Source organism: Salminus brasiliensis, chromosome 8, assembly GCF_030463535.1.
Source record: "Salminus brasiliensis chromosome 8, fSalBra1.hap2, whole genome shotgun sequence".
Classification (NCBI taxonomy): Eukaryota; Metazoa; Chordata; class Actinopteri; order Characiformes; family Bryconidae; genus Salminus; species Salminus brasiliensis.
In genome coordinates, this window is record NC_132885.1 from 36,934,610 (window position 1) to 37,006,092 (window position 71,483).

The 71,483-nt window shown below is 39.6% G+C and overlaps 4 protein-coding genes across 6 annotated transcripts in view; 1 reads left to right on the forward strand and 3 right to left on the reverse strand.

The window, feature by feature from the left end:
- Positions 1-1,539: 1,539 nt before the first annotated feature.
- Positions 1,540-19,525, reverse strand: parp14rs1 (poly(ADP-ribose) polymerase family member 14-related sequence 1). Of its 2 annotated transcripts, XM_072686502.1 has the most exons (18): positions 19,084-19,525; positions 17,807-17,910; positions 17,348-17,381; positions 16,653-16,757; positions 16,011-16,277; positions 15,439-15,666; positions 12,455-14,715; positions 12,143-12,376; positions 11,282-11,503; positions 10,471-10,537; positions 10,221-10,367; positions 9,672-9,734; positions 9,142-9,318; positions 7,265-7,474; positions 6,132-6,779; positions 4,367-4,515; positions 2,661-2,835; positions 1,540-2,552 (listed from the first exon to the last, which is right to left on the reverse strand). In XM_072686502.1, exons 1-18 carry the CDS (start codon positions 19,256-19,258, stop codon positions 2,269-2,271), a joined length of 5,550 nt encoding a protein of 1,849 aa, XP_072542603.1. In that variant the 5' UTR covers positions 19,259-19,525; the 3' UTR covers positions 1,540-2,268. The 2 variants fall into 2 exon arrangements, with proteins under 2 accessions (XP_072542603.1, XP_072542604.1); XM_072686503.1 differs by lacking the exon at positions 16,653-16,757.
- On the forward strand, positions 18,824-29,079 carry parp9 (poly(ADP-ribose) polymerase family member 9). The gene is made up of 10 exons (XM_072686504.1): positions 18,824-19,644; positions 20,334-20,373; positions 22,199-23,113; positions 23,553-23,777; positions 24,185-24,403; positions 24,694-24,760; positions 25,389-25,937; positions 26,024-26,154; positions 26,352-26,508; positions 27,647-29,079. The coding sequence occupies exons 3-10, from the start codon at positions 22,238-22,240 to the stop codon at positions 27,946-27,948; spliced, it is 2,526 nt and encodes an 841-aa protein (XP_072542605.1). The 5' UTR covers positions 18,824-19,644; positions 20,334-20,373; positions 22,199-22,237; the 3' UTR covers positions 27,949-29,079.
- Positions 28,851-33,705, reverse strand: faima (Fas apoptotic inhibitory molecule a). 2 transcript variants are annotated; one of them, XM_072686505.1, is made up of 5 exons: positions 33,591-33,705; positions 32,500-32,637; positions 32,078-32,306; positions 31,186-31,235; positions 28,851-31,038 (listed from the first exon to the last, which is right to left on the reverse strand). In XM_072686505.1, the coding sequence occupies exons 2-5, from the start codon at positions 32,611-32,613 to the stop codon at positions 30,886-30,888; spliced, it is 546 nt and encodes a 181-aa protein (XP_072542606.1). In that variant the 5' UTR covers positions 32,614-32,637; positions 33,591-33,705; the 3' UTR covers positions 28,851-30,885. The 2 variants fall into 2 exon arrangements, with proteins under 2 accessions (XP_072542606.1, XP_072542607.1); XM_072686506.1 differs by having other exon boundaries at positions 33,283-33,705.
- Positions 33,706-38,139: 4,434 nt separating this feature from the next.
- Positions 38,140-71,483, reverse strand: part of LOC140561350 (aryl hydrocarbon receptor-like) — a 35,871-nt gene continuing 2,527 nt past the window's right edge. The window contains exons 2-11 of the mRNA XM_072686507.1: positions 69,887-70,074; positions 53,327-53,442; positions 51,520-51,609; positions 48,534-48,663; positions 46,130-46,260; positions 45,780-45,982; positions 45,342-45,451; positions 44,104-44,245; positions 42,505-43,963; positions 38,140-39,304 (exon numbers count right to left, since the gene is read on the reverse strand). Of these exons, the coding sequence (XP_072542608.1) occupies positions 39,167-39,304; positions 42,505-43,963; positions 44,104-44,245; positions 45,342-45,451; positions 45,780-45,982; positions 46,130-46,260; positions 48,534-48,663; positions 51,520-51,609; positions 53,327-53,442; positions 69,887-70,074 (2,707 nt within the window). The 3' untranslated portion in view covers positions 38,140-39,166. The remainder of the gene's footprint in view (positions 39,305-42,504; positions 43,964-44,103; positions 44,246-45,341; positions 45,452-45,779; positions 45,983-46,129; positions 46,261-48,533; positions 48,664-51,519; positions 51,610-53,326; positions 53,443-69,886; positions 70,075-71,483) is intronic.

Sequence of the window (71,483 nt, forward strand, 5' to 3'; positions counted from 1 at the left end):
AACCAAACGCCCGATTAGATTGATGGAAAACATCTACAAATTTTGGAACAAGATTCTTTGGAGAAAGTAGAGTCCCCTACGATTTCCTTATTTTCCAAAGATGCACTGATCCCCTTGGACAAGAATAAGTCACTAGTGAGATCCTCCTGCTTCTTCTTAGTCAGAAACTCCAGGGCAGATGGGTCGAGTTCCACTGCTTCACTATTTTTTGACTCCATGTTGTTCTTATCAGTTATGCTGCCCTTCCCGCCTTTGGATCCTTTGAGTAATTGCTCGCCAGGATCGCTGTTGCTTGATCTTTATGAAGGACCAGGGTCACAGGCTCAGCAGACAGTGCCTTGTGAATTTCTGCCACTGTTTCACTCCATGCATCTCTCAGAATATTGATCTCTAGGGATTTATATTTGGACATTGCAGTAGCAAACTCAGCCGAGGCCTTCTCCCTCCACGTCTGGATGAGTTTTCTTGTCTATAAACCTTGGCGAAGTAGGGAAGCTAGGGGGCTGAGTCTCGAAGATCCAGCTGACAGAAATGTTTGCACATCTTCTGCCTGATCAAGTCCAATTTTCCTTGGTTATCTTGGAAATATTTCCCAATAGATTCATCAATATTCTCTGTGAAGGTTTCTGGGAGTCTCAGTATGGGTCTGTCTTTTCCATAGAGGGCTGTTCCCAATGAGTCATAGAATGGGAATACTTTGATAGGCTGCTGATGTTGTGTTCTGAGAACTGTGTTTACAGCTGGGAAAAAGCAAAGAAAGGTTAATTGTAGCGTTTATTTGGGTTGTCTGAAATAATAGCTGAACTACTTCAACGTTTAGCTTTTGAGATGAGAAAACTTGACATTTAGAGACTATAGTCCAGTCTTGAAAACAATTTGTATATTACAACTATCAAATTCTTTTACATCTTGCAAGATCTGAATTCTCATGTGACTTCTGATAGTCTTTAAACAATAAATAAACATTTACAGATAAAAAAAATATATTAAATAAAAATGTGTATGCCAAGAGTAAGAATTCACCTTTTTTGTTAGTAAAAGTAACCACAGCACAGTCGCTCTCTGGCTGTAGGGTTGGTCCAAGAGTTGGGCCTCCTCCAGCCACTAGAGGGGTGCTGTGCTGCTCCTAGGGCCAACCAAGACCAACACTTTGCACCCAACACTTGGCAGGGGCTTTTATGTGGGCTGGGCTGGGCACATTTCGTGGGCAAACATTGGGCAAGAGATGCCTCTCAAAGATCCTTTAAATTTCCAAGATCTCAATCATGTAGCATTTGTGGGATGGGCTGGAGAAACAAGTCGGAGCCAGGGCAAACCCACCTCAGTGAACAGTTTTAAACCAGATAGCACAGAACACCCTCAGAGGTGTTATGGAGTCCATGCCACGACAGGTCAGAGCTGCCTGGGCGGCATAAGGGGAGATACACATTAAGCAGGCTTCTTTTACAATGCTGGTGTTGTAGAAAAGTAAGATCACATCCCCAATGTACAGTAAGCGTGAAGTGATTTCTATTGTAAAGGTATATGACAGAAGTACCATTTTCAGTGTAGCATATTTAATACAAATATACAGAAACATCTGCTGTAAAACAGCTTTTATTGAAGTGTCCTGAGGTCCCAAAGGCACAATATGTAAGATACAGTTTCAGGTCAACAGTGCTTGGAAATTAAGGCAACTATAGAGCATCTTTAACAGTTAGTAAACAAAGTTACTGTGATAGAAGGTTGTGTTTCTTTTTTCTCTTGACTCCAGCAAGTTGAGGGCCGTGAACCTCTTCAACGCAACTGGCTCAGAAAAGTAATTCAGGAATTGTCATTTACGCAAAGAACTTAAAAAGCTGCTGGGGTGCTAAAAGCTTAAAGAATTTTAAGCCTACTTTGTGAATTAGGCCAGGTCAATGGTGTGCTCAGTGGCTTGGTTTGCTATAGTGATAAAAGTAAATGTTGGAAATGTATATCTCTAATGCTAAAAATTGTAGCTCTATGATAAAACTCACGCATAGTCAGACAATATGTAAAGTTTAGCATGAGATTTTTATCAGTGCACTGCCATTACAGTGGCTTTTGGCAACAATAAAAAAAAGAAAACGTGCAATAAGTATATCTGACATGCCCTGAGCTGGCTGTGGTTGTATTTTAGCCATTCCTGATGTTTAAGGCCTTCAGGTATTTCAGTTGATAAATATATCAGGCAGATACATCCTAGCTGATATGATTTAAGACCTGTTCTGATCGTGCAACGTGATTAAAATAGTCATTGTCTGCAGTTCAGGCGAAAGTGATCAAGTACTCTGGGTAAGCGTGGTCATCGCGGAACACCACGAAAATGGTTGGTGCAGTAGGTCTGTCCACCACAGAGTCATAGAGATCTATGCCATTGGCAGATTTAGGAGGAGGGACAAACATGGAAGAATGTCCAGTTGTGTAGTCTCCAGTGAGGACCCGGCAAAAATACATGTGCTTGTGTCCTTGATGGTCTGGTACTGAATAGGTGTTGCTTGAAGAGTAGCTGGCATTAAGTGCAAAATAGGTGCCTTTTCCGTACGCTGTAGCTGCAGTGAATCAGAATCATAGAGATTAGTGAGAACACAAGTAATGGACAAGTCTATACATTAATGACTTGTAATGAATTGTCTTGTAATCAGGCTTTTAGGATTTACCGTTTACTCCTGCATAGCTTCTGTTGAAACCACTATGGTTGATGTGCTTCATTGAGTCCTCTCTGGTTCCATGAAACAGCATCTTTTCATTGTTCTGATGGCCATTCTTTATTTCCATAATATGCTTGTTATTCTGGTACTTCTTCCACATTCCAGGATTCTGAATTCGTGCAATCTACAGGCAGGACAAAAAAGGTAGCTTGTGAATAATGTCAACACCACAATTATTGGCACCTTTCAAGAAACTGGGCAAAAAAATCACATAAAAAACAGACGATACTAAGAATGATTCATGCAGTTCCTCTCAAATGTTTGGAGGAATCACTTTTAATTTACGTGATACAAATAATTCGTACAGAGGTTTTACATAAAGCTGGGCAATATGCCAATGTATTTGTATTATGAGAAATATTGTTATTGTAATTTAACTGGATGCTGTACCATCACTGTACTAAGTATGTACAAGTATTTGAATAGCAGTTTTTTAAATTTGTCTATGTGTGTCACCCACACCTAATTCTATGACTAGTGTACTCTTTTAAAATGTATTGGCACCACTTCAAAATATTTTCAGTTTTCAAAGACCACATGAGACAAGACAATTTCACAGGCTTGTAGGAAGTAGACTAAGACCAGGGCTGCAAGATATTGGAAAAAACTGACACTGCAGTATTTGGGATATTAAAAATACAGGAATTTCAATGGAATTTAACATGTCAAGATATTAATAATGAGAACAGGTGAAAAATGAGAACAGGATTTTCCCTTTTCTATAAGCAGCAAAAAAGGTTGATATAATTTGATATTGCACCTGACAAAGCGCGTACGAACATTGCTATGGCTATGCTGAAACGATACACTTAGCAGGCCTAATGAAGACTGTGCAAAACAATGCCCTAGGGCCCTTTTATAACCAATTCTGCCCAATTTCCATTTTAATCCCCAACTACACAACCCACTTGTACTGTTCCTGCCCTCTCTGGGTGAGCCATCTTCCCACTCAGAGAGAGAACAGGCTCAGACAGAAAGTGCACGGGCTCGGGTAGGGTCGGGCTGGAGTTTTTGTGCCCCATCTAAGCTCTACTGTGAGGAAGATGGTAAGAGAGGCAAAAAACAGAATTTCACACTTTCAGTCAGACATGACCTCCATGACCATGACCCCTTTTGTGAGAACTAAATACAACTAAGAAGCACTGGATTATTGGCAGATTATTGATGCTTTGAGTTTTGCTAGAGGTCCAGAAGCTTTCAAGAAAATTAATGGAACAATGAATTTCACTACATACCGGGAGAGTTTCTCCCAAAATCTGCCACTGCCAGAAGGCTGAAGTAGACCTTTCAGCAAGATAATTAACAATCTGCAATGCCCCCCTCTCAGTCTCAGATTTGAACCCAATAGAAATCCTTTAGTGTGCGCTGAAGACAAATATCAAACTGTAAAAGTTTTGCATGGGAATGTGGCTCAATCCAACCCTGTTAGGTACGTAAGAAGTTAGAAGACGAGACGTTTGATATTTGATATATCTCGTGCTGTTATTGCTTGCGCTAATTAAGCCTTAAATCCCATAATGTGGTTACTTAATATAACGATTTTAGCTAATTTTCTTAAAGGGTGCCAATAATTCTGCAGTTGATTGTTCACCATATGAATCAGTGATCAGAATCCAACCCCATTTCTTTGTCAAATGGTAAGAGATGATGCATACCTGGAGAACATTATTATTTGGACAGGTTTTTCTGAAGTGGCTCAACACATCTTTGTACTCTTTGTCGCCAGGCTGCAGTGGGCACACCCTGCACAGTTCAGTAGGTGTCATTGTCTCCCATTCCTGTGGAAGACTATCAATGACTGGAACTGAAAAAAAACAAGTTTATATTAATTGTGAGATTTGTTTTTCTTATTTACATTTTCAAGTGTAGACACTGTTTAAATAAAAATGTCACACATTTGGTTGGTGTGCCATTAGGGATGTTTTTTTTTACTGACTTTGAAATGGTAGTTGTTGCTGTTTGTCGATTACCTTTGTGAAAGTAACAAGTCTCTGAGCTGAGCTAAACTGAAGCAAGCTGAAATCTTACCCATTCTACCTTGTCGCTTGTCAATCTTTTTTGAAAAGTACCCTAAGGGGGACCTTATTTCAGTGAACAAAAGAAAAAATTGACCAGATTTTTTTATTTGACCTGATAAGTGCAGTAATTTTACCAGTTAGCAACCAAAACAAGGCTTCTAATTCTAACTCTCCTTTCCACCTTAAATAGTGCAGCAGAATTGTAACTGCTGTATCAATGGAAATTTTAAGTAAGAGAACAACTTCAGCCTTGCAACTGGTAACATCGCACTGATTAAATACATTTCTTTTTTCTCACCTTTGTTCACTGTAATAAGGCCACAAATTAACGTTTAGGGTCATTTTCGGGTTCCTCACTGAGGCAGCTGAAATCCTGTGCGTTAATAGAGCCTAGAGGACGCCAGAGGGTAACTCAACAACAAAACCAGGGATCAGAAGTGCACAAGGCTTTAAAAGTCGATACCCACTCTACGTAGTAAACATGTCTGGATTGGCCCCCGATTGGATCCCGAGTCGCTGGATTGGACCACCTTATGTGCCATACCTGTTCTTGATTGTTAGGAGAATCAACAATGTGATTTCTCTAGTTCGCTTGATTTGTCATCAAGGATCTGAATGTTCAGGTCTGCTTGTGTTTGTCTGCTCTCTGTACTCTGGCCTTAAGACATGCTAATGAATGTTAGCATAAAGCAAACCGCGACTGCGTCCAGAAACTTTTGCTACTCCTCCTTTCCTATTGCTCCCTTCCTACCCCAGAAGAAGGTGGAGGAATTAAGGATAGAACAGGAGCAGGAGGAATGGAGAGAAGGAGCAGTAATTAGGAAAATGGGATATGATGTTGACTACTCGTGAACTGAGCCAATCACAACTCACAACCCCTAGTACAGTCTAGTCAATCACAGCTGTTGCATAGAGCACCACATATACGACAATTCTGTCCATTTAACTGCGTTAATTGTGAATTACACTCCTGCTCTTTGCAGAGATACAGGGACCTAGATATAATAATATAAAATAAAAAAATATATAAAATATAAGAACAGCTTGTTAGAAATGGGGCCATTAATAAAGTTTTACTGAACATACAGTACTTGCGGTTGTGCTTCAAGGGAAATTTTTAGCAGCTTCTCCGGAAGGCACCTCTGGAATTTGGACAAGCGGCAAGATGGAGCCACAAAATCAATTTCAGGGTCACAGAGGAGAGGAGGAGGATCGGTAGGAAAAAGCAGTAACTTTTGAGGTTTCTGGACGCAGCCATGTCTAAATCACCACATAGTTGCCTTAAACTGTGTTTGTTGTGTTTAATTTTAAATATCTTGGCCAATCAAATACATTTAGACTATGGGGCAAATATATTTAATGATTATTCTAGACAATGGAGATGTACCACAAAAATCCTTACCTTGTAATTTGTCAATACGTCTGATGCTCATCTGATTGCCACCAACAGCACTCACAGCAGGACCCTCTGGCATTGTGACTTTGTATGCTTGGCCTTGGAAAGTGATGTCCACATGAGGAGACTTCTGTGTAAGTGCTTTTTCCAAATGGAAGTTTGTCAGTTGATCAAAGCTCTGGTACTGTCCACCCTGTTGGTACTGCCAGTCTACAATCCCACTTGCAAGCTCTATTTCTTTCCTCAGGCTAAATTCATCTCTGGTTTTTCTGAGCATGGTCTGGATCTCGCTCACAGCCACCAGAACATCCCTGCTGAGGCCTTCCACCAGAATTGTGGCCTCCTCAGACCCTCCCCCCTGAGCCTTGTGTTCCAGTCTCACATTGACATCCATGGATTGTTGCAGCTCTTGGATTCGTTGTTGGTCTTTATCGGACAGGTTAAGGACCATTGGATCAGAGATTAATTCAAATGCCTGCTCGTCTAAGATGAGCTTCTCTATCCACTGCTTGGCTTGGTCCACAGATGCTTGGGAAGGCCCACAGATGGAAAAGCAAGCTGCATTTACCGCTTTGCCTTCGATTACAAAGTCCTTTCCCTTCTTTTGCTGGTCATCTTTATTCTTTGATCCACTGAATAATGACTTGGCAAATGCTGTTAAATTGAGAGACATTAAATACATTTACTACAAGAATTAAGTGCCCTGTCAGTCAGTGCTGCATGCATCAGATGGCAAATATTTCTGTTGCAAAGTTGCAAATGTCTGTGTTCATGCTGACTTGATCCTGTGTCCTTTAATAAATAGGGGTATTACAGTTTGACATTTTACTGCATTATAACCTAGTCAAGAAATATCATGATATACAGTATTTAACAACTATTTACAAAGAATAACAAAAATAAAGCTAAGCTAAAAAAGAAATGTCTGGCAGTTACTGAATGTACTGTTCAACAACTAGTACTATATGCTAGGGGTGGGCAATATGACAATATTTGATCTCATCATGATAGAGTTTGCATATTTCACTACAAAGAGTGTAAGAGAGTCCTGTTTAACTGGATGCAGTAAGCAGATTTTGAATAGGGCTACTATTTAATCACTGTGTCAAAAACTTTGGGGGAAATAAAAAAAGACATACATGCAGCTTTTGAGAGGACACCCTCTTTCTTTTGCTTGTCACTCCCTCCTTCTCTTTTCTGCATGCTTTGTTGGAAGTCTGTCAACATGGGGGCCTGGAAGATCACCATACGGACCATTTTTATGGAAGAGTTTGGAGTCTTTGTCCCAAAGTCCAGCACAGCGTCCAGCATGCTGTCTGCAACCTGTCCTGGATTCGCGCCACCCTGACCTGCAAAAGAGAGAGTTTTATTGACATCCCTTCATAAAGCAGCTTCTCACGGCAAGTACAGTGAACACAACGTTAATTACATTTGCATTTAAATATCACAGTGCATGCTTCTCTAAGCAAACCAGATTCTTTGACTCGTAACTATACTGGACTTTTTAGCGCTTTACAGAAACATTTTAAATGGTTCTATAACCATCTTCTATAACAGGTTCTCCACCAACCACTAAAGTATCCAAATGATTCTTTGAGTTGTCATGGTTCTATATAGCCTTTGACAAAGAACCCTTGAAGAACCCTTAGAGTGTATAGACACATTCGGACCACTCAATGGCAAGTATGTTTTACTTTGGAGAAAACTGTAGTCTGCAGGGTGAAGAACAACAACATTTAAGATAATACAGAGGTGTACCAGGGGTGACCAGGGGTGTACCATTTGGCTAAAACATCAATAATGTAAACTGTCTCAAAAAATGCAGGCACACTTTGGTATAATCTGAGCTACTGAGCAATTAAAAAGTGTTGCTTGCTGTGTAAAAAGCCTATTTTAATAGCCTTCCCAAGTCTCATAACACTGATGGGTAACTAGCTACTTCTATAATCTGAAGATCTATCAGGGTTATCTTGCCCTGCTGCACACTTTGCTCTTATTTACATATTAAATCAAATATAAATCTTTATCACTTAGAGGGCTGAGAAAGGTTAAGAGTTATGTGAACCACCTTCAGATAAATGTATGTAATACTGGTTAGCTGCAGTTTACAATGTTTACCTGCTAACACAGGCAGTGACTGATATACTTCTTCTTACAAACAAATATCGGACAGTGATTACACTTGACTATTCTCATAGCGGTGAATCGTTTTGGCCTGAATTGTACTTTATTCATAGGTTTATAATTTCACTATCAAGGACCTAAATCCTGTATTGAGCAGCACCACATATCGGAGTTAAATACTAACACCATCACACCCCTTAGACAAGGGAGTTAGTTGCCCGCACTAGCCAAACACAGCAGCTATGCCAAGAAGAGTTTGTAGAGTATGGGTGGAGCACGATTAGTCAAAAAAACATGTGCCTTTTGTTCATGGCCAGGAATGGAAGGCAAATCTAAAGAGGAAAAAAATGTGTTGTTGTGTTCGTTCTATCCACTGACACAGATGTGTAAATGCCCACACACAGCTTGTCTAATCCCTGTAGTGAAGTATTGCCAACAGAATAGGACTCTCCGGAGCAGATGAACATGAACCTATTGGCACCATGCCTAAAGCCAGGTGTAGGCTAGAGGGTATAAAGACACCCAGCAGTGGGAAAGCATCTGGAAAGATGGTGCTCCATCTTAATACTTTTGAGATGAGTTGGGTAGTTGGGGATCTGGACCTCACTAGTGCTCTTGCCGCTGAATGGAAACAAATCCCCACAGAAATGCTTGAAAATCGAATTGACTTCCCTGGAAAGCAGTGACAATTATTCCAACAAAAGCTCAACTACTAGAAAAAAGGATCAACTATTTTAGTACCCTTGATTTCGGTAAAAACAATGAAGGAGCAGGTGTCCCAATACTTTTGTCCATATAGTGTATGTACAGGGTTATTTTAGTCCTTCCTGCAGAAACTGTATTTGAGCTATACAATAAGTTCAACTGCAGCCTGCATATCACCTCCACCCACCTGTACCAAGTGCAGGGAAAGAAATTGATGTGAGCTTTTGCTGCGCTGTCATTTTAAGCACTTGCTTGACGCGTTGGTAGATGGTTGCAGGATCACTTTTTGCTGAAACGTGGATGATCTTCTTGCACTGCAACGTGCCTGGCTGAGTCATTATCAGTCCTTGGTTTTGCTGTGCTCCTGGAAAAGGTAATAAATGAAGTTCAACACACTAAACATTGACACAACCTTCAAAACTAGAACAGAATTGTAATGTCTCCCTCTGCTGGCCTTAGTTGGGAACCCATGCACAAAGGCTGGGCTCCGCCTCTCACCTGAGACTCGGCTCCAGGCACACAGGTGCAGTTAATTTCTGTACTGATTAGGACTCCACTTAAGCGACCCTGTTTTGTGTGCTGGTGTGGAGTCTTACTCATGATGTGACATTATCTGCTTGTGCTTGAGTTTTGCCTTAGCCACATGCAGCCTGCCTCAACCAGTCCATCACAAAAATATTAACTAGATTGATATTAAGAAATGTGAACAGTCCTTACCAAGTACAGCGCACTCAACTTCCACATTTGGACCAGCTGCATCCAAAACAGCTTTTGAGACACCTTGGAATTAAAGACACAGTACATACACAGAGCATATGAGACATAGTGCATAGTGTGTATATTCACCATTATTTTAAAAATGTTAACTAACACTAACATATAACATCCACTTCAGAGTCATCTCAGTCTTCTCTAACATTTTTGGAATGTACTGAAACAACATGTCTGATCTGAGGCAGCTCCACCTAGCAACATAGAAGAATCTGCTCTTAATGTCTTGGTGCCAGGTATCACAGGGCACTTTCAGAGGTCTTCTAGAGCCTGTGCCTCAGTGGGTCAGAGCTGTTTAAGTGGCACATGTCATATTAGGTGGTCTAAATATTTATATGTATATATGTAAAGAATATATACATGCTGAATACCTAAAGCTCTGCAGCAAATGGCAATCTGATCTGAATAATCTAAAAACCTAGGCCTTTTTGTAATTCTGTGTTGAGGCTAAGCATTTGTTCTTAACACTGGGTTCCAGTTAAGTTTAGGGTTTACCAGCTTTCAGTGTGAAGTTCTCATTGCTGGAGTTGACAATAACATCAGTATTCTGTTTAGTGATGTCGCCACTGAGGACCTGAAGCACAATGCCTCCCACTGTGGTCTCATGAATCCCTGATTTTGAGGTGATCTTTGAAAAGGGACCTAGAAGTTCAGTATGAAGAAAACAATATTGATTTTATTGATTATTTGTTAAATTAACAAACTATTAAACTAAGAACAAAAAAAGTAAGTTTACACATTGCACCTTTGCTTTGTTGCTGTGTGGAGGAAGTCTGAATGTTAAACTTATTGTTGAACTCATTTGTGAAGGCCTGTGGAAACAATTGAGGGGGTATTACGATGCACTGTCCATCCAATTGACATTAATGTTACAAGTACAAACATCACATTTAGAATAACACTCCAATCATTATGCAGTGCAGTCACTATATAATACAGTACGGTGTGTGTATATATATATATATATATATATATATATATATATATATATATATATATATATATATATACACACATACATATACATACATTCACACACACACAAACAGGAAGAGAGTCAAACTCAGCAGCAGAACCAATCAGAACCTCTAAGAAGCTAAGAATCTTCACTTTGAGGAATGGGTGGGACAACAAAGTCAAACCAAGTGGCAAAATGGCAAGTTTCAATTGTGGACAGAACAAAATACTCAAAACTGGAGATCAAAATACTGTTTCAAAACCATATTTTAACTTGCAGGTAAAATCTGACAATAACCTCATGTATTGCTTATAGTGTTCGGCTCAATAACGCATAAAAAACGTGCTGAGCTTGTGCACTTTTCCACTAGCAGCACACTTTAGGCAAGAAGTGCTAATGAAATTGAATTCTTCATTAACAAGCCAAGAGCTTCTTTTCAAAAGAAGTGCACACACTGGCAGGTTTTCCATTAAAAAGCTGTCCGACCCTCTTGACAATGGACTGTATGCAATGCAGCGTGTTACCTCAAATGAGTTTGACACCCACCCCTGGTCTACACATTACAAAGAGAATATGAGTGCAGGTTATCCTTCCTTACCTGGATGGTTGGAATGTCTTGGGGACTGAGAGCAAACATCACTTCCTGCACATGACTGGAAGCCCTTTTCTTGCTGAATTTCAGAACCGAGTCCAACATAAGGGAAGCCACCAATGCCTTTGGAAAACCTAAATTTCCTGTGCCGATGGCTGGGAATACAATGGACTTCTGCTGCTGTTGCTCTGCCTGTCCTAAACATTTATCCATGATGCCTTCCAGCACCTTTTCAAAGAGAAGATAGTTATACCTTTAATATACAGTCACAGACAACTGGTATTATGTATAATGTCAGTTTTGCAGACATACATTTAAAAGGGAATTTCACAGATTTTTGCACTTTGCACCCAACATCCTGCCATGTCTTTTTGCACTGGACATTAAACTGTATTTTAAAACTGTACGCTTTTGATTCCCTACCTCAACCCTTTTCATTTCTGTATATTATTTTAATTTCTATATAGTTTGTTTCTTATCTCTAGTACTTTTCTACTTTTGTATTTGTAAAGCAAAATATTAAACATATTACATTTGGACGTCAGTTGTTGGTTCACTAGCAGTTTAGAATAGCAACTAAAATGTATTTGCACTGTAGACATTACCACCACTGTACAGCAATCATGAACTCACTTTTTCTATACAGTATATTTCACTGCAAACCATTTGCTTACATCCATCTCAACTACTGAATTATGCAGGAAATCTGTCGTATTCCTTTTTAAGCCTGGTATGAACTGCAGATGCAGTGGTAAATCCCCAGTAAAATTTTTTTTAGTCTATGCGTCAAAGAATCTCATGTATAGGTCCATAGGGTGTTTGGTCTGGGGTTGACATATTTGTATAAATAAAATGCTGAATTAGTACCTTTTGTTCTTGACCTTGTCCCTGCTTCCAGTGAGGGGCCACAGCATGGAAAACCAGTTTGTTTTTAAGGTTACCGCCAGTAGTGACAAAAACGTCCCCAACATTCACGTTGCCTGTGACCTGTTGATTAAGCAGCGTCTGAAGCTGTGGCCCTGCTGTGCTAAGGATGGCACTCGAGATGGCTCCATGATTAAGGGACAGGTCAGAAGATATAGAGTTCACAACCACATCCATCTAAAGACAGTGAGAAAAGTTATTAATTTGTACAATAATAAACAATACTCTTGTTGCAGAAAAGAGAATCATACTCACCGAGGTGTCCTGGATGTTGCGCTTTGAAAGGGTAACTGTCAGTCCCTCCTTCGTCTTAACACTTTGGGATGAACCTTGGTTTGAGACACTTGGAATGTGTTTTTGTGTTTTTGTGTTTTGCTGATTTTGACTTGAATGGCCCTTGGAGGTAATCCCCTGACTGGTGGAACTTCCCCCGTACACTTTCTGCACTGCGGTTTTTAAAGCCTCAACTGTTCTATCGTTATTATCAACAAGGTGGATCTTCTTCACACATAGGTCTTCGCTCACAAACTCAAAGAATTCTTTTAGGGCTTCAACAATGGAGTTTGCACAAAGGTCCAGTGGGAAGTCAAGGTTTCCAGAACTTATGGCTGGTATTGCCACGGACTGGCAGTTCTCTCGGTCAGCAAGATTTAGACTCCTTTTCACAGCTTTTTTCAACAGTCCAACGGATTTCTGAGAATCAGACCTATCAAAATGTGGTCCAACTGCATGGATGACATACTTGCAGCACAGCTGTCCTCCTGCCTTTGTGAGGACAGCGTCACCTGCGTTCAGCTGTTTTCGTGCTTTAATGATCTGGTGACAGGCATCCTGAAGTTGTGGCCCAGCAGCATCAGAAATAGCCTTTGAAAGACCTCCACTAAAGTCCAGTTTCTCATTGGCAGCATTAACTACAGCATCTACTGCATAAGAGCACATATCTCCTTTGCTAACCACAATCTCCACTCCTTCAGGTGTAAGGACTCCCTTCTTTCCAATACTGACTCCACCAGCCTGGAGGACCTCGTTCTCATCTACCAACTCGACCAAGCATCCTGTATTAATCTTGGCTGCAGCAACGTACATCGACTCCTTGCTCTTGAAGAACTTCTTGGCACCAGGCTTGGCTACTTTCAAGTTGTCCTGGTACACAGACGAAAGTAGGTCCTCAAAGACCGGCTTACACTGAGAGACATGAACCCTTGGTCCACTCAGTAAGACTCCGTCATCTTTGAAGTCAATATTAACTTTGTTTTTCACCGATTCAAACCATTCTTGCTTTTTGTTCTCCTGGATAAATCTGACAACAATCTTGTCAGCCTTGAGTGTTAAGGTAATGTTAGAATTGGCCTTCAGAAAATCCGTCAGCTGTTCTAGGACTAATTTAACTTTCTCAGCAAAGCCAGAAACTATGACTTGGTTGCCTGATGTGTTTATCAAAACAACCTTGACTGAAGAATTGAACAGGTTATTTAAGCTAGTAATAAGATCTTGCCATTCTGGCCTCCTGATCACACTGATGTCCTCTATGTCAAGACATTTAAAATCTAACACTGCTTTCAAATGCTCCTCACTATCTTTCAAGACCCTCTCAGTTTTGGTGATAAGCCATGCTTGATTATCCTTAATCTCCAAAGATGCACTAATTCCCTTGGATAAGAATAAGTCACTGGTCAGCCTCTCCTGCTCCCTTTTAGTCAGAAACTCCAGAACAGATGGGTGGAGTTCCACCACTCTGCGGTTTAGGCCAATGACTCCCTGTAGAATCTTATTTTTTGACTCCAATACTTCTTGCTTTAGACCATATAGAACTAACTTTTGGCTGTGAGAGTGGTAACTCAGCTCCATCTTGGGAAAGCTGTTCTGTATTTCCAGCTCAAGGCCACCAAGCATGACAATCTCATAAATGGAGGAAGCCATGTTGATCTCATCAGTTATGCTGCCCTTCTCCCTTTGGACCCTTTCAGTAATTCTATCAATAGTACTATGCATAACATCCTCGGCTCTGCATACATCTTCTGCAAGGCCTGCCAGGATCGCTGTTGCTTGATCTTTATGAAGGACCAGGGTCACAGGCTCAGCAGACAGTGCCTTGTGAATTTCTGCCACTGTTTCACTCCATGCATCTCTCAGAATATTGATCTCTAGGGATTTATATTTGGACATTGCAGTAGCAAACTCAGCAGAGGCCTTCTCCCTCCACGTCTGGATGAGTTTTCTTGTCTGTAAACCTTGGCGAAGTAGGGAAGCTAGGGGGCTGATTTTCACAGATGAGTCTCGAAGATCCAGCTGACAGAAATGTTTGCACATCTCCTGCCTGATCAAGTCCAGTTTTCCTTGGTTATCTTGGAAATATTTCCCAATAGATTCATCAATATTCTCTGTGAAGGTTTCTGGGAGTCTCAGTATGGGTCTGTCTTTTCCATAGAGGGCTGTTCCCAATGAGTCATAATATGGGAATACTTTGATAGGCTGCTTTTTAATCTGATGTTGTGTTCTGAGAACTGTGTTTACAGCTGGGGGAAAAAAATGCAAAGGAGTGAGTGTAGTGTTTATGATCAGTCATAACACTACACTACAAAATGATCATACTGAATATTGAAAACAACAGTGACATAGCTCAATTTTTATAGATCCGTGCACACAGATTAATATACAGCATACAGTTACAACCCATATGTGTGGTATTATATCATAACATTGTTTTATCTTTATATATTTATAGTATTTTTGCTAATATTAAATAATTTACAGCATTAGTAAAGTACAAACTGACTGGTATTAGGTAATACCAATGACGGTAAAAATCATGAACACTGTGGTTCCATTCTCCTCCATTCAATAGAAATAAACTCGAAATTGTCCACAATGCTGTCAAATTTGCACCCAAAGCAATGCCAATGCTCCTTAATGTGTCCATTAATGCCCTTAATGTGTCCAATGTGGCATTGTGTGAATGCCAAAGCATCTTAATGTGTCCCCAACAGCGCATTAGTACGGCCATAAAATCCATAATAACTGCGAGACCACACCTTCCACCGCCCGCACAAGTTAGCTGAGCACCCTGCAATAACAAACTAACCAATGGATAAAGGCAATACTAGTTGCTGGTATCATCACATCATACTGCTACCACTTAGGAGAGGCCTGTTTTGGCTTTACTTTGGAGAGACATTACACGGTTCATGCTTTTCTACGTCACAGGGTAATACCTGATTTTGCCACCTTCACAACCTTACCTGTTTGATCCTGAAAGGGGATTATAGCAGACTGTCCATCTTCAAGCATCACCACTTCACCATCTGTTTCCCCATACTTTTCAAAATACAGTGTAATGTAGTCAGAGTTCAGATTTGAAGGTAGGTCCTCAACTTTCACCTTTGTGGTCACCTCAAGAAATCTGACATCCAGATTTTTCTTCCTAAAAACTGAATTATCTGGGCAAGACATAATGAAGTTTCCTGCACCTAAAGAGACAAAAATGCTACATTAATATTCAAATGAAGATAAAATTGTCTTATTGATATAGACACATAAAAAATACAAATATGACATTATTGAGGCCTTAATTTATTTATTTACTAGGGGTTTGAATGGACTGCACTACAAAATGTCAATTTTGTGCTTAAATGAATTAGCCTACATTTATAAAGGCCTGATAAGTGAGTAAATCAAAACTTCATTTTGTTTAGATGTGATCAGCTGTGAATATTGGTACAGTTTGCAATTAAACAGTAATGTAAGCTTAGGTATGCATAAATCAACCTCTTAAATATAAGAATATGCTTGCATGATGAGAGTAGTAATTCACCTTTTTTGCTGACAAAAGTAACCACAGCGCAGTTGCTCTCAGGGATGACTTCTATGCTGAAGTCTTTGGGTTCAGGCACATCCTTGATGACATTCTCCACCAGCATGATCAAGAACTCTTGATTCATTTCCTGAATGTTTTCAAGCACAGCTGATTTTCTTCCTCCACCCTCTTCAGTTTCCCCTTGCTCTTCTGGCTCCTCACTCTCAGGTTCAGCAGTAGATGGCTCTTCATCTTTAGAAGGGGATTCTGCTTGGCTTCTGTTGTCTGCAGAGACATTTTGGACTTCGTTGATGTTAGTGACAAACGCTTCAAGGCAGGACAACAAAGTGATTCTTTTGCAGAACAAATACAGATGCACATTTCTACACTACAGTCTGTAGGCCAGGTCAAGTCTTGGACACCCCTCAGTTATACCAGAGTTTCTATATGCTTTATCATATACCCCTGAGGTCTAGGGGTTAAGAGGTTAATCACCACAGTACGGTAAACAAACTTGTGGCTTATATACATATAGATCTAGATATACAGTGTCAGTATGTACTGCACCGTGTACAAGAACCACATCTGAAACTATGCCATATTTATGTTTGTTTACTGTAAAGGATATGTTTACAAAAGAAATTAATAAATGGAACTAACCAAAAAACCTGGGCTTTTTGAAGTCTAGCACTGAACTCTGCTCAGAACAACCTTCTGTCCTCCTCTTAAGAGCCACAGCATCAGTGTCCGCTGAATGTGGAATGTCTGCAGTACGTACATATGTGTTTAAAAACATAAAAACACCACGTGTTACTACAGGTTTCACATAAATGGGTGTGTCTATGGAGGTATGTTTCTTCCTGAAGGAAGAGAGCAGTAGAAGAACTGGAAATATTCATTATCATTATATCTGACTTACTGTAAGGACAAATTAACCCTAACAACCCTAAAGGTCTGTTTGTGAGACCATACTTCTATTACCTGCCCTCACACGTTATATATTAGTTCCATATCAGTTACTGGAGACGTTATAGCTTCAGCAGCACTAAATAATTAGTACTTACTGCATAAGGGTTTAAGGGGTTAATGGATGATAGGGTTTTATTTTCAACTGAGCAATGGAGGTCCTAACATAATTAATAGTAAATGCACTTTTTTAATATGAGACATTAAATGAATTTTGATCATATAATAAACTGCTGTGGCTACTGAGAAAGCCACGTGTTTAAATCCACCACTAGAGGGAAGCAGGCTGTCATTTTGCATGTCTGTTGGTGCTTTAGAAATATCAGGGGTCAGTGATCAGCTCAGGCAAATTCAGACTATACAAGTCAATACAGTGATTACAGGCTCACCTGGATGGTGTGCTTTGATTGAAGACTGTGCTTCCTGTAAAATAAATGAGAGAAGCTTGAGCAGTCACACTTCCACAAGACACCTGAATTCATACGGAGCCCCAAAAGAATCAAGGTAAAAAAATTCATAATAAAAGGAGAGAAGAATAGTGTCCTTAATTTATTTATCATTCCTTCAACTTGATAATGATAGTTGATCATTAATAGCTCCCTTAATTCAACAAATGTTCCCTCAATATAAAAATTAATCCCCTCAATGTAATAAATTGTTCCCTCAGTTTAACTAAAGTGTTTTCCCTCTAAACTGAGGGAATGATTCATTAAGTTGAGGCAACGGATTGAGCCTATAAATATTATTTTTGTAACTTGTATACATTAGAATTAAAGTACAATTTAATTAAACATTAAATTAAAATTATTATTATTTATTTTTTTTGATGAAATACATTTAATAATCACCTTAACAGCTGAGTCCTCTTCTGGTGACAGATGAACATTTAGGCTCACGTCCTTTTGGCCTATTTTGATTCGGTGTGATTTTCTCTTGAGTACCTGTTGTCTCACTAGAGAGAGAGAGAGAGAGAGAGAGATAGAAGAGAGAGAGAGAGAGAGAGAGAGAGAGAGAGAGAGAGAGAGAGATAGAGAGAGAGAGAGAGAGAGACATCATGTAAATCTGCAATGAATAGTTCTCCTTTTTCGGCTTGTGGGACAGTGGAGCTAATAGTCGGCTGCAAAAAGAGTCGATTCCTCGTCATAGTAAATATAATGAATGGAGAGTCGATTCTGAAGCTTTAGACTCGATTCCACCTGCGCGCAGAGTGACGGGACATGTTCAGTAAACCGTCCGTTTACTGTATAAAAATAAATCTGGCAATTTGTGTTCCTGAAGATCATCTGAAGATTGCTTTGGACTCTTTAAAACAAAAACCTAGGTTCACCCAGAGAAAGATGGATGAATCCCAGTTTATTCCAGGTGTTAGTAGCTGTGTGCTAACCATCCAACCGTCCTACTGACGGTTACTGCGCATGCCTACACCACAACACTTTTTTTTTATTTTTATTATTATAATATTTTGTTATATTTTTCTTTACCTTTATGACACTAATTCAGCTCACTGTTATTAATTTCTTAATTCCAAATCAACAACTAAATTATTATTATCACTTCAATTACCTTATTTTATTTTTAACCTGTTCTATCATTCTTTATAAATCTGGAGCTTATCATTTTCTAATAAGTGATTTAGACTATTCAAATATAATTTAACAATTTAGTGTTTAACAATTTAGGCATATCCTACATACAGCTTTATTTAGGCAGCCGTGTCTATTAGCTAAATGTAGGGAGGGGAATTGTGCTGAACCGACTCTTGGAATCACCGCCTTTGACTCGGAATCGGATTCTGGAATCGGAGGCAAATCCAGTACGGACTTGAACAGCAACAGCAAACGTTTGAAGCCCTAACGTTTTTGATGATAATTAAGTTATATTATATTATATTATTAGCTATATTAGCTCAGCTTACTTGTATAAAACATATTAGCTAGCTAATAAGCACAAGCGACATTTCGATTAAAAGCAATGCAGCGTAGAGCCTATTTGCTAGCTAGTTATAAACATAGCTAGATAGCTATATCTATATATGACAGTAGTTATGTGATAACGTGTACGTAAATGGAAAAAAAAAACACATTAAACACAAGGTAAACATAGACAGCTAGCACTAGCTATCTACCTTCTTCCGTTTTGAAGCTGACAGTCGCTCTCTGTCCCCCGAGCAGCTGCACGCTGCAGTCTCCTCCATTAGACTTCTTACTCTGGAAATAAATGGTGAGCTTGTTTTTTAGTTTGGGGGTATTGGGGTCCCATTCGCCCTCGACGAGCAGGACATAAGGAAACTCGCCGGCCATCGCTGACTGATCACAGTCATATGAGGAGCAGCAGCAGCTCAGGAGCGAGTTTCACTTTTGCTTTCTCCGTTTGGCCACACGGTGCAAAACAGGAGAAGCACCTGCCTAAAGGTGTGTGTGCCCTGTCCCACGACGGAGCAGTCGACGGTAGGACCGGTTTGAAAACATTAGGAGTCAAATTTGGAGGAAAAATGACCGAAAAATGACGAAAAAGTCAAGGAAAAAGTAGTAAACAAACCCCTGCTCAGCAGAGAGCGAAACCTACGGAGGGCTGTTGGTGGATCGGGCGTCGTTTCCTGTAAAGAGAAAGTAACACTGAGCTCAGCTGGACTTTTGCTTTCACTTGTTGTCTTTTTGCAGCGACACAGCTGCTGGTTTGCTCTCAGGTAAGAGGGAATAATATTTAGCCAGCTACATTCAACTGATTTCCTTCTGAAGTTTGATATTTTAGCCTAACTTAGCCTAACTAGCGAAGTTTTGCCATACACCGAGTCGCTGCCGTCTGCGAGAACGCTAGTGCTAGCTAACTTTGGTGTTTCCAGTGTGTGAAAGTTAGGCTTTATTCACATAATCTACCCTGTAAATATAACCGTGAATGGGTACATTTACAGCTAAGAAATAAACATAGTGGAAATCCTTGGACAATTTATTTTTTTAATGCGAATTGTCCGGTCCACCTTAAATCGTGCCAGCTACTGTACTACTGTAGGCCGGAGCTGCTGGATCTGCTGCACTATTTAAGGTGGAACGGAAAAGTTAGCTAGTAGTAAGTTAGGAGTAAGAAATCAACATCAGCTTTATAAAACTCACTTATATTATATATTATTATTATATATATATATATACAGTATGTTAGAGGACACTTGTCAAAACTACATACTCACATTTTGTGTTATTGTGAGTTACTACAGCTCTCTAAATGTAATGATTGCATGGAAAATACACTTAAAATGAATTTAGTTATTAATTTATTAACATATGCAATCATATACCATTTCTCACTGTTACATTGGATAAATGTGGACAATTTTTGTGCAAAAAGCTCATAGACTGGCTTTGTGTGTGTTTTTATTAGGTGCCTTTGAAGAAAGGACTTGAGCACATTCAGATCTCTGGTAAGGAAGTGCTGCACAGGCTGCCATTTTTCATAATCGTCCATATTAACTTTTATTAGATAGATAGATAGATCACTTTATTTATCCCACGGGGAAAGTCAAAATCAAACAAGAGAGCAGCATGATAAAGGCATAAAAGCATAAAAAGTGATTGCAGTGCAGTAATTACATTAATATTATATAGTGATGTAAGGCATCCTGGGGTATCAGTACAGTATAAGTGATAAATAATAGAGTTTTAAAGTGGCAGTGCAGATGACAGAGCTGTGTGGCAGTGCATAGTGATGAACAGAATAGTGTCCGATTGAGAAACAGCAGGACTGTTCTATTAGTGCACTCAGTGCACAATAATGTCCCAGGACAGTGACGAGGCGTTGTACAGTGAGATCGCTGTTCCTCGCTCCGCAGTGATCAGCCTCCATAAAGTTTCATGTCTCTCTCTATTCCTCTGTGCTGCCTTTTCTCATAACTGTCTCATTACTGTGTGTAGGTGCAGTATTACGTACACAACAGCTTATTGAAGCCCCTAGGAACACATTTTAACATACTGAAGTTTCGCTCCCATCAGATCTCTCAGAGAGCGGTCTGGCTATGGTCTTAATATTCTATTGACCATGCATGCCTGACAGCCCTCGAGCACAGGCAAACAAAGTATTGTTCACATTACCGGCGCCTACATGGTGAGGACCAAACCGATTAAAACCCCGGCTTTGAGGTGCTGTGAGAGATAGCCAGGGATTTTAACTGGGCTAAAGCAGAGCAGCACTCGATCCGAGCAGCTTGCCGTCTGAGTGAGGTTAAATTTCAGTCTTCAGTGAAATCTTTACTTCATAAGCTGTTTGTTTTGTAGAGACCTACAGGCTTTTATCCAGTTTCCTGTTGGATGGGCATCCAGGAAAAAGCACACACACAGAATGCTGGCATAGCTGTGTGAACAAACACCAGATGTACCAAAGACGCAGAAAGCTAGTTAGCCAGGTTGACCAGACTTGAAAAGAGGGCCGAGCTACGTTAGCCTTGTGATTGGTCAGGGTTAGGCAGAGGTACTATAAAATACTCTGTACATTTACACAGTGGGCCCTGAGGAGCCAGTTAACATGAGATTTAGCTTCCCAGGGGTGTTAACGTAAAGTACACTTATTTAGTTTCAGTGCCTGTACGTTTCTCTACACTACACCCCTACAGAGACATCAGTAAAGTAGGCAAACCTATGTTGTTTGGCTTAACTACATTGATAACTGTTAATTACACACATTAGCTCTAAAAGTGGGATAATAAACTACAAGTTTAAGTACTTAAAACACACTTAACAAATTTGTTCTTGAAACACACTTAACAAATTTGAAAACTAAAAAAAATGTAAACTTAAAATGTCAATTACATTCATACAGTGCAATTAAGCATTTGTGAATATGCGCCCATAGAAGTGTATTAAAATAATTCTCATGACATTTTATGCCCTTAAGCATATCCTTTTCTGTGTATTTGAATGTAAGTTACTGTACAAAAAGTATTTAACATGGAATTTGTATTCTATTTTATTCAATTTATTATGTGTGACAGGAGTGATTTTGACAGGAGTGAAAATGTCTTTGATGCCTATAAATTACAGTAAATAAGACTTATTGTTTTACTGCATCTCTTATATATTTAAACATTCATTATATCCTACTGAGATTTAATCCAGTAGCAAAAAATAAGTCCATGATTACCTTTCTTTATTTATATTCTCCATGGTGCAAACGATAGCGAGACAACTACACAAATCACTTTAATTGTGACTCTGAAAAGCCATTCTAATGCTCTTTCCTTTTTTTCTTTCAAGGGACCTCTTTTATTCGGGTTCTAAGAAAAATCAGCTACAATGACTGACAGAGAACGTTTTCCACTCACTTCAGAAAATGCTCAGATTCTGAAAGAGAGTTGCCGTGCCTATTCGATTGCGGCAGAAAAAAAATTTGGGTGTAAAGTTGTGGTTCACAATGTGGATGACTTCCCTGCTTCATTCACTGGCAGCAACAAATGGTCCATCGTGCCAAAAATTAAGTACTCGAAGCAGCTGCCTGGGGGAGTGAAGATATCGGTGTGGCAGGATGATCTCACAACTCATAAAGCAGATGCTGTGGTCAATGCAGCCAATGAGAAATTAAAGCATGCCGGAGGACTTGCTCTAGCTCTGTCCCTGGCTGGAGGTCCTGAAATCCAACAAATGAGTGATCACATTGTACAGTCATGTGGGCCTGTTCCTACAGGTGAAGCTGTTTGCACTAGAGCTGGAAAACTCCCTTGTAACCACATCATACATGCGGTTGGCCCCTATGTGTCCAGAAATCCATCACAGAACGAAATAGCAGCAGCCAGACCTTACCTGGAGAGCGCTATATGGAGCATCTTTCGAGTAGCTGACCATAACCACCTACAGTCTGTTGCAATCCCTGCTATTAGCTCAGGCCTTTACAATTTTCCACGGGACACCTGTGCAGACATCATTGTAAACACTGTGATTTTATTCAGTAGTCAGCGTAAAACGGGCCAGAGCTTAGAGGTCCGTCTGGTGAACAATGACGATCCCTCTGTTCAAGAGATGCAGCGAGCTTGCCAGCAATTCCTGGGACCATCGGACTTGCAAAGTGGAGCGATGCAAAGCCAGAGCATGGCATCAACCAAGCCTACATGGAGCAGTCTGGAGCTGGGGAATGTGACTCTGTCCCTCAAAAAGGGACACATTGAAGATGAGACAGTAAGTTGAATACTAACTGTATATTTATTGGCATTTCATTTCTTAAGTGAGAAACTGAATATTAGGGCATTCATTGCCTCTCTTTAAAACAGGGATGCACAGTGCTATTTTTGTCATAGAAAAAAAATTTTATCAAAAATGTATCGTGCAGATGAATGTCACTGCAGAAAAAATCACTGCATTTGTATCTAAAGAAATAAGTGGTATATTTTACAGTAATGCAGTCTTCACACATGGTCATGTAATGACACTAACATGTGTGCACATAAAAAATATATAGGATCTTGGTCTTGACCTATAATTTCCATGTCTGTCTTTCTCCTTTAAAACAAAAACAATGCCAATATTATAGTAATAATCAATGCTTTGTATGATTTGAAGTTTAGCATTTTAATCTTTATTTCTCTCTGTTTCTTGTTTAAACACTTTCTCTTCGTAGACAGATGTCATTGTGAACACAATAGGGGCTGACCTCGACTTGTCATCGGGATATGTTTCCAATGCCATATTGCAAAAAGCTGGCAATGGAATTCAAGATGAAATAAAAAAGCGTAGGCCTAAGCATGTTTCTGTTGGTCATGTTATTGGAACCGCAAGCCATAACCTGAAAGCAAACGCAGTGTTCCACACTATCTGTGCTGGGTCCCATCACCCTACAACTCATGTAAGTCTAATATAATATATACAGACTAGTGCTGGGCATTCTGTAAAACGTAATGTAAACACTTTGTTCAGTGTTCCCAAACCTTTAAAAGGTGTTTAAAAGACTAAATTTTTTAATATGCACTTCAGTTGTTAGATATGGGCATTTGTAGTAAAATAAGCCTTCATTGTATAAATTATGAAATTCAAGTGTTTTTAAATTCTGTATAATTTAGACTCAAGAATAAGCCACAAAAAGAAGAAAAATACTGAAACCGACAGAATCTTTTTTAGGCCATACCGCCCAGCTCTAATTTTTATATATATATAAATTTGTAACTAATGGCAAATTCAGCGTTTTCATCTCCAGTCGTTTCTCTGTGTTGAATTTTTACCTGTCATTTGTATTTAAAGTATGATGTTTTCTAGATTCTTCACAAAGTGATCACACGTTGCCTTGAAATGACAAATAAAGAGAACTTTTCCAGCATTTCTTTTCCTGCTATTGGCACGGGCAATCTTGGACTTGGAAAAGAAGAAGTTTCTCAAAAAATGATTAGTGCGGTTGTAGACTTTGCCAAGACATATCGTGGGAGTAAGAAGAATGTGTACTTTGTCATTTTTCCAGCAGACACTGATAAATACGAGGTAAACCATTCATTCTTTTTAATCAGTAAGTAATTGGACATTGAAACAATTTTCATAGTGTTGCCTCTGTACACCACAAGAATGGGTCTATGGGTTTCCCATAGTTGTAACAGGCTCAAAAGTAACTGGACAGTTACCTGATTAACAGTGTCATGGCCAGGTGTGGCCTGGTCCTTCATTGTTTTATGACAGAAGTAGATCAGATGTAGGCCTGAAGTTGATTTTCAGGTGTTGAATTTGCATTTAGTAGCTGTTCATTGGAAGTATTGATTATGTTTGCTGTGTTTCAGGCTTTTAAAAAGGAAATGGCTTCCGTTGAGAAAAAAACATCCAAATTCTTCAGCAACACTGACAAAAGTAAGAGAAAATGAGCATTCATTTCATTTGTTACATGGAAAATCAGCTCTCTGAGTGGCCAAGATGGCATTTCTGAGCAACAGACAGTGAAACAACAAAATGCTATTTTTCTCATATAAACATGTGATAGTTGCTGAACTCTGAAACTGTGAATGTAGTTTGGTAATGATAGGCTTATGTTTTGTAGCAACATTTCTAAGATTATTCCATGAACAGCACAGTGCTTTTACTAACTTTAATTCAGATTTCAGTTCAGGTGTGTTTTTCTTACGCGATTTGTGCTGACACATGATAATGATGAGGAGGTGTCCGAATTTACTTGTGTTTTTAAAGGTGTTTTAGTAAACTGATCTTTCCTAATGAGGGAGTTGTAAAATTACCATATTTACCTCAATAGCATGTACAGTGTATTCTTCATATGTCGTCATGTCTCTAACCCATGACCTCTGTACCGTTACACCCTGCCAGAGTACACAGCCAGTATACTGTGTTTTACAAAATGGATAATTATGATTCTTAAAAATTATTGGCTGAGCCATGTTCAGAGCCAACCCTCATGTTGTGTGTGTGACGTGTCCTAACTGTAAGGCCCCTCATGGCTTATTGTGTTATTTTCTTGCTTTGGCAGGCTCAATGTTTCAAACCCCTGAGGAAACCAGGGAAACAACACCTCACATTGAATTTTTTGCCAACTCTTGTGAGGCAGTAAGAGAGGCAAAAAAATGGACTTTGAAAATGCTGCATATTTCATCTGGTGGAATCACAATACAAAATAACCATGTCATCCAGTTTGGCCAGGAGGATCATGAAAAACTGATGTCCCTTCAGACCATACATAATGTGTCAATCTCTGAGTCCTTCAGAGATGGTAAATGTAGCATCATTATCAAAGGGGTGTCCACCGGAGTCAGTTGTGCAGCACTGGAGGTAGAGGCCATGCTCTGCCAAGCTCAAGAAGACTTTGCCCAGGCTGAAGAAAACGATCTGCTGCACTCTGTGGTCTGCTGGCAGGCTTTCCCAGGCTCAGAAGAACCAGATATCAATGCTGCTTTGGAGAAGGCATACCTTGCAAAAAAGGACACTTTTGACCTTGCAGTGGAAGGCCAAAAAATCACAGTTGACCTCAAGCAAATGCTAATTAAGAGTGAAACTGAAAGGGGATTTGTCCATAGGATCAGTAGGTTTTCTATGTAACTCTTTATGTGATACCGTCCTGTATTTTTAAAAATCTAAACTAACTCTAAAATCTTTTTTTTCTAAAAGGTTTTTTTAGTCTTTACACCAAGTTGCCAGAGTTGAACAGCAAGTCGTATTATGAAAGGACTACTATTTCAGAGAGGTTCACTGAAAAGAGAAAAGCAAAGTTCAACAAATATGGCCTGGACATTGTAAAGGTACGTTTTTTCACCACAGTTCTCTGAATTAACTTTTTTTCCCCTTAACAATAAATGAAAAGGCTTTCATTATGTTCATCCTTCAGACATTTAGGTCAGTTAGTGTACAAGTGTACCAAAAGGTACTGTTAGAGAGTTTTGTTTTGTTATTTTCTGATGAAGCCTTGAAAGGAATCTGGTTTTGTTGGTGGTTCAAGGTAGAGAAAATCGAGAACAACGCCCTGAAGCAGGTCTTCGAGTTGAACAAGAGGTGGGTGCCAGGTCAACCACAGCTGCTGTACCAGCGTGTGACCGCACAATTCTGTGAGCTGATCTCCAGAGTGGGTTTTCAGAGGGACTATGCACCACCTAAAGGTAGGGCTCCAACACCATTGCTGTACTGAATTAGACATCTTTGCAAGTTAGCTTCCTAATAGCTAAAGCTAAAGTCAGCCGGAAATCACAACAGATTCACTGTATCATTTCAACTGGAGGACAGAATTCCAGAATGAGCCTGCTTGGCTCACTTTGTTGACTTTGCTGCAGTGTCACTCAAGTGCCAGTGAACTCAAACTTTACAGCTTCTCTGGAAAAAGTGTTTCACCATTCAGCGGCTCCATCTGCATTTTCTGGCACTGTCAGTTAAAGCCAAGTGTACACGATTCTCTGGCAACACTTGAAGTTGTAAGTTTAAGTCAACTGTAACCCTATGTGTACACTGGTTTCAAAGGAACGTGAGTACCTGTTTTCTGACTGGAAGTTGCCACAGCATGTCACTGCTCATTTGCATAAAGTTGAGCAGAGCAGGGCTCGTCACTGAGTATCGCTGAGCCTCATTGAAAATTAATGACTTGCACGGTAACTCATTTTGATTAAAAGCATCAGTCAAAAAACAAAATTGTAAATGTAATTGCCTTTGCATCTCAGTTCATACAGACCTTAAAATGTCACTGCTGACAGGGGGAAAAATGCACATTTGTGCTCATAGCTTTTTTTAGTGTGTATTTCAAGTCACCTAATTGGGCAGTGGTGGCTCAGTGGTTAGAGCGCCGGGATATCGATAACAGGGTTGTGGGTTCGATTCCCGGGCTCGGCAAGCTGCCACTGTTGGGCCCTTGAGCAAAGCCATTTACCCTCTCTGCTCCCCGGGCGCTGGAGTTGGCTGCCTACCGCTCTGGGTGTGTGTGTGTACTCACTGCCCCTAACACATGTGTGTGTGTGTGTGTGAGTGTGTGCATAAAATGGTCATACAATAACAATATTATTGTTTATCGCAATTATTTCTGGGACAATAAAAAAAAAAGACATTGACTTAAAGAACCATAACCACTTAACCGAAACAACGTAAAACATAGCCATCACCTAGTATTTGTACAGACTCCGGCAGGTACAGTTGGTTAAGGCTGGCTTTCAGTGTTGATGTTCCAAAACACAACTAGAAATATGGCCTGCTGTAGCTCCCTGTGTAGTGGTAGTAGCTGCTAATCTCTAACGGTTCTCTCTTTTCTCCTAGAACAAAATTGTGGAGCTGGAATATACTTCACCTCAGAACTGGGGAAAGCTACAAGGCTGTGGCAGGGCATTGAAGAAGAAGAAGAGTATATCTACATCATTGAAGCTCAGGTTCTCACTGGAAATCACACACGTGGTTCATCACAACTGATTGTGCCCCCTCCTTCCGAAACTGTCCCTCAGGCCCATTATGACAGTGTGTGTAATGATACAAAGGACACCTTTGTCATCTTCAATGGCCAACAGGCCTTACCTGATTTTATCTATACATGCACCGACATAACACGTAGAGGCCAATTTTAGCTCAGGACCATGTATTCCACTTGCCATATTATGAGGGAATAATGAAGGAATCCACACATACTGGAAGGTTATTAATACATTAAGGAAGATGTTATTACTGAGGCATCAGTTCCAGATCATTTGTTGTGCACTTATAAAATCTGTCATGTTAGAGTCTCTAATCCCAATGCTACAACTACCAAAATGTTTATATAAAGTCTGGCGGTGCATTGAAAAAGCACATTAAGTGGTTATCTTAATTGTAGATATTAAAATGTGGGCCTATTAATGGTGTATGCAATCAGGAAAAATCTAATTGAACACAACAGTTGAAAACAAGGACCTTTCGGTACACATGTAGTTTAATGCAGCTGGAATCATTAATGGAAAATCCTTCTAGGGTTTCTGTAAACATTCACTTTCTGTTTTTGTAGCTTAACATGTTGCTTTGAACCTTCTTTGTTCTCTATATAATTGGGCGCGGGGCTAACAATAGTTTAAATAACACTGTGTCTAACTCTACTGTTTTAAGAATATATGAGACATGTACATTTAGGTTGATAATATAGGGATCATGGGGTCTGTTTTTGACAAGAATTAAGGGTCATGAGATGGTGTTTCATTGTGGTTGTAATGGTTTGAATATTGTGGTTGTAATTTCAGTGGTTGTAATGGTTTAAATATGATGCGCTCCAGCCTGTCCAGTAATAAAATGATTTAAACTCTTCAAGATATAATATTAAAGTAAATGAGCTGAAGTTAACACCAATACCTGATGATTATATAGCATCTTTTTGTTTATTTTTAATGTAAGCACATATGAAGTGTGTGAGCCTTATTCACAACCTCAATCTGATCCCACAGACGGAACAGCAGAGATAGAGTTAAGGAAGCACTTCTACAAGTGTAGTCAAAAGGCTATGTGTCAACATGTACAGATTTAATCTGGTAACACAAACACAGGATTGGCATTGTCTGCTAACACAATAAAACACATACAGCACATCACTGTACAGCATTTACAAGAATGTCAAATAGTTTCTACTATTAAGAAATACTGAGAGGTGTAATATTGACATCAACTTTTTTAAGCTTTGTAAGTTGAATTTTTTGAGTTACATTTGAATCAATAAAATCATGGGGAATAAAGTCTCACAGTTGCTCTAATTTTTATTTAGGAAGAAACGAGCAGTTGATTCTTGTATTTACCCACTGGCTCATACAGTTGGATTTCTTTGCCATTGATAGGCACTCGACAATGCTGTGTGGCTGGTAGCTTAGACCACAGGACTATGTCATAATTTGACAAACATGTACTTTAGCATTCCAGGACAGGTTGATCCATCGAGAAAACAGGTCATAAAATGTCATGCCAGACGCATTGAGAATAGCCTCACGAGCCTGTGTTGTGTGCAGCTAAAGAGACAACACAGTGGCTGCATTAAATTGAATTCAAATTTATTTATATAGCACTTTTCTGAACGGATGTCACTAGACAATGACGAGAACAAGGGTATTCATATTGCGAACTGAAAGTGTAATGATCTCATAAATCTACATTAAATAAAGGTCATTAGATTTAATATAATGGAGCACACAGACAACCTGATCCCCTGAGAGGGCATTTACTTGCTTTTACTACATAGATGATAGTCTGCCACATGGGTATTTGGGTTGGAATCATAATCATACATCTTTGATGTAAAAGCATAACACAGAAGCAGGTCAAACTGGTTTTAGTAAATGTAAAATGAAAATGAAAGAACCATATAAAAACATGGTGTCCTTTATACGACATATTGAACTTACCATCTATAAGTGGAAATTGACATCAAAACAAAAAGTGCACTTCCATAGGAATGTTATTGCGGTAAATCTTTGCCCTCACTCAGATGGCAGCTGGTGGATCTAAAGGATCTTTAAGGGTACTTACGTAATGCTCTAAAATCTGTAAACATCGGAACTGCACATTTTACTCCTAACTAGACAATGAGCAAACTTGTCCGTTTAGAAGACACAATGATGTTGCCACCAAACACATGAATATTTTTGAAATATATACTGTACAGTATGTTAGGCTGCTGATGGGCTACATTTATCAAACTTCTCCAAGTACAAATGCTGATCTGGAATCAGTTTATGCTTTTGCACACAGCACAGAATAGGATATTAGGTCAGTGTTCTTTACTCTTAGATGCTTGAGAGCATGCAGCAATGTGGACCAGCTCCATTCCATTAGCAAGCTTTCTTCCTGAAAGAATTTAATGTTAAAATTGAAAGTAAAACAGCTCAGTTTACAGTGCAGCAGACTCCTCCCCCATACCCCCCCCCCCAAACAGCAAATTTATTGGCAAGATCAAGGTCAGTATTTTCAGTATGCCTTTACCATAGGAAACAAAGCTGGCATACATTGTATGCCATGATGGAGACGTACCCACAAGTTATGATCAGTGTAAATTCAGACAGCAATATTTGACATCAGTTTCATTATTATATCTACATTATATACTATATTAAAGGATTATTCCTACACCTTGTTGCATTGCTGGTGAACTGGCGACACATTCCAGAAAATACCTCATATTGATAAGATTCGGGCCAATGATTATAGTGATAAATGTGATGTGTTCTGTGAAATGTCTACTCTAGCCTGGTTTATTATCTTTGATGAATGTTTCACAGGAGGCTAATACCAGGCTCATGCTGATCTGCCAATGGCAACTTACTCATATGTTGGCTCCATGACTTGCGACATTGGACGTCAACAATCCATGACATTTAAAAAGGTCCAGATGCCACATGAAGCACATGGACACACACCTAGATGGACATGTTGGACTCTCATACTATTCGCGAACGTCAAACACCCACAGGCCGTGGCTAGAAGTTGCCCTTTTATGCTGAGCGAGGCCCAAATCTCCTTGTCTTAAAACGGCAACTTCCTGCCAACACAGCTTCTCACTCTGCTACGGCCTCTGACATTTCAGTACCATCAACCAGGAGGGTGTGGATGAGGCCGTCTCTCCGCCTCCCGCTGCTCACAGCCTTAATGCAGCAGTCGTGGTCGCCCAAAGTGAAGTGTGTCTCCGTGCCATCATCCACAAATTCTCCCTAGCAGTGTTTGAATGAACACAAACAAATAAGTGTTGGTCTGCTGTTGTTGCTTAAGGGCTCAACTCTGCCATTGGCCTGTAACACTAATTTAAAAATAAAAAAAGATTTTATTAATTTGCTTCAGAATCATTTTCTGATACTTACGGCCGTCTCCATTTTCTGTCCATTGCACCAAATGTCCATGGTATCTTTCTCTGTGTAGAGAAAACACAATCGCAGTCAATGGACATAGTTGGATAAGAGCTAAGATAAAAGGAGTAATAAAGTTGTACAGTCGTGGTTGACCATTGCCAAAATCCAGTTTAATGTTTTATGAAATGTTCACACTATTGCCTTTTTAAGGCCAATCACTGTAAGCAAAGGGTTTGGAAAGTCCCTACCTAAAAACCACCAGGATTTCTAAATCCAGGCAGGCTATGCCACGCCCATCTTTATTGCTTTCACCCAGCCTATGAAACAGCAACCCCTAGAGGGTCAATGAAACAACAGAGACCTCTGTTGCTTGACAACAAGCACAGTTTTGCCCTGGAGTAGGCCTAAAACATCTTTTCTTTTACAACGGCTGTTCAACAACAGCAGTTCAGAGAGAGGCAGGCCAACCCAGCAGGTTTAAGCAGGTTAAAGGATTAGTGGATGCATTAGGGTTAGTTGCTAATCTTGTCTGGCATTATGATGTTACATTTGACCAATGCTTATTATATAAATGTTGGTATCCAGGGCTTGCCAATGTTGGAAACCTGTTTTACTGAAATCTGAAACTGATGTTTGGTTGCTTTATTGTTTCTTATACTTACCTATATTACCTAAATGCAAAAATATATAAATATAAAGAACCCTGCTTGCTTTTGTATTATAATGCCCGGTGCTTGTCTGATGCCTTGCCATGCTTATGTCTGACAACTACCCTGGCAAACTTACCATCTGAGCTTTTAGGGTGTTCTAGCTTGCATAGAGAAAGGGACAGAGAGATCATAGTCAAACCATAAGTGCTTATTTGACTATACATCTTGTGATTTGTGGATCAGTAGCTTCTTACCCAAGACCACTCTGCAGTCTATGCCATCTAGATTGAGGAGCCAGGTGCTGGTCACTTTGGAACGGTTTTCCATGTACTTCTTCAGACTTTTCCCATTGATCTCCAGCGTGTACTCATAGGCAAAGCCGCTCACAGCATCAATGTTAATGGTGGCCTTCGTTTCTGCGCCTCCTACGTTGAAGGTCTCCTTCCCAACCAGTTTAAACATCCAGTCTCTCCTAAGGACCTCCTGCCAAGCAAACAAACAAATTCCATCAGTTGAAAAATCCACCATACTTGGGTTAGGTTACATTTTTCAACACAGGTACTATGTTCTGTATGTCTTGACTGTCTACTAGCTGTAAAAAATAAATAATAAAAAAATAAAGACTTGAATAAATGAATAGTGTTATTTATAAGTACCACCTCATCTAGATTCTCACCTTCCCATCAACACAGATAACCCGTTTTCCCGTGGTTGTGCCGTGTTCAAATTCAATCCTGTGGACACCATCGCTCAGGGCCACCTCCCATACACCGACTAGGTCACCAGACATGGTCTGTGCTAAACCTCAGTGGATCTATGAGAATTGCACATGGGTTAGGAAACCAGGTATGATGCACCACACCAATGAACTAAACATGTGGTACAATGTTAGGAGCTATTATGGACAGTGTTCCCAGTTAAAGTCCCAGTTAAAGTGAAGTATGCGGATTAATTGCCCTGTCTGTAGTTTTGACAGTTTCTGAAGTCTTCATAAGTTCACCAAAATGGAGCAGCCTGTGCCATTAGCTATGGTCCCATCAGAGAGGACCATGTCTACTGCAGGGAAGGTCTGGTCCCTATGGTCATCCACACAGAGAGTGAGTGAGTGAGTGAGAGAGAGAGAAAGCGAGGAAGCAGTTTACACAACTATACAATGATAGCAATGGATGCTTTTATCCCACGTGAGAGTAGGGCTGGACAGCTCGTCAACTCGTGAAAGCTTGAATAGCTGAACTGACGAATGAATGAGCAAAAGTGACGTAAATGACACCTCTGCATTTCTGGATTTGAACCCCTGATTGGGTCTGTTTTGTGAACACAACGAAATGCCAGTATCTCTGCAAAACTGAACATGTCTTTGTATCACTTTAGATAGCTACAGCCCCTTCGTCCCTTTAGTAGCTATAGCTACCAGTGTGAGCTCCGGCATTAAGAGAAGTACACTAGCTACCTAGCATACCTTAAAAACTGCAGGGGTAGCACTAGATCCAGCTCGCTTCTAGCTACTAATGTAGCACTAGCTAATTTAGAGCAACCCAGACGTCCATTCGTTCGTGTGTCAAATCAAACCCGGTCGACCAGCTAACGCGCCAGTGTACCTGCACGCTAGCGGTAGCTGAGTGAGCTAGTTAGCGCTAGCTAGCTAACGGCAAAGTTTCTCGTGGTTTCTGCGCCAGCTGTCTGAACAGAGCTAACGTTAGCTAGGTTCCTACAGCGCCGAGGAGGTGTAGAAGGTGCCCTTTAGCCTAGCTGGGATAAATCGGTTACCGTTTCTGCAGCAGTCGTTAACCGGCGAAGTAGTTCGCGTTAGCACGTTAGCTCTTAAGCTAACAACAAATCAGTTTTCTGCTTAACAACCGTTGCCATGGAAACAGAAAAGCCCTTCGCTGCAGTTCGCCTCCTGCCGCCTGTCGGGAAAAGGACGAAGCGTCGAGCTGCTTCAGGAGTCTCTACACCAGAAGCAGCCAGTAAAGTAACTAACTAACTAACTAAAGGTAGAAAAGGTTCAACGTTTCTCCATTTGATAGCAGTTTAACTAATGGTTCCCTCAGTTTAACTAATGGTCCCCTCAGGTTAACTAATAGTTCCCTCAGGTTAACTAATAGTTCCCTCAGGTTAACTAATGGTTCCCTCAGGTTAACTAATGGTCCCCTCAGGTTAACTAATGGTCCCCTCAGGTTAACTAATAGTTCCCTCAGGTTAACTAATAGTTCCCTCAGGTTAACTAATGGTTCCCTCAGGTTAACTAATGGTCCCCTCAGGTTAACTAATGGTCCCCTCAGGTTAACTAATAGTTCCCTCAGGTTAACTAATGGTCCCCTCAGGTTAACTAATAGTTCCCTCAGGTTAACTAATGGTTCCCTCAGGTTAACTAATGGTTCCCTCAGGTTAACTAATAGTTGCCTCAGGTTAACTAATGGTCCCCTCAGGTTAACTAATAGTTCCCTCAGGTTAACTAATAGTTCCCTCAGGTTAACTAATGGTCCCCTCAGGTTAACTAATGGTCCCCTCAGGTTAACTAATAGTTCCCTCAGGTTAACTAATGGTCCCCTCAGGTTAACTAATAGTTCCCTCAGGTTAACTAATAGTTCCCTCAGGTTAACTAATAGTTGCCTCAGGTTAACTAATGGTTCCCTCAGGTTAACTAATAGTTGCCTCAGTTTAACTAATGGTCCCCTCAGGTTAACTAATGGTTCCCTCAGGTTAACTAATGGTCCCCTCAGGTTAACTAATGGTCCCCTCAGGTTAACTAATAGTTCCCTCAGGTTAACTAATGGTCCCCTCAGGTTAACTAATAGTTCCCTCAGGTTAACTAATAGTTCCCTCAGGTTAACTAATGGTTCCCTCAGGTTAACTAATAGTTGCCTCAGGTTAACTAATGGTTCCCTCAGGTTAACTAATGGTCCCCTCAGGTTAACTAATAGTTCCCTCAGGTTAACTAATGGTTCCCTCAGGTTAACTAATGGTCCCCTCAGGTTAACTAATAGTTCCCTCAGGTTAACTAATGGTTCCCTCAGGTTAACTAATGGTTCCCTCAGGTTAACTAATAGTTCCCTCAGGTTAACTAATGGTCCCCTCAGGTTAACTAATAGTTCCCTCAGGTTAACTAAAGGTTCCCTCAGGTTAACTAATGGTCCCCTCAGGTTAACTAATGGTTCCCTCAGGTTAACTAATAGTTCCCTCAGGTTAACTAATGGTCCCCTCAGGTTAACTAATAGTTCCCTCAAGTTAACTAATGGTTCCCTCAGTTTAACTAATGGTTCCCTCAGTTTAACTAATAGTTCCCTCAGGTTAACTAATAGTTCCCTCAGGTTAACTAATGGTTCCCTCAGTTTAACTAATAGTTCCCTCAGTTTAACTAATGGTTCCCTCAGTTTAACTAATAGTTCCCTCAGTTTAACTAATGGTTCCCTCAGGTTAACTAATGGTCCCCTCAGGTTAACTAATAGTTCCCTCAGGTTAACTAATGGTCCCCTCAGGTTAACTAATGGTTCCCTCAGGTTAACTAATGGTCCCCTCAGGTTAACTAATAGTTCCCTCAGGTTAACTAATGGTCCCCTCAGGTTAACTAATGGTCCCCTCAGGTTAACTAATAGTTCCCTCAGGTTAACTAATGGTCCCCTCAGGTTAACTAATGGTTCCCTCAGGTTAACTAATGGTCCCCTCAGGTTAACTAATAGTTCCCTCAGGTTAACTAATGGTCCCCTCAGGTTAACTAATGGTTCCCTCAGGTTAACTAATGGCCCCTTCAGGTTAACTAATAGTTCCCTCAGGTTAACTAATGGTCCCCTCAGGTTAACTAATGGTTCCCTCAGGTTAACTAATGGTCCCCTCAGTTTAACTAATAGTTCCCTCAGTTTAACTAATGGTTCCCTCAGGTTAACTAATGGTCCCCTCAGGTTAACTAATAGTTCCCTCAGGTTAACTAATGGTCCCCTCAGGTTAACTAATAGTTCCCTCAGTTTAACTAATAGTTCCCTCAGGTTAACTAATGGTCCCCTCAGGTTAACTAATAGTTCCCTCAGGTTAACTAATGGTCCCCTCAGGTTAACTAATAGTTCCCTCAGGTTAACTAATGGTCCCCTCAGGTTAACTAATGGTTCCCTCAGGTTAATAGCTACTAAATTGCTCATTAAATGTGACAGTCCGGTCCCTCGATTTAATACATGATTTAATAATTGAACTAATTGTTCCCTCAGTTTAATGATCAGTTCCCTCCATTTAATAAATGTTTCTCTGTTTGACAAATTCAGTTCAAAACCTCGGTTTAATGGCTGAATTGCTCCTTAAATGTAGCTAACAGTTTCTTCCCTCAATTTAATAAATCGTTCTCTCATTTGTTTCTTAAATGTAACAGTGCCTTGCCTCGATTTAATAAATTGTTTCCTCGATTTAATAAATTGTTTTCTTAATTTAATAAATTGTTTTCTTAATTTAATAAATTGTTTCCTCGATTTAATAAATTGTTTTCTTAATTTAATAAATTGTTTTCTTAATTTAATAAATTGTTTCCTCGATTTAATAAATTGTTTTCTTAATTTAATAAATTGTTTTCTTAATTTAATAAATTGTTTCCTCGATTTAATAAATTGTTTTCTTAATTTAATAAATTGTGATTTAATAATTGTTTTCTTAATTTAATAAATTGTTTGCTTGATTTAATAAATTGTTTTCTTAATTTAATAAATTGTGATTTAATAATTGTTTTCTTAATTTAATAAATTGTTTTCTTAATTTAATAAATTGTGATTTAATAAATTGTTTTCTTAATTTAATAAATTGTGATTTAATAAATTGTTTCCTCGATTTAATAAATTGTTTTCTTAATTTAATAAATTGTTTCCCCAATTTAATAAATTGTTTCCCCGATTTAATAAATTGTTTCCTCGATTTAATAAACTGTTTCCTAGATTTGATAAATTATTTTCTTAATTTAATAAATTGTTTCCTTGACTTAATAAATCATTTCCTCAATTTAATAAATTGTTTTCTTAATTTAATAAATTGTGATTTAATAAATTGTTTCCTCGATTTAATAAATTGTTTTCTTAATTTAATAAATAATTTCCTCGATTTAATAAATCATTTCCTCGATTTAATAAATTGTTTCCTCGATTTAATAAATCATTTCCTCGATTTAATAAATCATTTCCTCGATTTAATAAATCATTTCCTTGATTTAATAAATTGTTTCCTCGATTTAATAAATTGTTTCCTCGATTTAATAAATTGTTTCCTCGATTTAATAAATCATTTCCTTGATTTAATAAATTGTTTCCTCGATTTAATCAATTGTTTTCTTAATTTAATAAATTGTTCCCTCAGTTCAAAAACGGTTCCTTCCATTTAATAAATGGTCTCCTCTGTTTGAAAAATTCAGTTCAGAACCTCAGTTTAATAGCTATATTGCTCCTTAAATGTAGCTAACAGTTTCTTCCTTCGATTTAATCATTTGTTTCCTCAATTTAATAAATCGTTCTCTCAGTTTAATAACTCATTTGTTTCTTAAATCTAACAGTGTGTTCCCTCGATTTAGTAAATTGTTTCCTCGATTTAATAAATTGTTTTCTTGATTTAATAAATTGTTCCCTCAGTACAAAAAACGGTTCCTTCCATTTATTAAATGGTTCCCTGTTTGACAAATTCAGTTCAAAACCTCAGTTTAATAGCTATATTGCTCCTTAGATGTAGCTAACAGTCTGTTTCCTCGATTTAATAAATTGTTCCCAAAGTTTAATAGCTAATTTGTTTCTTAAATTTAACAGTCCGTTCCCTCTGTTTAATAAATTGTTACCTCGGTTTAATAGCTAACTTGCTCCTTATATGTAACAGTCCATTCCCTCAATTAAAAAAAACTTGTATTCGATTTAATAAATTGTTCCCTCAGTTTAATAAATTGTCATCTCAGTTTAATGATCAATTCCTTCCATTTAATAAATTGTTCCCTCTGTTTGACAAATTGTTACCTCACGTTAATAGCTGAATTGCTCCTTAAATGTAACAGTTTGTTTCCTAAATTTAATAAATTGTTCCCTCAGTTTAACAATCAGTTCCTTTCATTTAATAAATGGTTCCCTCTGTTTATTAAATTGTTGCCTAAATTTAACAGCCCATACCCTCAATTTAATAAATTCTTTCATTTAACATTTTTCTCTCAAATATATAAACTGTTCCCTCAGGGCAAGTCAAATGTATTCTTATGCTGCTTTTTACAGGCAAGTGTAAAAACCCTAGTGAGCAAACGATTTGATTTATTAAAAATGTATTAATCTTGATCTGATACTTTTAAAACAATTTTGCAAAAATCAACTTGTATGTGATTGTGATTGCACAAATTGTTTATTTCAAAAGACAAAACAATGTAAAACAACCAGTCAAGCAACAAATGGGTAAACATTTTGACCATACATTGAGTCTAAACATATACCCCACATATATACCCCATACATATATAAGAACTACTTTGAATATCTATCTGTGTAGTTATTTATATATACAAAGTAATTCTTATATATAATATACATATGATAATGCAGTCTGTACATTTGTGAGAAGCAGCAGTGTTTTTAAATACTTATTGAATCCACCCTCCCATGATTGTATAGCGCACACATTTAAGAATTTGAACTGATTGTCACATCATATTTACAGTTTCAGGGTAATTACAGTATTACAAGTATTTACATACACTGTAAACAAGTATGTTGTTAAAAAGAGCTAATGTGCGTTTATCAATGAAACACAAACAATGTGTGAATAATCTCTAATATAATATGTAAGGGAAAAAAAACATATTCAGTACTTTGCCGTCATTCCTGAAGTCCTGAGTTGATGAAGTCGCTCTCATTCGACTGTATCATTTCAATTCAGAAATGCAGTTTCTGAAGCTACTATAATATATTTGTGTTTGTTTTACAATCACATGATAAAGCAAATCTGTGTTATAATACTATCTGTTTCTAGGAACAATCTGAAGTATGTTTAAGTGCAAATGGCTACAAACAGGCATGTCAGAAAATGTAAAACAGTTTTGCTGAAGTTTCAGTTTACATGGCGGCTACCTTTTTTGGGACTGATTTTTTTAAGGGGATTTCTACTGAATAATAAAAATTCTGCATAACTAATTTGTACATACATGTGGAAGTCCCTGTTAAAATGTGTTATAATCAAACAACAGCACAAAAATAAAAGGTCTAACCTATGCACAGTTAACAACACCATTCATGTGCCCATTAGTTTTTCCTAGAGGTGAGCAACCAAATGTCACTAAAATTTTAAATCAACTGATTAAGGACGTAATAAAGACATCATTTTTTTTATTCACAGAAACTTCTGTGCCCATGTCAAAGAATGAAGTCAGTTGTCTGCAGATCTGGAAGGCCGGAGAGGGTCTCGGGTTGAGGAATACCACTAGAAGGCGCCACCACATTTCCATTTGGCAGGCCTGCTGCATACATGCCACCAGCGACAGATGGATTTACCTACAACAGACAACTTACAGGTTCAGTTGTAAAGCAGGTGAGTCAGTAGTGGAAAAAGTAAATAGGTAAAATCAATTCAAGTCAAATTTAGTGACTAATGGGTGGTACTGTTCCTAACAGCATAAAAGCTGGCCTTTTTTACTTATGCTGATATAAAATTTAATAAAAAATAAATAGAAACATTAATATGCACAGCAACTCAAATGAAGAAGGAATAAAGGATTAAGAACGGTCAAGTCTTAATGAAAATGCAGTTAGCAATTAAAATGCAGTTTTTATCTTTAAGAAATGTAGTAATTGAGTAAATCTACAAGTATTTAGTTCCAATAATACTTGAGTAAAGTACATATTTTACAAAATAACAATGGAGTACAGAAAAATATATATATAATTCCTCAAGCACTCTCCACCCCTTATGAGTAATTTATGAATATCAACAGTACTTCTTGAACCCAGACCAATATGTTTCATAACAAATAGAGCATAATTATCCAGAATTACTAGAATTTCTAGTTGTAACAAAAGTTGTATATATGATGATATATATAATTGGACTTTTTACTAGTAAAAATGTAATTATAGATAAGAGAGGGTGGAGGATCAATGAGTAAATCAATGGTAACATGGATTATTTCCTCATCTTCAGCTTTCTATTTTACTTTTTATTATTATGTATTATTATTCATATTTATTTTATTCTTGGTTTTATTGCTTCTTCTTTTTTCTTTTTTAATATTATTAAATAATACAAAAAGTTTACTCCCTGTGGCTCTGGACAACATTGTGAATTAGAGCCCCAACCCTCCACCACCCCAAATGTAAATCCAATCTTAAATAAAGAATGATGAATATAAGACTAGTCGAATTTATATTTTTAATATAGTATATATAATTTATATATTTTAATTAGTAAAAACTAAAGTATGGCCACTCAAATGATAATAGCTGTGGTAGCTTAGCTTAGACAACAGGCTAGGGCCAGAACATCTGGACTGACACTACAGCTGTGTCCAGAACTGCATTCTAACTTGCTACATGGTGTATAGAAATGGCACATTCATCATCATGGTATGCTTAGTGTAGTACCGACATCTGTTAAGTTGCTATTGCTGGGCATTTAGCCCTCTCTGCTCCAGGGGTGCTGGTTAAAGTTGCACAGATTTCTGGATGCAATGGCTGTATCTTACAGCTCACACCATTGGTTCATCCTAATAAACAAGGGATGCAGGAAGCCACTATTTCTGTCTGCCAGCAGAAACCGAATGCTCTGAACCTCTGTTCTGGTTTGCTTTAGGTTGGAGCAACATGTTCATCAATGTTCCGAATCCAACGTGCCGGCTATGTGCTTTCTCCTTCGAATAATGTCACTGAAGACATGTCCCCTCCTTCACCCTCACCCTTTCTCTATCGCTCTCATCTCGCATCCCCCACTTGTCAGTCAGATGCTTTTTTTAGGTCATTGCAGCGGGGCGCATTTGTAGGTCAGGGGAGAAAAAGGGCGGAACGCACACTCGCATGGTGGATCTGCTGAGCTGAGGTCATTTCATTTCCCACTCAGTTTGAGACAAAAGAGCACCTGTGTCTTCATATTAGCTCTCTGTAATGAAACAAGTGGCTGTGTCAGACAGCCCTTCTCAGTGGCTACTTGTTTTAATCTGAATACTGCTATGCTGTACTGTGATCGACTAACCCCACTAGAAGATAAAAAGAGCCGGACCCTTCGGCTGGTCAGAACAGCTCCTCATTGTGGCATGTGTGGTTTGTAACATGTCTCTAGATTTAAAATAGAACGCTCCAATCAGACTAACCCTGTTTTCAGCAATGCATCCACACTGGTTCAGCAGTTAGGTAAGCTGTCCTTAAACGCACGCCACCCGCAGTGTTTGCTCTTATGCACAGGCTCCTGTGCAACACGACCAGGCATTATGGTCCTAAATTGCGCTCGCATGAATACCAGCAGTGAGAACAGTAATTGTGGCTTGTTAAAGATGGACCAGCATAAGTTCTGTCAGCAAGAAATAGATGACAAAAAGAAAATAGAGACAATTATTCTAGGGAAGTCCTGGACCGATCCAGGCATGTCCAGGTCCAATCCCAATCTAGTCGCAAGTCTAAGTTAGGTCATTATTGCCCAGCCAGCTGCAGCAGTGCAGACATTCTCAGAAGGTAAATAAAAGAGTGTAGAGTCTTGTTCCAGCTCTGTTATACATGAACACTGTGCTGTTAACTAACCTAGATTTCATGTTTGATTTGTTTAAAGAGACTGTTGGCTTTTTCTCCACGTGCACGGCCCCCACGTAAATGCAAAAATACAGTCAGGTGCTGTCAAAAGCATACCAAACCAACACTGACATGCATTCTCATTAGCTACTGTTGTCGGCTCATCAATGTGCGGACAAAGCAGCTCTCTCAATGACCACAGCGATGTCCTTAACAAACAAAAATCCTCTCACCATTCATTTGCACAATCACTTTGTTTTTAAGGTTGTCCCACCAACTAGAGGACCAACCAGGTCTCCAAAACAGGAATAGACATAAACATTCATATTTATATCTAGCTCCACTCTCTCTCAGACTATACCTGTCTTATAAATGTACAAATCAGAGAATTTCTACAGATCCCTCCTATCTTTGTATATTCTGTATTTTGTGTATATTTTGTGTAATTTAGTATTTATTTAATATCATTTTTATATAACTTTATTTTAATATGTTTAGTATGCATATAGTTTTGTCCTCCTGTAGAGCATCAACCTGAGCCTCACCACAAGCATTTCAATGCATAAATGTCCTGACATGTTGTGCAAATGACAAATGACAACATTGGTGGCGTGTCGTGGGAGTGCTGGATATAGCAGTGACCTCCGTAGTGCATTCTAAATATAGAGTAAGATAACTGTACATTTATGTGTACAAGTCCTGTTAGCAATGTTAAAACTAGCACTATTTAGTCACAAGCCAAAAACTTGGTTGTCCTTGTTTACTTGACAGCACAATATCTTCACCCTGGAAGAAGTTCTGCAAAAGCTCAGTTCCAGTAACCTAAAATGGAGTGGATGAAAGGCCAAAGCACTTGGAAAAAAATACCTGTGTAGGTGTGGACATAGCCTGAATCTGGTAATAGCAGATTTATCATGTGAATAAAACCCTTAAACCATGAGGGTTACATTACATGATCACATAAAGAGGACCTCCTTTACCTTGCTCTGTTGTGAGTCTTGAGGTGATGAGGTGAACATTCCGAAAGAGTCCTGTGAGGGCAGTTGTCCGCAAGCCTGCCCAACACTCAGGATATGCTGTGAGAAACTAGACAACATTTGGGCCAGCTGTTCCTTCTGATCAACCCTCAGATGCAAAGGAACCGTGGTCTCCTTGCATATACCATTCTCCTGAGGGGACTGTCCATTGACTATAAAATCCATACAAGAAATGTCAACCATATTGCATTCATCCACTGAAGTGTGTCCATTGTGATGGCTAGGGTCACTGTTGGTTGTGTCTGATTGACTGCCACAACATAAACTCTGCCCTTGGTTTAGATTCACAACATGGCCATTCGCGTTACAGGTGATGGCATAGTGAGACTGAAACGACTGACTAGGCCACTGCTGTCGCTGTGAAGGGTATTGCTGCTGATGGAGGAGCTGTTTGGCACCTACTTTAAATACTGAGGCACTGTTGTCAGGAATGGTCTGTTGAGCGTCGCAGTGACCACTTGGTGTCCTAGTGCAGGTCATTGTGGTATGGGATGCCAAATGTCTCTTTGATTGGTTGCTTTGCTGGGACATGACATCTGGAAGTGGTGGAGGTTGCCTTATACTGAGGTGCAGTTGCATCTGTTGGGACAGGTGGACAATGGGTCGCTGATCACACAGCGGTGGTCTAAAAGGTACATGTGAGACATGCACATTAGGTGTTGACGTGGTGTGGGTTTCAGGCACCAAGGTGGTCATAGTCACAGAAGCTGGAGGTAGAACATCAGGGAAGGAGTGGTTTTCCGTCTCTTGTTTTTGCTCAAGTGAGTCGTGGATGAAAGACAGTATCTCCTCATTGGTGAGAAGGACATCGAGAGTAGGAACATGATCTGGGTCCATGTCCACTCTAATCATTCGTTCATCAAGGAGAAGCAGCTCTAGGTCTTCTGCGCTTAATCCGAGACCCTCCAGAGCACCAAACAGCTCTCCATTGGAGCAGTCCTCTGAATCACCAATAACTTCATTGCTCAGGGATAAGGAATCTAAGGTGGCTAGTAGTGGGTCGAAACTTATCTCAGGTGGCCCTGGACCCAATATGCCATTACCTATTTGATCCCAGTCTCTAAGAACCCCAGAGTCACTTTCAGACAAGCAGGGTAGGTTATCCAATGCGCCGAACAAGCTGTTTTGAAATGTTTTTTTGGTCTCTACAGCTGGCTGGCATACATAAACAGATTCATCTTGGCTCATCACTGCACCAAGCAATGAACTAGGACCTAGAGCTTCATCTGTGGATTTTTCTGTCCGACCCTTTTTTGACTTGCTGCTCTTTCCATTGCCTTGCTGAGCTTCATTAAATCCTGCTATCGGATGACTGGTTTCGTAGAGCATAGCTTCACCAGTTGCAAAAGTAAAGGGAAGGTGCATAGAGCGTTTTCGCAAGTGTTCACCACCCTCCTCTTCCCTAGTGGAGACAAATAAAGATTATTTAGGTAAGTTACACTTTCAGTTCATATTTTTCCTAGATATCAGACCAAGCGTCAAACTTGAATGTGGCACAAGCTCAGAAAAGGATGAAAGTAAGGACAATGACAATTAACTTACAAAAGTGGTCTTTGGGTGGCAATGATGTAATCAGGTTTGCCATTCTTGTAGACCAATCTTGCATTGGCTTGGACCCATTTCCAGCGGTTGTCCTTGGTAAGGAGTCGAAATACTGTCAGTCCACTCTCACCGGTTTTTATCACTGCAAATAAGTCACATGAAAGAAGTTTAACCAGAGGGAATTGGAAGTGTCCATACAAGATGATCTGATCATGTGATTTTGAAATGTAGATCTAAATAAAACCGTTTTGCTAAACTCTACAGATTAACATAACATTGTTTGCGGAAAGTTCTCTGTTGTTCTTCAGACTCGGAAAGGATTACTGGATAAACTAGTGACTGTCCCCACCCGAGCCTGGGGGTCACACAACTTGATAACCTTAGCAGACTGGAAGCTTCCATCATAGGGAACCATGTAATTATTCAAAGAGCTATTTAAGCATGACCCATCATCTTTACTATAGAACCACTGAAGGAACCTTTTTTTAAATTATTTTTACTTTGCTAACAAGCATTTACTAATAATTAAGACTCAAAACTCAACACACATACATCACACAACTGGCCAAATAGTCAATCTCCTGCTCAGAACCACATTTTGTTCATTAAATACCAAACAAAGCTTTCTCTGCACACTTTATCACAACACAGCAAACTCCGGCTCAATAGCAGATCATTACTATAAAACACTAGCCCGTGTTCTTCATTCAGGATGAACATATATTCAATCATAGCACAATGACTGTCAAAATATAGGTAGACACCTCCCTTCCTATGTTGCTGTAGCTGTTTATGATCTGATCAGCAACACTTTCCTATCCTTACACATTTACCTACAGAAAAATGATAAGGTCCCACACACATGCACTAATCACCCAGTACATCGCTAGCTTTTCACAGGGGACCTCAGGTAGACACCTCCCTTCATTAGTGTTTTGCTGAAATTGGCCCACTACACCTCCGGAAGACTCAGCAGTGAAGTCTGGCATCCCAGACTCACTCCGCTCGAAACTCACTTCATGGTATTTCACAGGATTTGCTTACAACAGTCTTGTGAATCCAATTCAAATGTGTTTTAAAATTCTCATATTTTTTATTTATTTATATATTTATTAATAATATTTATTTATTAATTCATTCATTTATTTTATTTTTAGCTGTAAGGTGTAAAGGTGAGACCCCAGCGGTCTTGTTTGTATAGCATATCGACAAACACATGAAACGAAACTGTGCCTCACTTCGAACATGGTTTTCAGCACAATGGAGCATATCTGCTGCATGGATGAACTGGTAGCCAGACCCCCGGACTCTCAGCTCAGCCTCAGTGTAGCCCAAAACGATTTTACCCCTGCGTAAGAAAAGAGAAGATTTCAGTAATGTAGATAAATAAGAAGAATTTTAAAAAACACAATATTAAAATATATATTTTCTTGATCATACTCGTACAGCTGAAGGTGCTTTATAGGGTTATTGGAGTGTTGCCATAAAATAATCACTTTTGGTTCTACAAAGCTTTAAATGTTCTTTACATTCATCCTTCATTCTTTACAAACATGCTTTATAGAACAAGAAGTAGTTCTTCTGTGGCATCACAAAAAAGTCAAGCAATAGGATCAATATGCCAATCAAGTACACTGGTGATTATCTGGTTTATGATGGCATTAAGCAAAACTTGCTTCGCATCACAGGCCATGGGGGTGAAATCCAGTTTGTGCTTGGTTCTGAAGATCATGTTCTTTGTCCGAATCTCCAAGATCGAGGGTGGCTGGAGCGGGGTGGCAATTGCAAACAGTGACAACTGGGCTGGGGGTTTGGCGCTGTCATCCCCAATGTGGTTCAGGCCATGCAGGAATTTCAGCCTACCCTGGAGATTCAGAGCCTGAAAGAAGTTGTAGACTTTAGCTTTTGATTAAATTCAGAGAATGCTTGGATTTGGCAGCACTGATGCATATAAGAGCATGTATAAGCACTTCATAAGACTGTAGGATGAAATACATAGATAAAGCGGGTTTTTATTAGCTCTTACCAGAAATCCCGAAGAATTGTCCATGAGACATCGGAAACGACACACAAAGTTCCTCTCTAAGAACGAAGAATTCTCAGGCGGCAGTTGTTCAGGGTTGTAGGTTTCCAGGGAGGGGGCCGAACCCTGGACATCTAAGAATCAAAGATTGTGAACGCATGAAAAAACATGCGTCAGTGAATTCCAGACACTATGGATTTGTTCAGTCCCACCAATAGCTCACCTGATTTTATTTATTGAGGATTGACTAGATAAATGGATGGGAACTGGAAAACTAGCCTTCTTCCAGGAAAGTGCTGGAAAGGGTTAAGCTAAGTTGCAGAAGGGAAGAAAGCAGCTGTGTTCTGTGGCGTTTAAAAGGTCAACAGAATAAAAGCTACCCGAAGACACTGATCTGAGACTAGATTTAGTAGTGGTTAGAACTTGGCCCTGTGTGGGGCAGACCACAGTGCATCAGTAGTAAAGGGCAGCTTTGTTGTAGAGCTTTCTGGCTCAGGCTGACCGGAGAGGCTCTCTGCTACTGCAAAGTCACTTATGTAATTAGCCTTTAGGCTCATCACCGGTCTTAGCGCACCATGTGACGGTGTTCAGCCAGCAGTGGCAAAATCACCTCCTACCATTTACTGAGAACTGCTGTGCAGTGCATCACGTACGATTTGCTGAGTTAGGCTCTTGGTGAGCAAGAGTGGGTGTAAATGGTCTTACATCAGAATACTGAGTGATTATGAAGCACAAATCAGAATTTCAGGGTTGCTTTTTTAAAGGACCTATTTTTACTACCAGTTTATATAATCAGACTAAATTTGAAGCAAAGTTTTACTTTAAAGTCTATAGTTTAACATTAAACTCTATAGTGTTTAATACCTTACAGTCCAGTCTGACTGACCTACCTGACCATTCATCACCCTGTTCCTTTACAACTCTGCAGTCAGATCACTTAGTGTGTGTGTATTAGTCTTAGCCTCCTCCATGGTTATGAATGTCCCATCAGAGCTGGTTTAGAACCTATGAAAGGAGCGTGGTTCTCTCGTTCTTAGAACAGAGCATAGTCTGGTTTCTAACCAGGCGTAATTTAGGAGGACAGACGGGATGGGACTGATGTTATATATTTCTAAATGGAGATAATGGAATACAGTATACTTGTCGGTGCACAACTACAACCAAACCGGATGCAGAGTTTAAATCATCCTCTGACAGATTAACTAACACATTTTTTACCTGCTGCTCTGGGTGGGAGTCATTTGTTGTTGCTGCGTCACATTTACAGCGAGGCTCTATGCTAAAGCTAAGCTAAAGCACTTCATCAGTTCAGTGTGTCTTCGGGGTCTTTACACCAGGCTTTTCATGGGTTCAAGTAAAATTTGAATGTGCTCCAATTACCAAAAATGCTGTTAATGCCAGTTCCAAATATTATGCTTTAAACTTTACAAGACTCAGTATTAGGTAGCAGGATGGATGGCTGCACAGTTCGAAATAATGATGTTTGAAGCTTGACCCAGCTGGCAGCAGGTAATCAGTGGTTAAGAGTACTGTGCTATTTATCACAGGGTTGTGGGTTCAATGCCCTAGTCTGCTAAGCTGCCACTGTTGGGCCGAGGAGCAAGGTAGCATGTCTGACCCTGGCTTTCCAATAGAGTTGGAAATCTCTAGTCACTTCACGGTTTCATTTGATTCTGATTCAGAAGGACGTGATGCGATTATCGAATATGGATGCATTTTGATGCATCTTTTTTTTCCTATAAAGGATTTCTTCTTTCGGACTGTGTGACTCTACGTGATACCTTTAAAGCACATGATTTGTAAAGATTCATAATGGATTTACTTTCGAATTCTTTTATTAACAAAACACATGGAAGCGATGGTCAGGTGGGAAGGTTTTACAGTGGGACCGTGGTGGGAATACGTAGTAATACGCTTTACTCTCCCTAGTAGCCTTGACACAGTGGGCTGACAGTTGAGCACCTACTGAGGCCAGGTTTAGCATGTGGGCATCCTAGCCCTGGTTCTCAACCACTGAATATGGAAGCAAATGTTTGCCAATAAAAGTCCTGGTCAGATTTCTCACTCATTCATATTGTGTCTCTGTTATGTGCATGTCACAGACAGTCCAAGCCCTGCACTTTTGCACTTCCGAGTTGCATCTTTTGCATTCTGTCAACATTACGTTATCAATTAACGTTTAGAGAATCGAATTTGGACGTTTGTGAATCGGAATTAATATGCATTTATATACCAAATATTGAAATTTAGATGTTTTGAAGTTATCTGTCAACACTGTGAAGTTTTCAAAATGTCTGGGATACTTTTTAGTCTATACAGTCTACATATATGAATCATTATATGTCTCTCTTAATATTTTAAATTTAAAAATGGCTCTAAAATATGGAAGATAAAAAGGTTTGTTTACCTTGTCCAGACTCAAGAGGTGTGGTTTTTGTGGTGACTGGGGGGTTCAGGGCCCAGTGCAGGTTCCTTCTCAACTCCTGTTGGTCCTCTGTGTGGACCAGCTCAAATACACTCTGATGCATGACATCAGTCTAAGAGAAAGAGAGAGTATATCACATTATTATAAAAGTTGGATGTTGGATGATCACCACTCCACCTTATTCCCAACTCGCCAGCTCATCCCAGAAGTATTGGATGGAGCACTGTCACTCCAGAGAACACAGTTCCACTGCTCCACAGCTCAATGCTGGGGGGCTTGATACCCCTCTAGCCTACACCTGGCAAAAAGAATGGTGCCAATAGGTTCATGTTGATCTGCTCCAATTTGAGTCCTATTCTATTGGTGTGTGTGTGCATTTGCACCTCTGTGTCAGCAATGGGTGCTGTTGTTTGGCATTATTTTACATAATTTTGGCCTATTTTGCAACGTAATTTTCAGCTTGTTGAAAAACCTTTTTAATAAAGGACAAATACTAAAACAAAATGTCCCTTTTGAGTCATGGTTAGACTCGTTCAGTTTGCCTGCCACGTTCTTATTCATTATAAATTCCATTACAAACTTTTTCTAAGATGCTTTCAGTGTCTCTGTGCTATTCCTGCCCGCTCATCATGCTTGGAGTTCAAAGTGCTGTTAGATGAGGTGAGGTCAGGAAAGGCCACCTTAACTCATTAAACTGAAGGCAATCCCCTTCACTGGGTTCTAATCTCTTCACAAAGCCTGAGCGGATATCCTCTAGGGGGATTTTGTTGTGTGTGTGTGTGTGTGTGTGTCTGTTTGTGCACACAATTGTAAGACTAAACAAGTGCATATTGCTAAGCAAGTGGATACAGTACTACAAAATTGTATTTTCTAAGCATTTCTATTGGTTCATTCATCACAAATGTGTGACACAAAGTAAAGAACAACTGCCACATTCATATTGTCAAATGTCAAAAAGTAAAAAAAAAGAAAAAGCGTTAGAGTAACTCTACATTCTGGCTAGTGGCTTGGAGCCCTACCATTCTGGCTGCTGGAGTAAATAAACGTTGCAGCTCTAATGCCTTTAGGGCTAAGCGTGGCTCTATTTGGGCCAGCTTTTTTCCTTGGTTTTCCTTGGTTTTAGATTTTTTCTGCTGTGAATCTATGTGTTGATTAATTTTGTGGATTTATTTGTTTGCTGCAAAGTTACTGAAACAAATGAAATAAACAAATTCATTATTCATTAATGTCTTAATTTCATAACTGTCTTCAACACATCTCTAAACTCAAATTTAAAAATGTAGGGCACTAGGACCCAAGGGAGGCACTGCTGCTGTTTCCAATACAGTCAGTGGGCAATCACTGAAGCTGTGACTGGATGTTGACTAAAAGCTTGTGATAAGCCTTTTTTTACATTAACATTATTTCTAGAGAGAAATTGTAAATATTTACAGAGTGGAGATATGCAAAAGTATGGCCTATTTAGGAAACCATAATATTTTCCTTGTTTTTATCTGGCTGTTAGCTAGCTAATTGTATATGTGAGAACAGCCATTAGTTTACATGCTCATTTTCTTTTAAAATTTGTTTTTAAACTGCAGTTCCTTTAGCCTTTAGCGTTCAGACTGAAGTTAACTGAACTGGATGTATTTATCATTCCACTGCCTCCTAACATTCTGATTTAATAAATAATGTACATACTAGCCACAGGCAAGCTCTAGGCCTTCATTTAAAAACACACACAAGTCAAATGCCTACAGTTTATCTTCTTAATGTGCACCCTATACACCCCTACACAAACACACTGCAGCATTTGATCAAATGAGTGCTACAAAGTGACCCTGAGGCCATATGTTAATGTGCATGTCATGTGTAGATCTTTCTTAATGTGTGAACAGATGATTCACTGCCACAAGAGCTTTACTGTTTGCAAACATTTTACAATAGAATCTCCAAAGTTGATCTGGCTATATGTCCTCATTCGCACTTGGGCTTTGCCATGTCCATTTAGAACAGAGTCTCCAGTCTTATCCACAACAGGCAGACGGCGATCAGCTGGTGTCTTCAAATATTTGATTAGTTCTATGACGTTAGTTATATGACGATGCTTCTGCAGCCACAACGGCCTGTTGAGGATAAGATAGCTAGAGGTACAAGCACTGAGCATAATGGGAACCTGTTTTTGAATATCAGTTAAAGCAACACTATGGAGCATTTTCTTACCTTAAAATAACAAAGTCAAAGTCAAAATCATTGACTTATAATATGGAGAACAGATGTTACTCTGGGCTCAGCATGAGCCAACTGCAGTATGAGACTTTGAGGACTGCGTAACACAGCGTAACCCATCTCATATTTCTGTAAAATCTGGTCACATTACTGTACCACGTCAGTCCAATGATGATTCTGTGTCTTTCAGCTCATCCATGTTCATCAAAAACATGTTTGGTGACTCCAAGCAAATCTAGGGAGAGCCCAGGAGCAAGAAATGACCATTTTCCAGAGTATTGCTAGCATTAAGCAGCATTACACAAAAATTGCATTTCATGCATTTCTCCCTCCTAGACTCCCACTACTGTTGGCAAGTGGAATTCATTCTTTGAGCCGCCACTAAAGGGCACGCTTTTCACATGCATTTTACAAGCTGAGAAATACAGTAGCAGCATCTGAAGTGAAAGAAGAATATGGACTGTCGTGGTAGAGTAACATTTCAAGATTTTACTCAAATTAAATGTATTTGTTACGCAGTTCTTGCATTGTTAGCAGTTATACAGTTGTTATACAGTTAGCAGCACGCTGAACCCAGAATAGCAACAAAAGCAGCACTATTCTACCTATTACTGGTCACATCAGCATCAAGTTGTTATTTTAAGGTAAAATGCTACATAACGTTGCTTTAGGTCACTGATGATGTTGTGTAGGCATGTGATTTCATGTGATTAGCATTGTTGCATCAGCGTTAGAGCCCAGAGCGTCAAGGGTGTATTACCTGATGGAAGCCCAGATAGTCCTGGATGGTGTGGGAGGAATAGAATATAGTTCCTTCAGCAGTGATGACCAGCACAAAGCCATTCAAAGCCTGCCAATAAAGCATGGGAAATACATACATGTGATTATTTGCACTTACATTCAATCACGTTACATGTAGCACAAGCGTGTTGTGCTAAAGTAGCATTATTTATGACAAAAAAAAACTAAATTCCAAAAATCACAATGTGAGACCTAGGGTAAAGTCCTAATAATATCACTTGACTTGAAGCCCATGTAGGCACGGTTATTAAAACAGAGCTCAATTAGGTGGCTCAGACACCATGAACCTCAGCTTTAGCTTTCTAATTCTGTTACTGGAGCAGATCCAAATTCCTCAATGACAGCTGATGCACCTTTGCCTTTTGTTTTTCCCACCAACCGTGAATAATTTAAATCCTTTAGATCATAAATGATTTAAGTCACTGTAGCAGAATACAATCTGCAAAAGAATAGCCCTAGTTTCCTTAAAAGAGTGGACTTTTAGTGTTACAGTGCACCATGCAGTACTTATGTACACAGATTTCATTGTTTAAATAGGGTTAAATTGGGCTAATAAAGTGGCTAACCATAAACCAGCACAGAAACTATTCATTTGCTCCACAACCTTCTTGTACATGGGCATACCTAATCTGAGCAATGACATAAGATCATGGTGATACAAATACGTCATTTCTAAAATGTAATTTTGCAGTTATTTTCTCCATTGCATATATGACTAGATATGGTTGGTGTTTGTGACTGAAGATGGCCTAACAAATTCTCCTTTGTTACCACCAACAAAGGGAAGAAAGATCTCAGTTCACTTGCTTTTATGATTCCATTAATTATTTACATTGTTTTATGAATGCAAACACACTGTGCTGTTTTTTTTTATAAACTATGTCAGGACATTGGGTCTAATGTATGCACTGTTGCCTAAACATTTTGCTCTTCTGGTGCACAATACGTATACCATGAGATGTTGGTTTAAAATATCAATACAGTCTGAACATCAGTCCAGTGGCCATAATATTTATTTTTAAATAATTATCTACTGATTGCAGTATATATCAAATATCACTGCACATCCCAATGCCTCGTTCCAAACTTAACCCTAACACAGCCATCTCATTGCATTTGCCAAATATGTAGCTCTTATAAAAAGCTCTAGAAACTTAAGACACTGTTGTATTGGTTTCCTGGTACTAGGGCCTGGACGATATACCAGTTTTATATATCAGATATATCAGATATATGGCTTATAATATCCACCAATATTCATGACTCATGATTCTGTTAGGATCAGTAAAAATGTCGCTAATAATGCATCAATTATTACTGGCTTTATTTTGGTTCAATCCCAAGATTGCTCAACAGTTCAGTGGAACCTCAGATAGCCTTGCAATTGGGACTCTTCCTTAAATATGTGTCTGCAGCATAGGCTGAACTGGTGAATTTGAAACTAATAAACATATATAATATTGTTCAGTAAAGCACAATTTAACTAAAACTACTTGAGAATATCCTTTAAATATTAAATACTAATAAACAAATTTATTTATATTTATAATATAAAATATGAATTTTCATATTGTTTGGGTCCTATTCCTGACAGTGTAGGTTGTCCCATTAGTTACATTATGTTTCAGGACATTATTATCCTGAAAATGTACAAAAAGTTAACACACACACACATAAATATATATATATATATATACACACACATACACACACAGAAAAGGGCCGATATTGGGTCAGTGGTGCTGTAACAAGCCCATTGCTCTGACCTGCAGTAGGAGTTCACCCTCTGGCATCCGACAGCCTGCAAATCCCACGGCTTTGCCGTTGTCATGGTGACCAGTGTTGGCAGTCGCCCCACCAGAGTTGTGGTTCTTCAGGGCAACTGTGGGAAAGAGAGAGAGAGAATGAGAGAGAGAGAGATAGATAGAGAGAGAGAGAGTGGTTTATCACTGTAATAATGTTTACAAAGCACTGCTGTGAATGTCAGAACGCTTTATGTTTAGTAGACTACACACACTGCGCTCTCAGGCAGCCTCGGCCTCGTTACGAATTCATCATTCATTTCCATTTTAAAAAACGTCCCGGCCAAAGGCGGGCCAGTCTCCTCCCGCTTACATCGCTCTGACTTTTCAACACATTCATAAGGTTTCATAAAAAAAGAGAGTTAAAATACTGCATGCACTCGGTGCACATGTTTCGTGGGCATGAACATCATGGCAATATTGGCATTGGTACTGAGTGACAACACACATATTTAATAGAACAAAAATGACAAGAATTTGTCATTTTCATTTTTTTATATTAACATAGGGTCAAAAGTATGCAATACTTATAAAAAGTATACACCTCCTTAGATCATTTTCATTAACATAGTTAATATAATTTAGCTTTAAATAAAAAAAAAAAAAAGCTTTCTACAAAGTGATGTCAATTTAATAAAAATATATATTGAAAAATAAGTGACTGCATGAATATTCACCCCCTTTAAAGTGACTGGCCTAATTCAACAGATGTCCAGGCAGTTGGTGCTAGTAGTCTCACAATTAGTGAAATGGACATTACCTGAGTGCAATCGATGTATCTCAAGTGGGAGAGTTAATGTACTGCACGCATAGTTATACGCAGAGAAAAGGTTATTGAAGAGTATACATTTGAACATCCCCCTGGAGTTCAGCTAAACCCATCATTGAGAAATGGAAGGATTTTAGCACATGTCAAACTTATGGCAAACTGAGTGACCGTGCAAGAATAAGACCAGTTAGGGAGGCCACCAAGACACCTCTGACTACTCTGAAGGAGATAAATTGATGCTGCCACCACTATGCTTCAATGTGGCGATGATGTGTTTGTGATGATGAGATGGTGTCAAACACAGGCCAAAAAGTTCTCATCAGAACCTTCTTCCAGTTGCCTCTGGGTGAACTGTAGTCCTGCTCTACCGTAAAGCCTTTGACTGGTGAAGATCCCAGGCAACAGTTGTCATATGTCATATGTCATATATCACAGTCTCTCCCATCTTAGCTGCTGAAGCTTTTAACACATTCAGAGTAGTTGTAGGTGTCTTGGTGGCCTCCCTCACTTGCCTCCTTCTTGCATGGTCACTCTTTTCGTTTGTGAGGACGGCCTGCTCTAGGCAGATTTACACATGCCTTATTCCTTCCGTTCCCTGATGGTGGATTTAACTGAACACCAGGGTTTTTTTTTTTATCCATTCCCTGACCGATACTTCTCAATAAGCTTTTCTCTGAGTTGTATTGAGTGTTATTTGGTCTTCATGGTGTATCTGTAGCTAGGAATACTGATTAACCAGAGACTGGACTTTCAATACAGGTATATCTATATATATATATAATATATATATATTTTAATACATACTATAATCACTTAAATCCATGCCGAAGTTAAATCTCTGGTGTTCCAGCAGCTTCCATTTAATAGCCTGTGTCTTGATGGTTTTTGGGATGTTCATGATCATCTAAACGAAGTTCTTCTCAGCTGAGGGTGACCGTTTGTTCTTCCAGACTATGGTATAGTGCTTACACCTTATGTATACTTTTAGGTGCCTTACTTAAGGCCACCTCAGCCACAAATGTTGAGGAAGGAGGAAGAGCAGTTTCTTCACTCTCCCTATCCCCAAAGTTAATCTGCTCTAACTGTGTGTAGATTTACACATCATCGCCCTGCTGTACATGCTAAACTCAAGGTCATTGTTCTTAAGGGGAGGGGGGGTATGCCGCCCCCTCCTTTCCCCTGGGTGCTAACCTACGTGCTTGCATGTGAATGGGAATAAGCAGACAGCAGGGAGCAATGACGTCATGAGAAAAAAAGGAGGGAAGTCATCCTCATTAATCTCTCTGTCCCACCAGAGAGCTGTGTCCTGACCCATGGCAACCCTTGACCTGCCACGCGATGTGCTCACAGGGTCTTCAGAGAGGAATCGAAGCCTGGCCTTTTGTTGGGACAGAAGAGATGGCGAAAGGGTGAAGAACATGGCACGTGGTGTGACAGTCCCATTATGAGTCTGTTCCGTTGACATTTATCTGCTCACGTAAAGACTGGACATGAAGTGGACACCATGACCCCATTACCATAGAGAACTAATGGGGGGACTAATTGTGTTTTACTCCTCTTTACATGCTCAAACATCACAAGCTTGACAACACAATATAGAACGACTTCGCAGTTGAGAATTATCAACTTACTGCCCATCGAAAGTTTTTGGATACCTGGCCTATAGAATTGTTTTCAATAAATCAGCTTGTTTTGAAATAAGTTAACATATTAAACAGAAAGCCGTTTAGCTCTTCTTGACATTGAAATTGAGTTTGGCCACAATAATCAGATGAATTAATGTAGTAAAGTAAAGATGAGAGATTGAACCTGAAGAACACTGTTCCAACTGTTATGCATGGTAGTGTTTTGCAGCCAGTGGCACTGGTACATTGCACAAAGTAGAAACTGCAGAACTGAAGGAAAAAAGCCCTAATTTGAAATTAAGCTTCCATATTTGTCCCCTTGTTATGATGTCAGCACTCCAATCTTTGAGGTGGTTACACCACCTTTGGGCCAAAAGAGCTTCAATACATGCATCATATCAATTAAGACATTTTGACAAGCATGAAATTGTATAACCCAAAGCATTAGCAAATTTACACTTTTTCTGTCTTACTTTATTTGGATAACCTAAAGATATTAAAATTATTCACAAACTGTCTGGTGAAACTGTCTTTTTTATAATCACATATTGATCTAGCTAATTGTAATAGTAATAGTAAAGGAATAGATCAGCAAAAAAAGCGAATGAACTTGATTTACTGAGCCCAGGTCCTGTCGATCACTTAAGGCATGTTTAGTATCTGAAGTTTGGTTTAGATGTTTTAGTTTAGACTGAAAGATGCTAGGCTAGGCTAAATAAAATTTTCTGTAAAATGAAAATGAAAATACACTGTTTGATTCACAATTTTGTTTAATTTTCAATTCATTGGCAATTAATCCACCTGTTCGTAACTCCCCCTAGCACTAGCAATGCTCCTTTTGTCGAACTGTCGCTGATGCAGCTTTGCCAGGGAGCCAACATGCTCTGAGGAAATTGCTAGCTCCCCAGCTCCACCGTACCAGCCAACATTGCTTAAGAGTGATGAGGGGAGAGCGTGCCATCTACTGACCTGGAGAGAGCTAATGGCAAAGTTTTTCTAATGGTAGCGCATTAGACCTCTGGGCCACTCTTTGCCCTTTTGGCATGTATTTAACACAGCATTATGCAAGAATGGTATTTTTTGCTCATGCACCCCCTACAGACAGGAAGTGTAATGAAGACAAAGGCAAATTAGCAGTTTGGAAAGACTGATTATGGATTATGGAGATTGTGGTCATTAGTTACAGCTCTACTGTGAAATCATAACACCCCTACTTGCATATGGACTCTTTTCACATTTCCGGGTTCTCATTTCTGTCGGTTTCTGTAGGCAGGGACACCAGCCACTGCAGTCTGGTGAACACTAAAGCAGCACACATGAAGCCTCGTTTTAACTGTTATGTGATGTTGCGTTGTTGTTTACACTTTGTTAGCTTTGAGTCACAAGCTTGGTAATAGCCCTACAGCAATCTTCTCATCCAGTTCAAATGCCAGAGAGTCAAGCTCCTCATCATCCTCATTATCTTGTTCAGTGTCCTCCTAAGTCTATATTTAGGCTGGTGCACATAGGGCCTCCATATGTGTACTATTGACATACAATGCATGACTGACTGAGCTCATATGATGGTAATACCCAGACCTGGTGTTAGGACCCATTTGCATAAGCTGGCATTGTGTTGGGTCATTGCGTATTGTGAAGATGTTCACATGAGATTAGAAAGCTTCATGGGTGAAATGGAGCACAGTAAACTGCTGCGCTCTCTTAACAGGCTTCCTGTAGCTGCCCGCATTAGATTCAAAACCCTGATGCTGGCCTACAAAGCCAAGAATGGACCAGCCCCTCCGTACTTGATGGCGATGGTCAAAAACTGATCTGCACCAAGAGCCCTTCGAGCTTTAAGTACAACTCGACTTGACCCGCCATCCCTTAAGACTCATGGAAGACGAGCGTCCAGGCTTTTTCTGTCCTGGCACCGAAGTGGTGGAACAAACTTCCCCTGGGTGTCCGAACAGCAGAGTCCAACGCTTGCTGTCTTCAAACGCAGACTGAAGTAGTAGAGTCTAAACTTTGCATCTAAACTAAGCATCTTTGAATTTTAAGTCTTCTCAAACTAGCTAAGGTTATTCTTGAGTAAATAGCGAAGCACTTTTATAAGTCGCTCTAGATAAGTGCATCTGCTAAATGCCATAAATGTAAATGTAAACAGGTGGTGACAGCTTTTTGCACCTTATAGATTCTTATATGCACTAATCATAAATTGAAAAATGAAAAGGAGCAATAACCCTCTAGAAAGATGTAATTACAATAGCTGTTTTACTAATGGATGTAAGTACATATAACAAGGTTGAAAACACTGTCTGATAAACATTTCAAAAATATGATTTTTATATGCTAGAGACCTATCCGAAGAGCAAATATTCAATACTATATAACATTAAATAAATGTAAACAAATACTATTGATGTGAAAAGTAGGTGATGTATGTTGGGTTTAGTGCACTGGTGCAGTCAATCCAGGTATCTCTGATCCAGAGCTTCACCCAGCATCAGTACCCGACCTCACCAATGCTATCTTAGCAATATAGTGAGTATTTGTAATTATGAAGATAGCCAATCATTTTAGCTTGTGGTTTCCACAGTACAGCAGTTCAGTGTAACAGTGAAGGTTAAGATTAAACTTGTAGTGGCTAGAAAAAGCTTCTGCAAGCCGAAGTCTTGCTAAGTCCTGAATCTGAGCACAAACGTTTGCAGTAACAGTTCATTAGGATTTGCTCTCATTAGGAAACCTCTTCACATGAGCTACACCCTTCCTCTTACTGCTCTCAATTACTTCATGGCTGAAGACAAAAATCCTTCTTGTGTGCTTAGAATCTGATCAAGTGAACGTGACAAAAACCACTGACCCCCACACTGGCGTGACCTCTGAGAGGGGCTGTGTTCCTCCACATTGACTGTTCATTGGGGTTCTATGGAGACAGGGTGTCACATGGGGGTAAGGTGGCTGGGCTTGTTATTCTACACAGAGCCACCTGTGACACCGAAGCTGCCAACAGGCCACTGAGCTCAGGTGCTCAGCGGCCACCCTGCTGGGCGGGTGATGAACAGGGCCTCTCGTTAGGAGCCACTAGGACTTTAAATGGCCCTTTTGTAAAATGAAAGTGCCTCCATTAAGCATGAGGCCTTCACTTTAAAGACTAAACCTGTTTGGTACATGTCACGTTACAGGGGTTACGATTCAATATATGGCGATATGTTCCACTACTGTCTGCCACTAGTCCTTGAATGTAAACTATGAATACATACAAAACATAGTATTGCAATACTTTGATATTTTGATATTTTCGTATACCCCAATCAACCAAGACATATGTTGTCTGGAGTTTGAGTTGCCTGCAAATGTCCATCAGTGAGATGTGGTACCAAATACTGTAACAATGCTTATTATCCTTAAGATATTAATGAATATTGCAACAACTTAAAAAAGGCTAACATGCTGGTTTGGCAATATTCTGGTAAGCAAATTCATTGACATCTGTGCAGAATATGAGTATCATTAGAAATTCTTGAGTAATATTAAAAGCGTTGTGCCTGAGTCCCAAGAACTAAGGAGCAGCAAAGGACTGGTGCAAAAGCACTGAGCCCCGGAAAGCAGCGAAAAGCTCTTTGCCACTCTTCGGTTCTCGGGCCTTGGGTACATGGCACAATTATATAACCATGAGGAAAACTCAAGGCAATGGTGGCAAAGTCATTTGAAGTAACAAGCCAATAGGGCTGGGCAGTATGACCAGGCAGATAATGTGCATGAAATATCACTGTATTTTTCTTTGCATGACTACTTACCATTGAAAAATTCTAGTTTCCCACTAGTAAATGCAAGCTTTTAGACAGTATGCTGACTGAACCGTCATATCACCCAGCACTACTAACCAATGTCAAATTTGCCAGATCAGTTTTAATTAGAAACCCCAACACTGTGTTGACATGTCTTTTTTAGAAATACACAAAATTCATAGTTTGCTTATAGAGAATCAATCAAATTTTGAATTGTTGGTAAACTGCACAAGTGGAACAGCGTCTCACTGACTGACAATGACAACTTTGACTGATATACACTGGTAAAAGTATTACGTTCCTTGAGGGTTCCTCAAAGCACCCTAAGAGGTTTCTCCACAGTTCCAAATTGAAGAGCCCCTAAAATTTCATTAAGGGTTTGACAGCGTATGACAACATACACTGACTGACCAACACTAGCTGTCAGCTCTACATTCAGCCTCTGTCATAGCTGTAATATGACACCACATCCCAATAAACCACTTCATCAACAGGATTAATGACACATTAAAGATTAAACTTGTTTGGTATGTGTCAGGATACATGTCAAGTTACAGGGGTTACGATTATACGATATGGCGATATGATGCTATACTGTCTGCCAAATGTTTGTGTTTGTTTTGACTCTCCAGGTTCTCAGGTCTCAGGTTCTCAGGTCTTGTCTCGGTTAGGTCGAAATAAAAATACTATGACAGACTTACTCAGTTTCACACAATGTGGAACACAAACTGTGACCAAGTGTATAAATGTTAGTTTGTGCATTACAGTAAAAGCATTTACAGTATTGATAAGTGAGATAAGGCAGTGTTCTCACAGAATTGCCAGAACTGCCTCTGAATTTGACTCTCTTTCTTTTTCCTTTTATTCCTTTAATAAGAAAGTCAATTAAAAAGTCACAATTTAAAACACAGATTTAAAGTTTTATGTTCTTAGAGCCCACAGGCTGTATTTTTGCCACCCTACTGTTGGGTAAGGCTTTGTATCCGTATTTCATAACTATATTAGCATCATGACATCATCATGTGTCATGATAATGAGTTATAGTCCAAGCTTGCTGGTTATGGTTATCTGTACTTCATGTCTATTAGGGGGAAGTAATAACCAGAAACACGAAAGCAACAGAATGCTAGTGGACATCCAGATGTTTGTGGACACCCCTTCTAAAAAATGCATTCAAATATTTTAGGTTGCACCCATTGCTGATACAGATGTGCAAATGCACACACACAGCTTATCTAGTCCCTGTAGAGAAATATTGCCAAGGAACTCTATTGAGCAGATGAATCTACTAAAGCTATTGGCACCAGGCTATAAAGCCCCCCAGCATTGAGCTGTGGAGCAGAGGAACTGTGTTCCCTGGAATGATGGTGGTGCTCCATCAAGTAGTTTTGGGATAAGCTGGGGAGTTGGGGATGAGCTGGGGAGTTGGGGATGAGATAGGGTGCTGATCATCCAACACTGTGACCTCTCTGACGCTCTTGTTGCTGAATGCAGTCAAATCCTCACACAAATGCTCCTCTAAAATCTTGTAGTAACCCTTGATTTCAGAAGAAACATAGAATGAGCAGGTATCCCAATACTTACATCCATAGATTGTACTTATCACAATACATTACAATGGTAAAGCAGCAGTACAGCCACAAATGTTGTTTCTGCTGGCAGTTCTAAAAAATGTTGAAAAATGTTCTAAATGTTTGAGGCGTGTGATATGATTATGTAATGAATATATGATTTTGTAATGAAATCTCTAAATGCAACTGTTGAAATTCAAAGTCCAAAGATGCTTCCTACAGGAGAGTAATAATACTGTAAACGGTAAACTGGTGTTTGCATACAAATGTGACCATAAAGCTGGACATCCTACTTTTTACAACTGGATTAAGCAGCTGTGCAGTGTTTCTTTGCAGCCTGTTAATCCTACATGCAATCCTGGAATGTATCCAACTGTATTTAAATCTCATAGATTGATATTTACCAGAAAACATAAAAATTGCTTTAAACGGTTGCTGTACCCCTGCCTATCGGATGTAGACGAAGTCTTCAAACTCTACTTGTCGTTTCTCCTCCACTGTGCTATTGCATCATGGCCAATTTGCATGTATGCATTTGCGTACAGACAGGTGGCTTTTTGCTTCTGCTTAAATTTGTGTCTTTTTGTATTGCTCTACTTGTATATTCGGGTTTATTAATAGCTCATTCACTATTTGTCAGTTTATATTCTTCTCTTTTGTTGCTGGTCATTCATATACTCTCTTACCTGTAACTGTCTCAAGCTGAATTGTTGTTTTTTTCCTCCGGTGAACTAGTTCTTCTCATAATATAATAAGAGAGCTTCAGTTTGGTTATCTGGGCTTCCAGTGAGAGGTGGTGATTTATTTCATCAAGGATCAGGGATACTTCAAAATCTCTGGTTTATTAAAAGAACATGTTTGGCCCATTTCTAGATTTGAATAAAATGGGCCAAAAAATTATAGTTTACAACCTTAGAACTGAAAAGGCTCTTAGTCCTGAATGAGAAATGATTGAATCCATACAAGACACTCCTGTCTTTAGTAAACAAGTGTTATTAATTTGTCAAATCTGAGCAAAAGTATTAGACTTTTATTATATCTGTACTAAAACTCAAGTGGAGACACATCAGACTACTGAGGTCTGTATCTCAGGAGACAGATTTGAGCAGCAGGAGACTTGCGCTAAAGTCTTCATTGTCTTTTCCATCTCATTGATGTCTTGGAGAAACTACAGAGATGCTAAGAAGATCTCCTTTTTTAGTTTTCTGTCCTCCGAGTGGCTTCTTGGTGGAAACAGCCATTATTGAGCCAGTCATACTTCAGGACTTATTTATTAATCAGCAATCTGGTGCTGTTTGAGCATCTTTAGCCACCATTAAGTTCTCTTCAGCTCTTTAAGCCCTGTCTTTTATCCAAGACATGTTCGGTGTCTGAAGTGATAAGGCTGCTCACTACTCACACCTCACCAGTTAGCATTCCATTACTTGTTTCTGTAACTTCCTCTCCAGCCACCATCACTTGTTAGCTACAGTACACTAGCCTGCAGACGTAGAGAAGCAAACTTTGGACATACTTTGGCTGATTGACCATGTTAGGAAGTCAGGCTAGGATTGCAAAAGTACACACCAGAAGCTAATCATGCACAGGACCACTACAGACCTAACACACCACCGTTGCCATTGCAGTAACTGCAGTGCTGAGAATGACCCTCCACCCAAATAATAGCTGCTCTGTGGTGGTACTGTGGGGTCCTGACCATTGAAGAACAGGGTGAAAGGAGACTAACAAAGCATGCAGAGAAACAGATGGACTACAAAGTGGAGCTGATATGAAGGGCAGAGTTCTCTCCAAACTCGTTATGGTTATAATATTCTGATTTGATTGTGTAGATTGTGTTAATCTATATCTCATGGCAGTATACATACTGTTTATCACAATAAATATAAACCAGATTGGACCCACTTATTAAAATATGTTTCATTTGATAAAATAAAATCTGCTTTGTGGTGGTAACCTCATGCTCCGGGGTAGGTTTGCAGTCAGTGGTGAACAAAGTGGATGGAATAACGAAGAAGGAGGCTACCTCCTTTTTCAGCATAACCACAAACCATCAGCTAGATGGCTGAAGCTTGGGCACAGTGGGATGGGTGGTTGTGTAATGGATCAAGCAGGCGAACATTAAGCTTTTGGAATGGCCTTCCCAAAGTTCTAACCTCATACTTATCGAAAAATATATGGACGGTGCTTAAAAGTCGGGCCTGTGCCAGAAAACCACCAAATTTAACTGAACTCTACCAATTATTTTAAGAAGAGTGGTCGAATATCCAACCCGATTTCTACCAAGAACTTGTGTAGGCTGGGTAAGAGATAAATTACTAATTTAACCACAGGTTAGTTATTCTGTATGTACATTTTTGGCCTTATCTTTATATTATATTACTTTGACCAAATAAAACTGCAGCAAATCTGCACCAAATTACTGTTTATTTCTGTTAAACATGTATGCTGTCAATCATTGAAAGCCCAATACTGCCCTTAGCCTTCATGACCATGAGGAGTGTACGTGAACCTCAACTGTATTTCTCCTCTTAGGTGCACACACAGTTTTAGACAATTATCTACTAGCCTGCAGTCTGCTCTGCTTGTAGCTTCCGAGGCAAGATTGTTGCATGCAGCCCAGCATATTTATTTTTTTCGCTTGCATACACGTTTGAGTGCATATGTGTATGTATGTTAATTATGCCAACAGAAAGTGAATGGAAAACACTCCCTCTGACTGACGAGGCTTAAATATAGCCCTCTGCTATTCCCTGGGCCTCAGTGAATGAGCATGCAACACTCACGCCACACACTGCTCACACATGGCTGCTTCAAATTTGAGTGTAAACCCGAACACACATACACAGAGTGCCTGGCGAACATAAACGAAGCACTGTAGATGTTTGATTGAGATGCCTTGACCATGGCTTGCTGGTGGACAGTGCTTCTGGGAGTGGAGTGTGGAAGGGAGGAGCACTCAACGCTTTCTGTCAGTCTCCATGCTGGACTGGGAAAACAGGGGGTTGCCCCACTTACAGGGAAGGGGGAGGGGCCATTGAAGAGCAGCTAACACCGATTATGTGCTTTGTCATGTGGGATCGAGCATCTAAAAGAGAGCTGGGGAGAGAAAGAGTGTGGACAGATAAGCAAGAAGAAACTAGAGCTACTCGATATAGACCAAATTCTAGTATTGCCGTAATATTTTGGATGTGATACACCATGCAGTTTATTAAAACGCACTGGTGAATCGATGTGACATGACCAGTGACTGGCCTGGCATAATTTTGACCCACATAGTTTAGTTTTGATGCATTATATGGATAACTTGATTCATTATAACACCCACATTAACACTGATCTGGAACTGTGATTGGTCTGGTCTGGACGCTGATGGCACACAGGGGTTATTTGCATATTGCAACACTCGATATAGCAATCATTAAAGAAAAATCTCATTAAGATTTAGCCTAGATTTAGAGCTAAGCGGAGCTAACCCCTTAACACAGAAAGGCTTATTACACACTAAGTTGTATTAGTCAGTACAGGGACTTCAGTACAAACTGGTGGGGCTATTCTTTGGTAATAAAAGTTTGTAATAACACATTCGGCCAGCCAGCGGGCCATAAGCTGTTAGAGGGGCTTACGTCGCCAACAAATACTAAAAGTCAATAGTCACTCTATATTGCTATATGTCCAGGTCTTGACTAAGAAATCAATAAGACGATGTGCAAGTATCAACAGTAGAGTAGGACAATATTATATTATGCTTTTCTGGGTGTGTCGTAAATATTGTCTGAATGTAGTGCTAAAAATTATGAGTGAAAATCATTGTGCTGAGATTTTCTGAGGGCAGTTTTGGAAATCTGGCACTGCAGTGATTCCACTACATATATATTTTGCAGTGGTGGCCTGCTTTCTATGAAACGAGGTTCTGCAATTACAACTTCTAAACTCTGCAGAGGGCTTTTAATTTGAAACGACAGGAAGTAAGGATGCGATAAAGCCCAACCCAGTCTGCATATCTCTACGCAGCCAACATGAGGGAGAGAGAAATAATGCCAGGTTCACGTGCTATCGAAACTATGGTAAATGAGTTGAGTTATAACCTTTTAATATGGCAAAGAGACGACTGAATCAGTATGTTTTTTTGGATTTTATTGCTGCTACTTTGCACATCCTTGGTTTTAAATGTGACAAGAAAAATATATTGGACTTCATCTTAATATTTTATATTAGCAGGACAGTTCATTTAAACAGTGAAATTTTGCATTAAGTTATTCATCTTTATTGTCTTCATTGTAAGTTAGCAAATGCATAAAAACTAAATTGAATGATTTGGGAATTGAGCGGTTCCATAAACAGAATAATTGATTATTAATTTAAATAATCGATAGATTATTCATAAATATCAAAATAATAGTTTGTTGCGTTTTTTTTAACCCTATAAAAAGTTAAACTTCATATTCTCTATTACAAACAAGCTTCTTTATGGAAACCAAAAGTGGTTCTTCTTTTGAATCTCTTAAGGACCATTTGTAGCAGCTGTAGAGACATTGATAGTATTTGGTTATCAAAGAAAACCGTTTGATTTCCTGCAAGTTAAAAAGCAGTCTTTAAGAATTTGGTTTCTAGTTAAATGGTAGCTGGTAACCAACTTCTTCTCCACCAGTCGATATTATACAGTATTAAGCTACAATATAGAGCATCACACTTTAGCTTACATCAAAGATCTAGGTCATCGATCAATATTTTTCCACTTGAATGGATACATCTTCAGTTAAAACATCTTTAAAAACTGATGCTCTTCTTCCTGATGACCTTATTCAGCTCCAGCAATCACTGCTGCTATGTTGTAATTTATTGACAGGTTACCACACAATCATACCAGACGTTGCCTGGGGCCATGGCTTGTGAAATGTTGCGCAGGAGACATGTGAGAAGGAAGATTCACATGATTCCAGGCATGTACTGTTTTCCAGGAATCTCAGGAGTGCGCTAATAGGCTTAGCTGCTGTAGCTATGCAAAGACCTGACCCAACTACTTTCACCACTTTGGCCACACAGGACAGAGGTGGGGCTACAGGCCTTCTTCTAACCTCAAATGTTGTCACCTCTTATCCCTTTGCACCCTCTGAAATGGGTCATCTGTTGCTCAGAAAGTGCACCCTAATCCTCTTTGATAGCTTAATGACAAAAACTGCCCCTCTCTCTGGTTCACGGTTTAAAGCAAGCGTCTCTCTTCTTTGAAGGCCTTCTTCCTTCTTAAGCACCCTGTTGACTGTAATCAATGAGGTGAGGACACACGGGTGAAGGATGATTGAATGTTTGATGCGTAGTCGGAAGGATATGAGCTATGCCCTGGAGCTGAATCCATTAGAGCCAGGAAGGACAAGTCAAGTGGATCAACCTAGAATGAATCAACAAATTCGGTTCAATAGAATTTGACAGGTGTCCTCATTTTTTTGTGGAGATGATGAACCTAATGGTGACAGTTTCTTGGTTGGCTTTTACTTGCTGTAGTTGATCAGACTTGAAGAGAGGACAGCAAGAATGCTGTTTTATTATTGGTGTAGTATGGCTAGACAAAAATATGCCTAAATCAGGCCAATCTAACATCTTGGTGGCGATACATTCAGGTCAGTCCATTTTAATTGGTTAAAATCTTCCACTAGTGTAGTCACCATACTGGCATGACCAAAATGGATAGTAAAATGGGTCAGCAAGTGAAACCGGAGCGTTCTGTGTGCTTCTGTGTGCTACTGTGTTTCCTGCCACAAGTTAAAAGAAGTACAAAACTGCCTAATTTGGTTAAATGCACTGCATAAATTATATGAGCCAGTGATGTGTAGGTAATTGTTAGGCATGTGCCAATATAAAAACTTGAGTAGAATTGCCTAACCTTCTGTATAGCCAGGAAAAGGAAAGTGGAACCCTTTTTGGTGCTATGTAAGACCTATTTATGAATCTTTTGACCAGGCGAAGAACCATTCACTCATCCAACTGCTTATGAGTAGTCACTGTCCTGCATAGAACCAGCCTCAAGTATTGCCTTTATCCATTCGTTAGTCTGCTACTGTAGCGTGCTCTGCTAACTCGTGCGGACTGTGGAAGGTGTGGCCTCATGGTTATTTTATGTATTTCATGGCTGGGGCAGTGACGCGGTTGATGCAGGCGGTGCTTTGCAGTCAGGGGCGCATCGAGACCCTTTGCCGTTCACACTAGAGGAATAACAGAATGTGAATTGAGTGATCGGGTTGCAGCGAATACAATGCAGTGTATCCTGTTCACACCTGTACTTTGTGCTGGCCACTTATGTTTGGATCACCCAGGATGCCAAGTGTAAACGGGGTTACGGTGTGACATCTAAAAACTGCAATTACAGCATCACATCTTTCTAAAATCATGTTAAGAATACTAAAATATGTAAATTATTTCAATACCATAACTACTTTATAGTATTCACAAACAATTTGTAGGTAAAGCCTTGGCTCCATTCGTCTGCTACAGTAACAGAAGGACGGGTGTCTGACAAAAAAGAGGAGGCAGCTGGGTGGGATAATGCTATGCAAAAGATTATACAGGCTCTGAAAGGCTTTGTTCAAGTTGGACACCAATTCCACTGCATTCAAAGAGAGATTGCAAAGCACCACAACGCAGGGTTGTATGCCGCTATTGTGAGTCCAACATCATTATGAAACAGGAGCTGCTTACATGTGGACTTTTGGTGTAACTGAAGGCCTCATATCATCCTCTGTGGTTTACACCGGAAAATGTAAAACTGCCACAACACTTGAGCTTAAATGACAAATTTGACGTAGCTGTGGTACGAGGACAAACCGTTCTCACAAAAAAATAAATAAACATACTCAATACTAAACCTTCAGTGTGGTGTGCGAGTAGCTGATCCACAGCACTGATCTGCTAAGTCTCTGTTTTCATAACCTCCACACCCCACAGTCCCTTGGTGATGTAATCCAGAGCTGCCGGGGTGAGTGTGTATTGTTTACATACAACAAATTAAAGGTTACTTAAGGCCTTTGAATCAGAAGACCAAACATGACTACACATGTGTAATGCCAATTTTACAAAGCGCAACAGATGTGTCATAAAAGCATATGTTTACAAATGGTTTACTGTATAAGTGTAGCTGTCCAGTCCTGTAAAATACAGTCATGTAGAAAAATGAGGACACCCTATGAAAACCTTTGTCTTTTTTAAATATTTAGATTTTCATTCTGACAATATTAATTTCTTTTAAAAATCTGAAAAATATAAGTAATAGAAATTAGTTGGAACACCCCCACATTTATTACTACTAGTAAAATGCCTAAAATTAGAATGAGGTGCAGCATCAGCGTCAGATGATTAGAACATGGTTAGAGAGGATTTTGGAGGCACCTGTCTTGTTTAAACCTCAGACATTTAGTTTGGTTTGCTCTTGATTGCTAAGATGAGTGGGATCACCATGGCCAGATCCAAAGATCTCTCTCCAAGAGGCCTTCAGAAAGACGGTTGTAGATTCAGATGACTCTGGGAAGGGCTGTAAAACATCTCAGAACACTTACAAATCAGCTCTTGCAGTTTCCATCACCTAAAGCCACAGATGGGTTTTCAAGCAGTTTGGCTTTGGATGGTCTAGCATGTTTGACCCTGGTCCTTCAGTAACATGCACCATAACCGCAAAACACGTGCACTTAAGAATTTGCTTTGAATATTGAGAAAAAAGTAGTCTGTCACTCCCCCTCCGTTTATCCTACCCTCTCCGAGCCCTCAGGACAGATGTTCTGAAACCTCCCAGTCTTAAACAAACACTGCCCACCCTCCATTTCATGAATTTTTTAAGCTCTTGGGTTTCTTTTAATTATTCATGCTTCGAGAGCATCCCGAACCCGCATTGCAGCACTCTCCTTCCAGCGGCCAGCAGAAATATCGACTGCATCACGCCGCCCAGTGTCCTCCACATTTACAAGCGCTTTCCCTCCTCCGCTGCCTCTCCCAATAGCCGATAAGGAGGCTTCGGCTTCTCCGGTTGAGTGAATATCTAAGGTGACGTTGAGGGCCCTGAAATATTCAAGGCTTTTCACAAAGAGCAGAGTTGGAGTGAGTGAGACTGCCACTTTTGGCGGAAGTGTCTCGTAACATCGCAGGCCAGTGTGTAGCCTGGGAGCGATTTTGTTTTGACGTTTGGAGGGACAGGACGCAGTGGGGGCATTTTTACAAGCCTCATTTCCCTGGCCCCAAACAGGGGGAGCATATAATTTGGTCTGAAGGAGTTTGTTCAGTGTACGGTGAAAGGTGCGAAACCACAGTAATACCTACCCTCATATTCCAGTGTTAGTAATGTCATTAATGACAGATTGTAGCGGGTTGGCGGTGCTAGCTTTTAGCCTAGTACCCGTATATGCTTCACTGGCGTCCTCACAGTACACTGTGGTCGTCTGGCTTCCTCCTGTCCTTCTCCAGTCGGTCCAGCATTAGCTTTTACCATTTTTAGCACTGCTTCCATGTTCTCCCAAAGTAGCCGTGAAAGGTATTTGCTAGTGGGCCAGATGTATGTAAATATTGGGGGTGTTTGAGGTTCACAGTTTGTCACTTCTATGTACCGAACTCTCATTCCTCAGCTATACAAAGATAAACACAGTTTCCACTCAAGAGCACCTTTAAATGAAGAGTTAAAAGTATTGAAAGTTGAGAACTTTACTTATAGCCAACACATAGAGAGTGGTACAGCAGCTTTCTAATCAGCACTCTGAATAAGGTTCTTGGAAAACGTACCCATCTCCACAAGGCAGGCCAGTGGTAAGTCTTACCAGAGAAGAAGTTCTTGGCACGCAAGTAACTGACGCTCAGACGGAGGATGGAAAGCTTGTCTAGGCTGGATGTGACCTCTTCAGGGAAAGGCAACAGACTAGCCAGCCGCTCCAGCTCCGAGTTCAGCCGATCTCTGTGACGCTTGGAAGGGTTGGATTTGGCACCTTCGGCTGGAGGCTGCTTGACCCTGATCGAAAGTAGCATGAGGAAACAGTTTAATTCACCACAGGTGGACGACAAAAAGCCTTACTGCACCTCTGAGCTACTTATACCCAACAGTAAATATTTATCAATGTTAGCAACATGAGGACTTATTTAGCAATTAGCCTAGATGAGCGAGGTTAAACCGACTTGGCCAAAAATCACATTTACACAATTTGCCCCTTACACTAATTGTAGTCAGTCAGCCAAGTTTGGTGTCAAAAGCTGCTTTGTTTTGCACTGGAGCTACAAGGTTAATTTAGCTAACAAGTAGCTTATAGCCACTAATTAGCAGTGGGGCCTTCCAGGCCTTCAGAAAAGGCCTGATGATTTCTGGCAGCTAAAATATATGTAGTAGGCTAACTGACCAGGCTTGTGGTCAGTTGTCTGATTTATAAAATGGTGACAGCAGCAGCTGGTAATGTCTAATGTGTATGTCTATATGTACTATCCCCCCATACGTTTCTAGTTGTATCATCATGATTTATTTCAGGATTTCTTTTCTATCTACATAAGCCATAGCTAATCAGCTAATCAGCTAAGCTAACTTTTGGTCATTTGGTCATTCTAGATTAGACAGGAATGTTTAAAGCTTGATTGAAAGCCACGTGAAACTTGTAACAGACATAAGTACGTGTTTTTTTGTGTATACTTGCTGTTTAACAGTCTTATTCAGTCCTGGTTAGAATATCACTTCTATGTCGTACGTGACATCTTTTGGGACAAAACTGGGTCCCACCAATTTGAAAGTCGTGGCGGGCTTGGATGTTTTTTCTGTTAGTCCGTAATTGTGTTGATGGTTGTGTTCTACCACTGAGTTCCTCTGAGCTTGTTTAGCTGTGGTCTACTTAGGTGCTACTGAGATACAACTGAAAATCTTCACAAATCTTCACAAATGTTACCCTTTTGTTGCAGACTAGTACTTGCAAAACAAGTATTCTTTGATCTCCCAAGTGGTGCAAGGATTTCTGGTTTGATCCCTTACGATGCCACAGCCACCTATGGGGTGAGTGGGATGGTCAGCACAGGCACTTGTTAGCTGCCATAACAGATTTGATACTTAGCACTAGATTAGCAGCTTCTTATCATGTTCTTTGGAGAAAGCACATGCTAACTTTCATCCTCCCGGAATTGACAACAAGTTCTGGCAGCTGGATGGCCAATGGGAATGAATAATAACTAAGTTTACTTTTTTTTTTTTTTTTCATTCACAAAAGTCATTGTGGACTGGAAATCCCAGAGGGTCCCCTTCTGATGCTTGCTTTTTGACAGTATTTACAGTATTGGCCACTGTTAATTAGCATCATATTGGCCTAGATCATCACACTCATGCCTTATGCTGTGGTGAGTTATATCAGTTTAAGTAATTAATTAATTCGCTTATATGGTTTCTGA

Bases quoted from the DNA above. Each gene is read 5' to 3' on its own strand.
- parp9 (XM_072686504.1), top strand. From the start codon at position 22,238: ATGACTGACAGAGAACGTTTTCCACTCACTTCAGAAAATGCTCAGATT. The intron at 24,404-24,693 runs GTAAACCATTCA...GCTGTGTTTCAG, and splicing joins CAGACACTGATAAATACGAG to GCTTTTAAAAAGGAAATGGC. The intron at 25,938-26,023 runs GTAGGTTTTCTA...TTTTTCTAAAAG, and splicing joins GGGATTTGTCCATAGGATCA to GTTTTTTTAGTCTTTACACC.
- faima (XM_072686505.1), bottom strand. From the start codon at position 32,613: ATGTCTGGTGACCTAGTCGGTGTATGGGAGGTGGCCCTGAGCGATGGT. The intron at 32,307-32,499 runs GTGAGAATCTAG...TTTGCTTGGCAG, and splicing joins TTATCTGTGTTGATGGGAAG to GAGGTCCTTAGGAGAGACTG. The intron at 31,236-32,077 runs GTAAGAAGCTAC...TTCTCTACACAG, and splicing joins AGACTGCAGAGTGGTCTTGG to AGAAAGATACCATGGACATT.
- parp14rs1 (XM_072686502.1), bottom strand. From the start codon at position 19,258: ATGGCCGGCGAGTTTCCTTATGTCCTGCTCGTCGAGGGCGAATGGGAC. The intron at 17,911-19,083 runs GTAGATAGCTAG...CTCTCTCTCTAG, and splicing joins CAGCTTCAAAACGGAAGAAG to TGAGACAACAGGTACTCAAG. The intron at 14,716-15,438 runs GTAAGGTTGTGA...TTTTTCCCCCAG, and splicing joins CCCCTTTCAGGATCAAACAG to CTGTAAACACAGTTCTCAGA.